The sequence below is a fragment of the Camelina sativa genome, chromosome 5, assembly GCF_030686135.1.
Source record: "Camelina sativa cultivar CO46 ecotype springtype chromosome 5, ASM3068613v1".
Classification (NCBI taxonomy): Eukaryota; Viridiplantae; Streptophyta; class Magnoliopsida; order Brassicales; family Brassicaceae; genus Camelina; species Camelina sativa.
The window spans coordinates 23,784,663-23,854,823 of record NC_141884.1 but is presented as its reverse complement, the minus strand read 5'-3'; the positions used below and the strand labels follow the sequence as shown (position 1 = coordinate 23,854,823).

Here is a 70,161-nt window from a genome sequence, read left to right as displayed (position 1 = left end):
TAGTAAAGAGATCGGCTGAGTTGTCGCAGGATTGAACTTGTACCACTTGAACTTCTCCTGCTTTTTGTAGTTCATGTGTGAAGAAGAACTTCAGTAAGATGTGTTTCGTCCGATCTCCCTTGATGTATCCTTCGTTGAGCTGTGCGATGCAGGCCGTATTGTCTTCGTATATAACCGTTGCTTCCTTATCGTCGACCATCCCACATCTGTCCTAATATGTTGAGTCATTGACCTCAACCATACACACGCTGGCTTCATGAATTGCTAGGATCTCCGCATGATTAGACGAAGTGGCCACAATACTTTGCTTCATAGAACGCCATGAGATCACTGTACCACCGTGTGTAAATACATAGCCGGTTTGAGACCTTGAATTGTGTGGATCCGATAAGTAACCTGCATCAGCAAAACCAACTAAACCTTCTTTGTTATAGTTAGTATAAAACAAACCCAAATCTGTCGATCCTTGTAGGTAACGCAGTACATGTTTAATACCGTTCCAGTGCCTTTAGGTCGGACAAGACCTAAATCTTTCTAGGAGGTTCACGGCAAAACATATGTCTGGTCTAGTGTGGCTAGCCAAGAACATTAACGCTCCTATAGCACTGAGGTATGGCACTTCAGGACCGAGAACTTCTTTATCGTCCTTCTTTGGACCATATGGATTATTATCCAAATCAAGGCTTCTCACAACCATTGGGCTAGTCAATGGGTGAGCTTGGTCCATATTAAACCTCTTGAGTACATTTTCTGTATATGCCATTTGATTCACAAGGATTCCATTATCAATGTACTCAAGCTGTAATCCCAAACAGAATTTAGTCTTGCCTAGGTTTTTCATTTTAAACTCTTTCTTGAGATAGTCTACTGTTTGGGCAATTTCACCAGAGGTCCCAAGGATGTTTAAATCATCCACATACACTGCTATGATAACAAACCCTTTGTTTGCAAACTTCTTTATAAAAATACATGGACTGATTGGGTCATTCTTATAGTCTTCCTTGGTTAGGTACTCACTTAACCTATTGTACCACATACGACCACTTTGTTTCAGTCCATAAAGGGATTTGTCTAGCCTTATGCAGTATTGTTCTCGAGAACCACTCTTATAATTGAGCTCAATACCCTCTGGTAATCTCATATAAATTTCATTTTCCAGTGGACCATATAAGTATGCGGTTGCAACATCCATTAACCGCAAATCCAGTTTTTCTCTTATAGCCAGACTTATTAAGTACCTAAAAGTCGTTGCATCCATCACAGGGAGTAAGTCACCCCATAATCTATTCCTGGTCTTTGAGAGAATCCTTGTGCCACAAGCCGTGCCTTATACCTCACAATTTCATTAATCTCATTTCTCTTCCTTACAAAGACCCACTTATGTCCAACTGGTTTTATATCGAATGGTGTCCAACACATTCCTCTTCTTTAAAGAGTTTAACTCCATGTCAATGGCTTCCTTCCACTTTAGCCAATCTTTACTTTGAGTGCACTCTAATATAGGCGTCGGTTCATGATCCTCATTTATCTCAAGTGCTACCTTATATGCAAATACTTCATCAATGTCGACATTCTTACGATTCCAATGTATTCCAGACATGATATAATTGATTGAGATCCCATTATTATCAATACCTTCAGGACCTTGAGGTTCAGCGTCCCAAACCTCATTTGGTGCCTTAGGATTTGCCGCGGCCATGTCTGTAATTTCCTTATCCTCGGTTTGATTTGCACCTTTCTTAGATTTCTGAGAGTTCTTATCTTTGGAACCTAATGGTCTACCACGTTTCAAACGTGCCTTAGACTCTGTAGAACTTGATTATTGTGTCCCTTCTAAATATATGTACCACCCGCGAACCGGAATCCCGGTTTAAGGTGTGCATTGATCGATGCAGTTGCAGCATCGGTCGATGCTGGTTCAATTCTCTGCGTTTTGACTTAAGTCAAACACTGCGTTTTGGTCAGAAGAGAAAGGGAAAACCCTTAGGGTCGTGTCTTTTGTCTCATTAGACGTGTGTGGCCGTTTTTGAGATAAAAGAGAAGGGAGAAAGAGTTCTTGAGGGTTCCTGGTGATTTCTTGAGATTTGAGGCGTTTCTTGGTGAGATCTGTAGCTGGGATCGTTGTAGGAGCTTCCTAGAGGCTTGTTCTTGTTTGTTTGAGGCTTAGTTCTTCTGTGGCAAAGGTAAGTGCATGACCATGGCTTATCTAAGCTAGAGGATTCTTTAATCTGCTTATTATGTGTTGTTAGGCTTGTTAGATCGTTGCCATGGACGTTAGGAAGCTTTCTTGTGGCTTGGGATCGAGTTTCGTGGTTGTAGGAACGAAGATCCGGCGAGAAGCTTCGGGGAAATCACGGTGCTTGATGTTGCGTCGATCGATGCATATCTTGCATCGGTCGATGCAAGTGCGATGGGAGTTAGGGGTGGTTGTGCGACTCAGTAACAAGATGAGGTGGTGTTCGGGGTACAAAGTTTCTGTGAGGCGGGGTTGGAGAAAAGTTTCCGGGATTAGGAGTTTCCAAAAGTGGAAAGTGCTAAATATGGAAAGTTTTATGGGAGTTAGAATTTGTCCATTTTAGCGGTGGGAAGCCTTGGAGGGGCTTTTGTGGCCTTTGTGGCAGACTTTCGAGTCAGAGTGCCTGTGTGTGGCGGTCTTGTTAGACATTGTGTGGCCTTTGTGGCAGGCTTTTAGCCAATTGTGTGGCCTTGTGGCGGGCTTTTAGCCATTTGTTGGCCTTTGTGGCGGGCTGTTTAGCCAGAGGATCTTTGTGACGGTCCTTCGGGACAGATGGTCTTTGTGACGGTCCTTCGGGACAGATGGTCTTTGTGACGGTCCTTCGGGACGAGTGGCCTTGGTGGCGGTCCTTTTTAGGACATTTGTTTGGCCTTGGTGGCGGTCCTCATGAGGACATTTTGTTGGCCTTTGTGGCGGCCCTTGTGGCGTGTATATGATCCTTGTGTGGTCATGGGGTATCCCGGTGAGGGGTTATGTGGTTGGTAGGACATTGAGATGTTTTACGCGAGCCACAGGAAGGAAACCTGGATAGGGATAGGACTCAGACGTGTTCAGAATTGTTTGCTCGCGACTCTTGGGGGACTTAGGTTCTCATAGTACTGCTATATTCAGAGACTTTGTGGCTCAGGAGTATGGTTGGTATATCGACTTCGGATGACGATCCGGGGGCGCGCTGTAGGGTGGCAACCCGAGAGACGAGTTTGGACTTCTCCTTATATATTATGGCATGCGGGTCCTGGCCCGATGAGGAGCCAATAAAAACTCAAGGTTTAGGCCTATGAGTAAAGGAAAGTCCAAAAGTCGAGAGCAAATGACGCCTGGAGCGTGAGTCTATCGCCTAGAGGTGACCTTCTGTAGATCAGCCGGAGGAGTGCGGGCCGTGGAGACGGTTGCACGGGAGTCCTTGGCTGATGGTTGTTCGGGATTCGAGGACGAATCCAGTTTGGTGGGGGAGAATTGTAACACCCGCGAACCGGAATCCCAGTTTAGGGTGTGCATCGATCGATGCAGTGGCAGCATCGGTCGATGCTGGTTCAATTCTCTGCGTTTTGACTTAAGTCAAACGCTGCGTTTTGGTCAGAAGAGAAAGGGAAAACCCTTAGGGTCGTGTCTTTTGTCTCATTAGACGTGTGTGGCCGTTTTTGAGATAAAAGAGAAGGGAGAAAGAGTTCTTGAGGGTTCCTGGTGATTTCTTGAGATTTGAGGCGTTTCTTGGTGAGATCTGTAGCTGGGATCGTTGTAGGAGCTTCCTAGAGGCTTGTTCTTGTTTGGTTGAGGCTTAGTTCTTCTGTGGCAAAGGTAAGTGCATGACCATGGCTTATCTAAGCTAGAGGATTCTTTAATCTGCTTGTTGTGTGTTGTTAGGCTTGTTAGATCGTTGCTATGGACGTTAGGAAGCTTTCTTGTGGCTTGGGATCAAGTTTTGTGGTTGTAGGAACAAAGATCCAGCGAGAAGCTTCGGGGAAATCACGGTGCTCGACGTTGTGTCGATCGATGCATATCTTGCATCGGTCGATGCAAGTGCGAGGACGGTGCGTAAAACTCTAGGGTTTTCGTGTTACGTCGAGCATGCGTCGGTCGATGCAGACTGGGTATCGGTCGATGCAAGTTACACTTGCATCGGTCGATGCAGCTTCTGTGTCGATCGATGCTTCCCCATTTGGCATCGGTCGATGCATGTGTGACGTCGGTCGATGCTAAGTCCTGGTTTTTTATTCGTTGTTGTTGATTGTTGTGTGATGGTTATTGATACTCTATTGCTTGTGTGTATAGCCCAGTAGATGGGAGGATTGCCTTACTGAGTGTTTATAAAATACTCATGCATTGCAATATGTGTTTGTGGTGCAGGTAAAGGCAAAGTGTGATCGTGGAATCCCGGCAATGAAGAGGAGGATGTTCTAGGGACTCGGTTTGATGTTGTCTGGCTTGCTAGGTTGCTAGAGTGGAGTCATTAGAACATTGCTAGGTTGCTGGTTCTATGATTTCTACTATTTGAGTATTGGATATTGTTGACGTTATGATTATTGGTTATTAATGGAATATTATTTTGGATATTGATTGGTATTGGTTTTCCGCTGTTGTTTGTGATGGTGGTTAGGTGGCTAGTGGGTATGGGACCACTAGTTGTAGTTTATTTATTATTATTATTATTATTTTATTATTTATTATTTAAAAAAGAAAAAAGGTCGGTCGTTTCAATATCAATACGTACTGGTGCATTACAAGCTGGTATGTACGATTTTGTTACTCTCTTTGGGTCAGCAAAGGAATCTGGCAATTGTATAGCTAGCTTTTGCAAATGAATAATCTTTTGGACCTCTGCATCACATGCTAGAGTCCGAGGATCTTGCCAATTTAAGAATGTTTGATTCCATGATAATTCTTTAACTAGCTTGCTTGTCTCTCCACCCAACATAGGAAAATCGGATTCTGTAAATTGACAGTCCGCGTAAATAAATCTCCTGTAGTTGGCTCAAGATACTTAATAATGGTGGGAGATTCATATCCAACATATATTCCCATCCTCCTTTGAGGTCCCATCTTAGTTCTCTGTGGTGGAGCAATAGGTACATAAACGGCACACCCGAATGTTTTGAGATGGGATATGTCTGGCTCATGACCTGTTAATAGTTGGGATGGTGAATATTTGTGTTCACTAGATGGCCTGATGCGTATGTAATACAGTGTGTCCCCAAGCCGACACAGGAAGCTTCGACATCATTAGTAATGGTCGAGCAATTAGTTGTATTCGTTTAATGAAGGATCCAGCTAATCCATTCTGTGTGTGGACATGTGCCACAGGATGTTTCACACTCACCCCCATGGACATACAGTATTCATTAAACGCTTGGGATGTAAATTCACCAGCATTGTCTAGCCGTATAGTCTTAAGTGGAAAATCTGGAAAGTCTGCTCTTAGTCTTATAATTTGAGCCAATAGCCTAGCAAATGCTAGGTTCCTTGTGGATAGCGAACAAACATACGACCATCTGGTAGATGCATCAATAAGGACCATAAAATATCTAAACGTCCCACAAGGTGGGTGTATTGGTCCACATATGTCCCTTTGTATCCTTTCCAGAAAATGCAAAGTTTCCTTAGTTACTTTTACTGGTGATGGCCTTACAATAAGTTTTCCTTGTGCACATGCTACACATGTGAGATTCTTAGGGATAACTTTTTTTTCTTTAAGAGTGTGCCCATTTGAATTCATAATTAGCTTACGCATCATGTTAGAACCCGGATGGCCAAGCTGGTCATGCCATAGAGTGAATTGTTCATTGAACATTTTATTCTTTGCCAAGTTAGCTTCTATCATATTTATCGTAGCTTGGTAAAGACTAGTGGCTAGTGCAGGTATAGTCTCTAGGACTCTCTTATGTCCTTGTACGATTTCAGTAATGTATAGGAACTCTTTGTTTCCTTCACCCTTTGTTTCAACATGGTAACCATTCAATCGAATGTCTTTAAAGCTCAATAAGCTTCTCTTAGAGCTGGGTGAATACAAGGCATCACTTAGTTCAAGATGTGTGCCATTTGGTAATAATATATGAGCCTGGCCGTAGCCCTCTATTAGGCTTGCTATACCCGCAATTGTACTAACATTGGCATTTTTCATTATGAGATTAATAAAATATCTCTTATCCTTCACGATTGTGTGGGTGGATCCACTATCCACCACAAGTACACTTTTGTCCTCAGCCATTTCTTCCACCATTTGGAGGTTGACTGGATTTGAACCGGAAGCTAAAGACCTCGGTTTTACCTTGAGTTGTTTCACGAACCTCGGCTTAGACACGAACAAGAAACCGATCACGAACAGGAACCGACCACGAAAGGATCTCTGAACCAGAAGCTGATCGCTCAACTTGGACGAACAAGAACTTTGTGGGCGGCGGTTTTTAGGGTTTTAGGGTAAGGGTTTTTCTCAGCTGGCTTAGGGCTTCGTTTCTCTCAAATCTTATTCACATTAATGAATCGAATGTTATATATATATAGGGATAGAAAAACCCTTAATACAAGACCGACTTAGAATAGGAAAAAGGTAATGGGCCATCGGCCATAGGCCTTACACACTTAGACAAAGTAACGGGCCGGTTATGGAAGTCCACTCCAATTGTTTTACAACATTCTCATCATTGTATTCAAATGTAATAATATCAATCTGAAGAAATGCCAAAAACAGTTGCGATTTTTCGTAGTACCTTTTCGTAATAACCTTTTCATATTTTTTTTGACAGAAAATTTCAACAGTTGCATCTCTTTAAAAAGTTGCGTCTATTAAATGTAGAGTTGTGTCTCTTATAAACAGTTGTGTCTATTCAATTGTTCACATCTTAATAAATTTATATATAAGTGACTTCTCATCATTGTATTCAAATTTTATTTTTTTATATATTTTTTGACAGAAATTTTTTACAGTTGTGTCTATTGAATATAGAGTTATTTCTTTTACAAACAATTGTATCTATTCAAATATTCGCATCTTTAGAAATCTATATATAAATAACTTCTCATCATTGTATTTAAATATAATAATGATAATCTTAAAAAATGCCAACAATAGTTGCAGTTTTTTGTAGTATATTTTCGTAATATATATATATTTTTTGACAGAAAATTTCAACGGTTGCATCTCTCTAAAAAGTTGTGTCTGTTAAATGTAGAGTTGTGTCTCTTACAAACAGTTGTGTCTATCCAAATGTTCACATCTTTATAAATTTATATATAAGTGATTTCTCATCATTGTATTCAATTTTTTTTTGTTTTATATTTTTGACAGAAATTTTTTACAGTTGCGTCTCTCTAAAAAGTTACGTCTGTTGAATATAGAATTGTGTCTTTTACAAACAATTGTGTCTATTCAAATGTTCACATCTTTAGAAATCTATATATAAATAACTTCTTATCATTGTATTCAAATTTTCTTTATATTTGTATTAGTTAAAAGAGAATTTGTCAGAAATGACGTCTCCTTATTGTGAAAAATTTATTGCAGTTTTATATATTTTGTTAATCTTTTTAATATTTAATTATATTCAGTCTCTAGGTATACAACCATCTATTCATTGAGGGTTATAATTCTATTGGTATGAATCCAAACCGAAATTTTTGTTTTTAGCTGTTAAAAAATGTGGTTCAAGTTGATTTTTTAGAAAATGAGAGCATATTGGCTCTTATATGTTTGTTTTTTTTTTCACAAGTATATATATATATATATATATATATATATACTTGTCTACTCCATGCTTTTTGATTAGAAAACTAATTGTATTATAGAAACAATATGGATTTCTATTTTTCTATTTCAAAAAAAAATATCTGATTATGAAATATCAAGATAAAAATAAAAATAAAATATCACAGTTTGTTCTATTATATTTTCTACAGTTGGGAATATTCAGTTTATTGGGAACTGGAAAACTGGTGATCAACAGAAAGATTGACAGTTGAGATGATTGTCCAATAAACTATCTTGACGACAAAGACTTATCTACAACTAGGCGTATCTATAACTTCATATAGGTTAAGGGAATTTGTATATTTAGTTCTAGTTTGTATAGCCTCTAAACTCTAATAGATAAGAATAAAAAAAATCATAATCTTTTTTCAAAAATCAAAGATCATATTAAACTAAACACATATATATAACCTAGTTCTGTAGTTTAGAGGCTATATATATCAGCTCTCCCATTCATTTGTAATCAAGTTAGAAAATTATTCCAAGTCATATTTCTTAAAATTCTTTCTCACATACTTTTAATCTTTCTCGGTCATTTTCTTCTACAAAGTTTATTCTTTTAATTACGATCAACCATATCAATGTATTCGTTTTCTTCCAACCATAGTGACAAATCCTCATTAACTGAGTATAGTAAAAAAAAAATCAAACTAAATAGAACAATTAACAAATATATTACACAAATTTCAGATCAATACAACATGTTTTGGATTCAGGAGAACAAGAACATATTTTCAAACAAAAACAAACATTTGACATGAGAGACTAAACTTCAATATTGTTCTCTCTTTGGTAAAGTTCCACCATGTTCTTCTTGTTTCTTTTGTGCAGAGTGTAGAAGTAAGATCCTAAAGCCACAACTGTTGCTATCAGAGTACCAATTCTATTCCAACTAAACTCATCATCCATAAAATCGAATGCCAACACAACAAACAAAGCCACAAGTGGCGCAGTACACATATGAACGACATCACCAAAGACACCCGAAACATAGAGCACCAAACCTACCAGTCCGACCGCCCAAACCTGCCACGACAAAGCCAACCCGATCAAACTCAAAAGGTAATACGTTTCTCCTTTCTTAAACCTCTCGCCGTCGCCTTTCAGTTCTTTAAACTCGCCACTCGCAAACAAACCCACGAGACAAACAACCGAGGCGACAAAAGAGACGCATATTTGCATCTCCAAGACCATTCTAAACACTTTCTTGTTACCATATCTCTTTGTCTTCACCAATAGCTTCTCAAACCCGAGTTGGATCAAACAGAGCGATAACGCGAAAGCAACAGATCCAGAAAAAGTTAACCAAGCTTGGATGTTGTAGAATTCTTCGTTTTCATCAGGCTCTCCTCCAAATTCAGGACTACCGAAAACATAAATCAAAATGGTGGTGATTATCGATAAGATAATCCATCTGGTAAACTTGAAACGGTTAATAAAGGCTGTAAAAATCGTGGTAAAGATCAACTGAGTCGCGGAAATCAGAGTGAAGATGCCATAGTTTGCGTATAACTTCCCGAGTGCAAACAATTTGCTGTGAGCAGCAACAAGAATACCAAGAACAACGTATAGGACGATGAGACGAAATGAGAGGAAACGAGTATTGTTGGTTTCTTGGTTAGATTTTGGTGAAGGGAAAATGAAAAAGAGAGGGATAAGGATTGGAAACGCAGCGTTTTGGACCAAAGCTTGCAACCATGTTCCTTTGTATTGTAGATCTTGGTCACTCTCTTCTCGGTTGTCTTGAACGTAGAAGAAGTTCAAGAGAAGCATGACGAGAGAATCTCCGAGCAAGACTAAGAAAAGACATAATAAAACAGAGATCCACCATTTCTTTTGATTTAGCTGCAACGATCTTCTTGGACTCAAGATTTGGTCTGGTTCTGGATTTGCTGATTCTTCTGTTGTTGTCTGTTTGGAAGGTTCGGTTATCTTCTCCATAAGTTTTTTCTTCTGGTCTCAATCTCTGAATGTAAGAAAATATATAAATTTCATTCTCTATGAACTGTTATATATATAGTAGTGTTTACAAATTTTGATAATGATTGAGAGGAAGAAGTGCGCGTTAAACAAACAACATGACTTGTTCCATCTTGGCGGCCATATAAAAACAATATCTCAAAACTTGCACGTAATCAAGTGATCCTTTGCCAGATCAGATTTGGTACTTTGAAAATGACTTCTCTCACTTTTGGACATAATAGACACATTTTGTACTTTCTACCATGCTATTACCGGAAACCTATAAATTGTTAATTCAAAGTTTCAAACACAATGCGCGAATTTTTTTTTATAAATTGATTTGCAATACGATTCGATTTGAATATAGTTAATCGAACTTAATATTAGAATACTTTTGATTACTTATAATTTATATTTACATAATCGCGAATCATGCACGAAGCTTAGTTATTTTATTGAAATGTGTAGAGTTACGTGTATACTATATACTAAATCGAAAGCACTTTGAATGTTGAACGTCGTCGTCCTAACAAAATTTTCCACAAAAGTTAATTAGTTTATTAAGTACTAGGATTTAACGACAATATTTTTAATTTTTATAATTTAAAATTTATATTATATTTATTTGTTATTTTATTATTGTTTTATTAATTTTAAAAATATAAAATTTTTCAGGTATTTGATATAAGTATTCAAAGTATAGGATTTTGTAGTGTTTTCAAGATTTTAATCCGTGTGGTATATGTATGGTCTAGTAATACATTTTATCTCCTGGTACACATCTAAAAGTGTTAAAAAAAAAAAATTCCACTTAACTTCCTATATGGGATTATTGTCAACCCGTCTCACCAAAATCAAAATAAAGGGGGTATTGGTTCATGATTTTAAGAAAATTTTAATGACTTTAAAATTGAGGATTCTAAGTGATTGTTTAGAAAGTTTTTTAAAATCTTGCTGATTTGTTTTTCCTAATCTTATAAAGTCTCTCCTAAAATTTCGTAAAATCTTTCTCAAAAAATATTGCACAATATTCTTTTGATTCAACGTTTCTGTGGAAAAAAAAAATATCTTGCTTATCTCATCTTTAATAAAATCATCTTTGGCAAAGTCATATATCTTTTATTCATCAACGCCTTTTGACGTAATTGATCTCCAAGTTACATGTACAACTAGACTTGCTCATCTTCTTTCTATGTATTAAAGTATTCTATCTTTGGTTGAATAATTGGTAACATATTGCAATTACGAGTGTTTGATTTTAAAAGGTTAGGATGTCTTTTTTGTTTAGATGATGACTAACGATAGTAACTACCTCGCTGTGTCACTCGTGTCCTAGGTTAGCTAAGCATATATGTAAATCCTTTTTTTCGCCAGGGTTTCAATTCGATTATGTGTTTGATCATCCCGTGTTCTTATATTGAATTATACTTTGGTTTTGTGTTCATGTATTATTATATATTCTTTATGTTATCTATATTATGTACGTTGGTTCATGTATTCTTACTCTTGAGTTGAGTATGAGCCACAATATTTTCTTCTGCATCTCGGTTTAGCTTGAAGCAATCCGTGAACACGAAAGTAGAATGTGTCTTGTCAGCTATCACAAGAAGCAACATTGGTTTTGCTACTGTTTCGAGTGAGATACAGCCATGAGCATCCAAATACTGCAGATTTGATGGAAGCACTGGAAAAGAAATGAACTTTTGACAATGCTTCTTCTCCCATTCTTTTTTTTTCCGGTGACCGGAGTCGTAACTCTGTCTTTTTTTTTTTGCTGGGTATATATATGAGTTTGGTAGAAATGGGTTGGGAATTTACGACGTGATTGTAAATCCTCTCTCTCTTCTTTCTTTATCTCTCTTTCTTCTCAAAAAGTCATGAACTATGATTCACAAATCTTTCTATTTGATGAGAGTGTTTACATGACTTTTTTTATGAAGAAAAGAATATAGAATCCTAAACCAATAACATAATAGTTGAAGTCATTAACAATCCAAGATTCTTTTGTTTTATTTGAATAACATAAAACTTTTAATGACTTGATAAAACTCCTAATCCAATAACACTAGATTTATGAAGATTTTAGATAACTTTTTACAAATCCACAACTAATAACACCAAATTTTAAAAGACTTTTAAAAAGTCTTGATTGAATAACAACATATTTTACATAACTTTTTAAGTCATTAAAATTCTCTTTAAATCCTAAACCAATAACCCCCCTAAGTTTTTGCGTAAGAAAAATAATCAACATAAGTTTTTTTATCAAGTTTAATTATGTTAATTGTTTTACCAAATTAGCATATTTTTATAGTTTATAATTTTTTCATGTAAATATATATAATTTATGATAATTAATAGAATTTTAATTTTTTTGGTAATTCCTCAAAATATAAAAAATAAACCAAATTATATGGAGGGTTTTCAACATATTTAATGTGATATTTTATAATTGGATTTTCGGTTTAGGAAATTTATTAATGTTAATATAATTATGGAGATTGTAAACTTTTGTTATGGAAAATCTGTTGTATATCATTTAAATTTGAGAGATTCTAGTGTTGTACCCACGATCTACCATCTCGGGCAATAGGCAAGAGGGCCTAAGTCAGGCTTGCCTAATGGGCCGAGGAGGTGTTATTGATCGGCCCATCAGGCCTGGAGAAAGGAAGGGAGCACGGAGACGTTCCGTGCTCGACAGCTCGCAGCTCGGGCCCGGTCAAAGATTCCCGCATTTAAGAGGGTTAATTAGGCTGCGCGGATCGCGCACTATTAATTCCGTATTAATTGAGTAGTAAATGGGTCGGTATAAATATGTAAGGGGGAGGTCATTTGTAAAGGGGCCCGAGATTTTTTTTCCAGAAAAAGGCAATACAAATTCAAATTCTAAAACTCTTATTATTTTAGTTCGGAACTGTTTACGGCGACAAGCTCCTCCACAATTAAAATCACTTCGGAAGGAGAAGCATATTCTCTGTTCTCACATTTGGCGCTAGAAGGAGGGGAGTTATCGCCTGACTCTCACCAGTTCCGACTTCATACGCAAGTTCATTCCACACAACCACCGCTATGGCAGCCAGCTCTCCCGATCAGGCATCCTTGGAGGTGATCCAGAAGCTCCTGCAGGACTTGTTCGAGAAGTCCGACCGTCAGCAAGCCGCCTCTGCCGCTCTTACTGAACGTTTCGACAATTTGGAGGGGCAGATTTCCACTCGTTTGGAGGAAGTCACGACGTCCGTAGCCGATCTCTCGGCCTCCCACCGCGCCTACGCCGACCGGGTCGACCTCCTGTCCTCCGACCAAAACCCGCGTCGACGCGCTTTGGATTTCTCCGGTGTGACACCACCTTCCACCTCGCAAGTAGCAGCAACAAATGTCACTCCGGGAGATTCGTTCCCACCTCAAACCAACACACAAACAGCGCTACCGATGGCCGGCGATGTTCGCACACCGGTTCAGCCTGGCGTCGTCCGATCTTCCGAGGTCCCAGTCCGTCTTCCTCTCCCCGTAGATGGAAACACTTCGGCTGCGGGATATACTGTCAATCCCGAGATCTTCCGCATGCAGAGCGAAATTCGGGACATGCGGTCTGTGATGCATAGTGCAACCACCTCAGCTCCGGATATATTCCGAGTGATCGAGGAGTCGAGGCGAACTCCTTTTTCCGACCAAATAGCCCGAGTCCGCATCAAGGACACTGGCAAAATTAAGTTCTCGAGCTACGAAGGAAAAGGAGATCCGACCAATCACCTCAAGACTTTCTTGCTGACAGCTAGCCGGGTGGACCTCGAGCCCCATGAAGCAGACGCTGGGTACTGCAAGCTGTTCGCAGAAACATTTAGTGGACCGGTACTGCTTTGGTTCGCATCCTTAGCAGCTGGCTCCATAACAAACTTTAACGAGCTGTCGACCTCGTTCGTCAAGCAGTATTCTAGCCTAATCGAAACTGCGGTGACGGATGCTCAGCTTTGGAACTTAAGCCAAAAGGCTGGAGAGTCCCTTCGGTCTTACATAACAAAGTTCAAGGAGATCCAGGTCAAAATTCCCGGACTTTCGGACTCCACAGCCCTGGCCGCGCTTAAGAACGGCCTGTGGCACGAATCTCGCTTCCGCGAAGAGTTGTCCGTGAATCGTTTCCCAACTATTCAGGACGCACTACACCGGGCTTCGAACTGGATAGTCGCAGAAGAAGACAAACTCGCCGCTGCGCAAAAACAAAATGCCCCGTCTGCAGGGAAACCGCGCTTCGAAGCACCTGCCAAAAAGACTCCGCCTACGACTCCGAAGTCCGGGCCGAGCACTTTCGCAGTCACCCAATCTCCCCAGAAGAATTCTCCAAAGAATTCACCGTCCAAACCACCATTTTCACCGCGCTCCAAGAGCGGCGTACTCCCGAGTAACAAGTGGGTCCGAGATGAGGACACGTACTGCGAGCTCCATAAAACCAACAGTCATTCTACTCGTGACTGTAAGAAGCTGATGCATCTCCTCGCAGAGAAGTATGTGGCGGGAGAAATGCCGAATGTCACAATTGAAGAATTGGAGCAAAAAGCGATTCCCGAAATGGACGAGGACGCTCCACCTTCAAAGAAACCAAAGCAGTCTGATGGAAGTGAAGCTCCCAAGAAAAGAATCGATGTGATAATGGGAGGATCGCGTCTGTTTCGGAACTCCATCACTGCGATCAAAGACCATCAGCGGAAGCTCACTAGCCCCCAGCCGAAGCGAGCTAAGTTGATAGCCAGTGATCTACCTGAAATTTCTTTCTCCGAGAAGGAAACTGAGGGGTTGGACACTCCGCACGATGACGCGCTCGTCATCTCGCTTGATGTAGCGAACCACGAAGTCTGCCGAATCCTAATTGATACTGGGAGTTCGGTAGACTTGATTTTCCTTGAGACGCTCACCAGAATGGGTATCGGGAAAGAGCACATCGCAGGACCGCCCTCACCCCTGGTCTCGTTCACTAGCGAGACGTCGATGTCTTTGGGCACGATCACATTACCAGTGTCCACTCAAGGAGTGGTTAAAATGGTGGAGTTCACGGTCTTCGACCGACCTGCGGCCTATAATGTTATTTTGGGAACTCCCTGGCTCTATCAGATGAAGGCGGTGGCCTCGACGTACCATCAGTGCGTCAAATTTCCGACCCCACAAGGAGTCCGGGAAGTTCTGGGAAGCCAAAGGACGGCCAGGAGCTGTTACCTCGCAAGTCACAAACTCCTGATCCAATAGCAACCACAGCTCGAGGTCCCGAAAAATCCAGTTCGGAAGCAGCTAAAAGGTGACCTCACTGAGTCCATTTTCATCAATGGCAAGTTCCCGGATCAAGAAATCAAGATCGGAGTGGGATTGGATAGCGAGCTCCGTGCCGCCCTGATAACCTTCCTGAAAGAAAGAATGGCCACCTTCGCGTGGTCTGTAGACGAGATGCCCGGCATCAGTCCAGAAGTTATTTCCCACGAGCTGAATGTGGACCCTACGTTCCGACCTGTAAAGCAGAAGCGAAGGAAGCTGGGTCCTGAGCGAGCTGAAATCGTTAACAAAGAGGTTGAACGTTTGCTGAAGGCGGGACAGATACGCGAAGTAAAATACCCTGAGTGGCTCGCAAATACAGTCGTTGTCAAAAAGAAGAACGGAAAGTCGCGAGTCTGCGTTGATTTCACCGACCTGAATAAGGCGTGCCCCAAAGACAACTTTCCACTTCCGCATATCGACCGGTTAGTTGAGTCCACTTCGGGTCACGAGCTGATGTCCTTCATGGACGCATTCTCTGGCTACAACCAAATCCTAATGAACCCGGACGACCAGGAGAAGACTGCATTCATTACGGACCGCGGGATCTATTGCTACAAGGTGATGCCTTTTGGGCTAAAAAATGCGGGAGCAACCTACCAAAGACTGGTGAACCGAATGTTCGAGCATCAACTCGGAAAAACCATGGAAGTTTACATCGATGACATGCTGGTGAAATCGATGGAAGCCAGTTCGCATCTCGCCGATCTGAAAGTCTGCTTCGACGTCCTGGATCAGTTCGGGATGAAGCTCAACCCCACGAAGTGCACCCTCGCAGTTCCATCAGGAGAATTTCTGGGGTATATCGTCACAGAAAGAGGAATTGAAGCGAACCCGAGGCAAATTAATGCTTTCCTGTCTATGAGTTCTCCTAGGACCTTGCGCGAAGTGCAGCGCCTTAACGGACGGATCGCAGCTCTCAACCGCTTCATCTCTTGATCTACGGACAAATGCCTCCCTTTCTACCAGCTGTTACGAAAAGGGGGAAAAACTTTCTTGTGGGATGCGAAGTGTGAGGAAGCATTCGCCCAACTCAAAGCTTATCTATCTGAACCGCCGGTCTTGGCGAAGCCTGAGTTCGGAGAGCCACTCTTTCTTTACGTAGCTGTATCGGATAGTGCGGTCAGTGGAGTTTTGGTTCGCGAAGAAAGGGGGGAGCAGCGACCAATTTTCTATATCAGCAAGTCATTCACCGGAGCGGAGTCGAGGTATCCAATGATGGAAAAATTCGCCCTAGCAGTAGTCACTTCGGCAAGGAAACTGCGGCCTTACTTCCAGTCCCATACGATCATAATCCTGACGACGCAGCCACTTCGGACGGTATTACATAGTCCGAGCCAATCCGGGCGGCTGGCTAAATGGTCTGTTGAGTTGAGCGAATATGACATCGAGTTCCGGACTCGAACTTGTGCGAAGTCACAAGTGCTGGCCGATTTCTTGATCGAACTCCCACTAGCCTCCTCGGCTAGCGACACTGTCGAAATTCCATGGACGCTGTATGTTGATGGAGCTTCTTCCAAATCGGGGGCAGGAATTGGGGTCCGCCTCACTTCTCCTACAGGCGAAGTGATCGAGCAATCATTTCGCTTGGCTTTCAGTGCATCCAACAACGAAGCTGAGTACGAATCTTTCCTCGCCGGCTTACGCCTCGCAGTGGGGATTGGTGTCCGAAAACTTCGAGCTTTTTGCGATTCGCAGCTGGTCACCAACCAGTTTTTGGGGGAGTACGAAACAAAGGATGGCCGCATGGAGGCTTATTTGTCCACAGCTCGGGAGTTAGTCGCCAAGTTCGAGGAGTTCGAAATCACTAAGCTCCCACGAAGTGAGAACTCTGCTGCGGATGCTTTAGCATCTTTGGCCTCCACTTCGGATCCTTCGACAACAAGGATCATCCCCGTCGAAGTCATCCAGTTTCCAAGCATCCGGCTGGAGGGCACACACGTCGTGACCCGCGCAATGAAAAAACAGCTGGCCGCTGAGGAAGCAGCTCGTAAGACGGCTGCGGACTCTCGAACCTCGGAAGATCTGGACCTTGTCTTGCTTACCCCAATGGAAGTTCACCCACCTCTCGCCGAGCTCGACGAAAATTCAGCTCCGGAATCATCGGGCTCACCAGCTGACAATCAAGCCGTTATCCCACATGCCACCTCGAGCAGCACGAATTCTAACAGTTGGGGGGCAGATGACTGGCGGAGCCCGATCTGGGCTTACCTTGAAAAAGGGGAACTCCCAGCCGACAAGTGGGCAGCTAGGAAACTCAAGGTCACAAGTGCGCGGTACTGCATTCACAACGGAATACTTCTACGCCGAAGTGTAGCAGGTCCTTATCTGACTTGCGTGGCCGGTAGAGAGCCCGCGATGCTAATGCGAGCTGTTCACGACGGACCCAATGGGAATCATTCCGGCGGTCGGACTCTGGCTTTCAAAATCAAACGGCAAGGTTACTTCTGGCCTACCATGGTCACGGACTGCGAAAAGTATTCTCGAGCTTGCGAGAAGTGTCAGAAGCACGCCCCATCAATCCATCAACCTACCGAACTCCTGTCCTCGGTGTCCGCACCTTACCCTTTCATGAGGTGGTCTATGGATATCATCGGTCCGCTACATCGAGGACCAGGAGGAGTCCAGTATGTGCTCGCTCTTACCGACTATTTCTCCAAGTGGGTAGAAGCGGCAGCCTATGCGAAAGTAACAAGCGACGAAGTGGAACAGTTCGTGCTTAAGAGCATAATCTACCGCTACGGCGTCCCGTGTGAAATCATCACGGACAATGGCCCACAATTCATCTCTTCGAAGTTCGAAGAGTTCTGCGCGAAGTGGAAAATCCGACTCAACAAGTCAACTCCTCGTTACCCGCAAGGTAACGGGCAAGCCGAGGCAATGAATAAGGTCATACTTGCCAACTTGAAGAAACGGCTCGATGCTCGAAAGGGGCGCTGGCCGGACGAACTTCAGGGTGTCCTCTGGGCGATCCGAACAACACCTCGGCGGGCCACTAATGAGACACCTTTCTCCCAGGTTTACGGAGTTGATGCCGTAGTCCCAGTTGACATAGAAGTCCCCGGAGTCCGTACCTCGCTGAACCCACTCCGAGCAGAGGAAAATGAGGAGTTCCTACAGGATACTCTTGATACAATCAACGAGCGTCGGGACCAGGCGTTAGTCCGGATCCAGAATTACCAGAACACGGTGGCTCGGTACTATAACTCCAAAATCCGAGGCAGACCCTTGGCAGTGGGCGACCTCGTCCTGCGGAAAGTCCATGAGAATACCGAGGAGCTCAATGCAGGAAAGCTGGGTATCAATTGGGAAGGACCATACAGAATTACTCGCGAAGTCCGAAATGGAGTTTATCAGCTCGAGGATTCAGAGGGAAAACCAGTCCCGAGGTCGTGGAATTCTCTACACCTTAAACTTTTCTACAGTTAATGTCTTTGTATCGAACTACGATTTGGCTTGATCCCGATAAGGGTACGTAGGCAGCCCACTTCGGGTCCAGCTATCCATATTAATAAAATCTAAAGTTTTCTTAAACTTTTTTTTTTATTAATAATGGCCAAAAAAAAAAAAAAAACAAAAAAAAAAAGAAAAAAAAAAAAAAAAGCCGAAGTCTGACTTCGCATCTACCATTTAAAGCCGAAGTCTGACTTCGCATCTACCATTTTAAAGCCGAAGTCAAACTTCGCAAGCCTAAACCGAAGTTCTCACTTCGTATTCAGCTTTACTTTAAAGCTAAGTTTTGCGAAAAATTTAAACCGAAGTCCTCACTTCGTCCTCCGCTTTACTTAAAGTCAAAGCTCAGTTTCGCAAAATTCCTATCTAAACCGAAGTAATCACTTCGTACCCAGCTTTACTTATAGGTTGGGAGGTCATTTTTCCGAACTATTTAGCCGAGGTTCTCACTTCGCGTTCATTTCTGCTCGTACCATCTTTTTAAGATTGTGGAAATGTAGTTCACATTAAAAAAAAAAAACAAATAAAACGACCTCGGAGCGGTCACCACGACCAAAACACTCCAATGCGAGTCTAAAAACAAGTACTACAAAACAGGGGGGCAACTCGTGCCAAGACAACCCCAGAATAGGAACTATTGATTCGGAGGGGCTGGATCAGACGCCGCCTCGGAAAGGGCCAAGCCCAACGCCGCTAGCTCCCCTTCCGACCTAGTGGTCGCCAGGTAGTCGTCCATCCCCTGAGTCGAGAGTTGCCCGAGGTTAGTGCCGGATTCGTCGATTGTGACGTTAAGCGGGTGCTCGTTGCATAAGAGATCGGGCGTATCCGCCAAAAGGTTTGAGAATGCAGCGAGGTCGAGTTCACGGGGAGTTACCTTTGAAACCTTCTCGTCAGCTTCCTCCTCGTCAGTTTTTAGGAGTCCGAGCTCGGCCTCCATGTCTTGGATCTCGCCTCTAGAGATCTCTTCGACCAGCATCCGGTTAGCCCTAATCTCGGCAGCTCGGATCTGAAGCGGGGCTAGCTTCTCCCTCTCTTCGAAGGTGACCTTCACCTCCTCGACCAGAGGACGGAGAGTCCGCCTCATTGCCTGTCTTTCCTCCCTTCGCACCCTCTCAATCTCGCAGCTGTTTCCAGCCTCGAGTAGCTGATTGCGAAGCTCGATCTCGTGCAATCTACTCCTTGCTGCCTTGGCATCCTCCGCGGCTTCGTAGTAAAGGTCCCCCGCCTTCTTCAGCTTGTCTCGGAGGTCCTCATTGGCAATTCCGAGGTCAAGCACCTGTACCTCGGCTCTCTTCATCCGAGCCCGGATTTGTTCGGCTTTCTCTACAGTAGCAGCATTCTCGGCCTCTAACCTGGCGTACTCCTTCACCTGGGCTTCCAGGTCAGCAATCTTTTCCCGGAGGAGGCTCACCTCGGAAGATGAAGGAGATGCAAACAGCTGATCTTCATAAGACGCCACCGAGGAGTTGAACTCGATCATTAGCTGGGAAGTCACAGTTCGTTAAAAACGGTGAAGGTGGTAAATAAAAAAAACTGAGAAAGCATGTGTCACTAACCTCGCCAATCTTGTCCGCGAAGCGGAAGAAGTTCGCACGGTTGAGTTCGGACATGTCCGCAAACGCCGGAACCCGAACTCCTGGCCGGGTGTAACTCCTCATCAGATCGGCTGGGGACGCAGGGGGAACTGAAATGGACGAATGACGTCAGTCTATTTGGTCCCCGAGACCCAGCAAGCAAAAAAAAAAAGGAAACCTCGAGTTATCATTACCTCGGGGGGAGGAACGACGTTCCTTCGAAGGCGGCCTGCCAGAGGAATCCCCGGACTCCTTAGATCTCCTCTCTGAGGAAGGACCCCTATCCTTCGAGCTAGGCTTACTTCGCTCGTCTCCAGACGAACTAGTCCGAGCTTGGCTCTTCTCGCGAAGAGGCGAGGAAGTCTCAGGTTCCTTCCTCTTTTTGGATGAGTCCGACCGCTGGGAACTGACCTCGATGGGGGGAGCTATAACCTCCCGCGGCTCGTCACTGGAGTCAGCTACAATAATTACTGCGGGCTCGGGCGAGCTGGGCTGAGGTTCGGAGGCCCCCGTAAGCGGCTCGGAAGAATCAGTGGGGGGTAACGAAGTCCCGTCTACCTCAGGAGAAGAGGGGCCTGACTTCTTAGGAAGACGAGCTTTGCCCTCGGCGAGCGCTGCCGCCATATTCAACTTCGCCTCCTTTTCGGCGAGTCGGCAAGCCCGTTCCTCTCTGTAATTCATCTCCGAAGTGCTTATAGGGTCGGAGCAAACGAGGGAACGACTCCTAAGCCGCACTGTGGATTCTCTAATCCTTTCGCACGAAAAGGAGTCCCAGGCAATCTGACCCTGGCTGCAAAACCTCGAGAAAAACTCTACGAATGTAGGGCAAAGCAGTCCGCGCTCGAAGTGATTTGGGACAAGAAAAACAAGGAGTAAGTAACAGAAAGGAAAATAGTATATTAAGGGCACCTGACTAAGAGCGCCGTTCTACCAATTTTCGAAGTCCACTTCGATACGTGCGAACTTGCGAGGTGGCCGAAGGTGAGCTCGTTGACCGGGAAGAAAAAATACGACTTCCGCCACTTCTCATCCTTCTCGGGAAGGTCGTCAAAGACCTTCAGTCCGGAAAGCGGGCTTACATAGAGTGTCCCCTTAGTCCGACCAGTCTTCACCGTGTATACTTGAAGAAAGTCGGCTAGGGACAGTTTGTAGTTGAACTCTTCCCCCAGAGTTTGAAGGCACATGACGATGCGGACGAAGTTTGGGCACATCTGGGGGAGAGCGAAACCCAGTTCGAACATCATCTTCACGATGAGTTCGGGGAGAGGAAACGACAGACCGCACGCAGAGAAGAATATCTCAAACGCGCAGCAATACCCTGGGGGAGGATTTTCCGGAGATTCGTGAGCCCCCGGGAATTTAATTTCAATCTCCGATGAAATCCCGGTGGACCCCCTAAATTCGGCTATATTCTCCGCCGAGAGAATTGACGGTGGGTGAGGGCCGTAAACGCCCGGAATCAGGGGTTTCACGGTTTTACCCGACGAGGATTTCGGAGGAGACATTTTTCTTTGAGCGATTCGTGTGAAAAGAAAACGGGAGTTGAAGAACTTTCCGGCGAAAGCAAAGGTTACAGAGAAAAGAGAGAAAAGTCTAAAAACATAAAAGCAAAAACACGATTGAAGAATTGGGGTGAGAGAGAAGTCGAGTTTACCTTTATACACGGCACAAGGAAGCAATGATTACCTGGGGAAGTGAAAGGTCTCACACCGTTCTCTTTCTCTCTTATAACCAACACGCCACCTAGTGGGCCCCGAGGCCTGTTCGGGAAGGCAAATCCCATCATTATCACGATCAAATCGTGGGGATATGGGGAATATTCAGTTTCCCAAAATTGATCGCTTGAAGGTCAAAAGTCTCCCGAACTATTCAGCTCGGGAGACTTGGGGGGCAACTGTTGTACCCACGATCTACCATCTCGGGCAATAGGCAAGAGGGCCTAAGTCAGGCTTGCCTAATGGGCCGAGGAGGTGTTATTGATCGGCCCATCAGGCCCGGAGAAAGGAAGGGAGCACGGAGACGTTCCGTGCTCGACAGCTCGCAGCTCGGGCCCGGTCAAAGATTCCCGCATTTAAGAGGGTTAATTAGGCTGCGCGGATCGCGCACTATTAATTCCATATTAATTGAGTAGTAAATGGGTCGGTATAAATATGTAAGGGGGAGGTCATTTGTAAAGGGGCCCGAGATTTTTTTCCAGAAAAAGGCAATACAAATTCAAATTCTAAAACTCTTATTATTTTAGTTCGGAACTGTTTACGGCGACAAGCTCCTCCACAATTAAAATCACTTCGGAAGGAGAAGCATATTCTCTGTTCTCACATCTAGCATCCATAAAAATAGTTTTGGAGATTTAATGAGTTAAAACTTTAATGGGTAGAGTTGTTTTTGGAAAAATAGGAATGTATAGATGTTGTTAAGATTTTATGGCAATAAATGTAACAAATTTTGGTCAATTTAAGAAAGTTTAGTATTTGAGTTTCCCTGCAATGTTATTTATAGAATTGTTTTAGGGGTTAATGTTGTAAAAAAAAATATTAAATAAGTAAAACTTAAAGGACATAAACCAAAATGTACTTCAAAAATATTAATATAGATAGTTGTAGCTTTTAAACTAGTTAAATGATAAATAGAATAGAGAATCAAACTTTTAACAATAATTAATGATGTACACTTAATATAAAATATTCTTTAAATATTGACTCTTTTAAGAAATGTCATTTCGTAATAGCAAAAGAAAAAGAAAAAAAACACAAAATTGATTATCTTATCTTCGTCAATAAAACATTTAGAATTTATTATACAGTAGTACAGTGCAAACATCATCATCTCAAATAATTTCTCTATTTTTTTCTTTTTTAATTAAAAAAAAAAAAAGAACATCTCAACTCCGTGATTTGGAGAGAAATATCATTTACACTAAATGTTTGAAAAACTTATTTAATTCAGTTCAATCATTTCCAATATCACATGATAAAAAAATTTAAACCATATTGTAAGAAACATTTTTAATATATGCAGAAATATTAAATCAAAATTCTCAAAAAAATACCAACTATTTAATATTTGCCAGAAAAAAACATTAATTTTTTTCGTTGCCAGAAAAATACGCAAACTATTTTTTAGTTGATAAAATATACACGAACTATTATTTTTTCTAATTTGTCCTCGTCTCTGTTACGATCGTTAACGGCATTGTGATGGCGTTACTATTTTTGAAAAAAAAATTCCAGAAAAAAACACTAACTATTTATCATTGCCAGAAAAATACATGAACTCTTTTTTCTTTGCCTGAAAAATACATAATTTTCCGTTTCTTATTTTTCCATTAACAATGTTAGAGATCATAACTCATAATTTCTCTGCTCCATTGATCTTCATACAAGTTTTCACTACTATTTAGGATAACTAAATTCGATAACAAAAATACACAATTAGATTAATCGATTTCCAAATTTCTCAATTAGTATTGTTTTTGTATAAATAAATGGTGAATCTGGTTAGGTTGCAAGAGTTGATGTCCCACGAAATGACTATCATCTACGATCTCGATCAAGTTTGCGTAAATCAGCCCATTTTATGATTTACACTGGCTATAAGCATCATAAAAGGTACTAAACTAAGGAGATGAATATTTTATGAAAGGTATAAAAAGGTCTAAAAAGGTGGAGATCTCATGAAATTTAGAGTTTAATTTTTGATGAAGTTTTAAAATTTGTAAAGTCGATATAAATCCAAAAACAACGCTTATTGAGAAATTTGGAAATCGATTAATTTAATTGTGTATTTTTGTTCTTGAATTTTGTTATCCTAAATAGTAGTGAAAACTTGTATACAGTTTAAAGAGTAGAGAAAATTTTGAGTTATAATTTCTAACATTGTTAATGGAAAAATAAGAAATGAAAAATTAGGTATTTTTCAGGCATAAAAAAAAGTTCGTGTATTTTTCCAACACTGATAAATAGTTATTGTTTTTTTAGAATTTTTTTCAAAAATAGTGATGTTGTCATGATGCCGTTAACAGTCGTAACGGAGACGAGAAGAAATTGGAAAAAAATAATAGTTCATGTATTTTTTATCAACTAAAAACTAATTTACATATTTTTTTGACAACGAAAAAAATTTATGTTTTTTCTGGCAAATATTAAATAGTTAACTTTTTTTAGAAATTTTTCCCTCTAAATTGCAAGCAAAAATATCAAAAATAATTTTCGAAGGAAAAAGAAAACAAACCAAAAAGGTTGACTGCTGATAAATTCGGACGCAGAGACTTTCAAACTAAGTTACCTTTAACGTATCTCGTTCCAACCTTAAAGGAAGAACAAGTTGTAATTGAAAGTCAACGGTCAAGTCTTGTGAACAACGTCGAATACGCTTAGATAGATGGATATATCATACAACCAATATGTCTTCCCCACCAAATAAGGAGAAACTAGCTGGATTTTCAAATAATTTTGCATAATTTTAAAATTAAATTTATTTATTCATGTTTCATTATAAAGACGTGGTTGGTCTCTCAAACTTGTTTCTTTGACTTCCTTCCTGTTCCTGATTACATTTGATTACTTGAATCCCTCATTATTAGAAAGAAGAAACCCATGAATGTGGCTCATCGAGTCAGTTATCTCTTATCTGATATTGTCAAAGATCCGACTATACCTCGCACATTAAAGGGGGCTCCAACGTTTTGTTTTTAACTTAGACGATTACTAAGCTAATTGTTCACTTATTTTCTCTTAAGATTGTACTTAACTTCCAATGTGGGATATTGTATTCCTAATACATCCCTTCGAGATAATGGCTATTCTAAGCATCAATCTCAGAATATTTGGTCATAAATCAGCGGCTCAACTATTAGGTCAGATCGATTGTGGATTGGGTTAAGTATGTGCGGACCGAACTTTGATATCATATTAGATTATGGGCTTCCAACTTAAAACCAATTGGCAATGAGTGGAGAGGCCCGTATCTTATATATACCACTTAAGATCCAATTCAATTTCCAATGTGGGATATTGTTTCTCTAATACGCCCCCTCAAGATGATGGTTCTTCTACGCATCAATCTCGAATGTTCAGGCATGAATCGGTGGGCCAACTAATGGCTGGACCGATTGTAGATTAGGTTGAGCATGTGCAGACCAGATTCTGATACCATATTAGATTATGAGCTTCCAACTTAAAACCAATTGTCAATGAGTGTAGAGATCCATTTAAAATCCTACTAACTTCCAATATGTGATATTGTATTTCTAATAGTTCATTCATCTCATATTCTATAGCAAACATCATGTGAAGTCATGGATTCCTCTAACTCGATCGACCTGATTCAAACTTTTCTTTATCTTCATGTTTACCGTTCTTTGGAAAATCACGTGGTTCCAAGTTGAGCGCCCAAGTGTTGACCAATCGCATTTTCTTTTCTTAAGAAGTCGATTCATCCAGGAGAAGTCTCAAGTTCTAGCTACCAAGGATTTCAAAAAATACGGCATAACAAGCGTTATGCATGTTCCATTAATTTGTTGTGCGTTATCTATAACTAAAACAATTTGTGTCAATATAGAATCTTTTTAAGGTCTTGAATTTTGTTAACCGCTACTCTCAACCAACGAATGGTCCGGTTATCTAAACCAATTGATAATTGTCAAGTTGCATCAACATTTCTGATAATTTGGTCTAAATTCAAGTGTTTTTGTTTTTTTACTTCTTAGAATACAAAATGATATATTATATTTTCACAAGATCTAAAACTTGTTAATCACTGAATTTATTCTTATTCAAGATTTTTACAATTTTTCAATAATTTTAGTCTTTTGAGAATGACAGAACCCATCATTTTATTGGTCATTTTGATGCCCCTTTAAATTCTTCAGCCGGTTGTTGACTTTGGGCCCTTGCGTGCGATCATTCCACTTCCTATGCCAGAATCTACCTCTTAGTGTACGATCATTTATAGTAGGATCCTTGAATGATTGTGAATGCCTAAAGAGTGAAGGTTTTGGCATAAGATTGTGTAGTCTGGATATGGAATTTCAATACCACCCATTGTGATCATTGGTGACATAATAATCTGCAAACCGTCATGTGGTCGAAGAGAGAGCATGGCCATTGAGAAGGGCATGCATGCACTTGGAGACTCCACATAAGATAATTTCTGGGAGTACCGAGTACGCTTTGTGACATAGGTGATATTCGGAAGAGTTTGGTTGTCGGGACTGATGTTAAAAGGGAGATCATGTGTTTGAATCAGGTGACATGATGTCGCCGGAAAAGAGAAAAGAAAAAATAAGGGTGGAGTGAGGCGGCTGATAGCCTGACAAGTGATACCATATATTGTAATAACTCAACATATATTGATGAAACAAGAGCTTTGACTGAAGAAATTGGCTTCGTATGAGTAAACTTTTATGTAGCTAAAATGAAACAAGTCAGAATAATTATGAAACAACGACTAAGCTAAGAGAGAGTATGATATATTAATAAGAGGTGGGTATAGAAGCGGAAGAATCTCTGAAGAAAGATATTTCTTATTAATCTTTATACTCTCTTAAGGTTACAATGAGTCTCAACATTTCTATTTATACAGAGACTGACACAAATGCTAAACCTAGTCTCCCTGACACTTGTCATCATCAGGTAGGGAGCTGAGAGCATCAAAGGCGTTCTTCGTTTCAACCTTCGAGTCCGTACGCCAGCTTGCTTCTTTGTCTTCAAGTGTGACGTGGATGCTCGAAGGTTCCTCCTTCTTATCTTTTGCATTTGACCGTTGCAGAGTTGCAGTCTCGGTGGGCTTCTTTGATTGATTGTTGTTGGGCCTTGGCTGATCCACAGTCTTTGGTTTGAAAGCCTCTGTTTCAAAGCTGGGCTTTTGATTCTCCTTCATACTTCCCCGCAAACTTGGTGTGGGTGGAACAACTATACCGAATTTGTGTCTTAGCGATGTAAACGGTCCTTGTGGAAGAGGTTTAGTGAAGATGTCAGCCAGTTGTTTGTTTGCAGGGACATGTTTCACAACCAGAGCGCCAAGAGCAACACGTTCTCTTACATAATGGTAATGTGTTTCAAAGTGCTTTGTCCTGCTGTGGAAAATAGGGTTAGCAGCAAGATAGATAGAGGAGAGATTATCACCATAGAGTTCTGGAGGCTCCATTTGAGGGATGCGTAAGTCTCGAAGCATGTTGTTGATCCAGACAAGTTCAAATGTTGTGTATGATAACGCTCTGTACTCTGCTTCGGTTGAGCTTTTGGAGACAGTTGGTTGCCGTTTCGAGGACCAAGATATAATGTTGTTACCAAGAAACGTGCAAAATCCTGCAATGGAGCGTCTTGTATTCTTACAGTTTGCGTGACTGCTATCACTGTAAGCTCTTAGTGTGAAATCAGTGTCTTTGTTGAAGGAGATTCCCATGGAGGTTGTTCCCTTCACATACCTTAGGATTCTTTTGAGAAGCTGAAAGTCTGACATTGATGGTTCATGCATCTTCTGGCAGACAAAGTTGACTGTGAATTGAATGTCTGGTCTCGTTAAAGTGAGGTACTGCAATTTTCCTGCCAAGCTCCTGAAATACGTTGGATTTGAGAAGGGTTGCTTTTGATGAGGCACTTGATTGAGTTGTTCTGGCAGTGGTGTAGGCATAGGAGCACAGTCGAACATTCCTGCAACCTTGAGTAAATCTTCTGCGTATTTTTGCTGGGAGAGAAACAGTCCTTTGTCGTGGAAAGTTGCTTGAATCCTCAAGAAGTAATGAAGCTTCCCAAGGTCTTTCATTCTGAACTCTTTGTTCATGTTATCAAGAAGTCCGTTAATGAGACTTGGATTACTCCCTGTGAGCACCATATCATCCACATAGAGTAAGAGTAGGATCATATCAGAGCCTCTTTCATAAATGAACAGCGAAGGGTCTGGTATGCTACACTTGAAGCCAAAATCAAGTAAGAATGACCTAAACTTGTCATACCAAGCCCTTGGTGACTGTTTAAGCCCATAGAGAGATTTATGCAGTTTCCAAACATGATCTGGTTTTGATTTGTCCACAAATCCTGGTGGTTGCAACATGTAGACTTCTTCAGTTAAATCACCATGTAAAAAGGCGTTTTTGACATCCAATTGTTTTAGCTCCCATTGTTTCACTGTAGCAGCGTGAAGAACCAGGTGAACAGTGGCGGTTCTGACTACAGGACTGTATGTTTCGAAGTAGTCAACACCTTCTTCCTGGTGAAATCCCTTTGCTACAAGTCTTGCTCGTAGTCTGTCCAAGGAGCCGTCTGCATGGAGTTTTGTTCTGAAAACCCATTTACATCCAATAACGTTCATATGTGGCTGTCGAGGTACTAAAGAGAAAGTGTTTGTTGCTTTGCAGTCACTTACTTCTTCACCCATCGCATTTGTCCAACCCTCATCTTTTAGAGCATCAGTAACAGTTTTCGGTTCAGGATACGAAGCTTTCTGGGTTAACAACGCATATCGAGGGTTTGGTTTACGTATTCCGACCTGAGACCGTGTGGTCATTGGATGTTTTAGTGGTTGTGGTTCCTTTGAAAGCCTCTGTTTCGGTATTCTGTGACGCCTGTGGAAGCTGTCTGTTAGGTGAATCAAGAACGTTGTCGCCAATAGAAGCAGGATCAAGGCCTGTCGTATGCTCAATGCATCCTTGATCCACCACAGACACTGCAACAGGAATTTCAGAGTTGTTTGGTTGAGACAGGATGCTTGCTGTTGACAGAGCTGATCAAGGAAGGACTGTTCCCAAGGGAGGAAAGTCCTCATCGGTGAATAAACTTTGGTTTTGGTTTGGTGGAGCTTTAGGAGGTAGAAAACCCTGTTGCCATGCTTGCAGAAGATTTGTTTTGGCAAAGCTCTGAAGGTGATGATAAACATCAGAGAATAGAAATGAGGTTTCATCAAAAAGGACATGCCTGCTTATATAGATTCGTCCAGTAGGTGGGTGTAAGCACATGTAACCTTTGTACTTGATATTGTATCCCATGAACACACACCGGAGAGATCTTGGATCAAATTTGTTCATAGCATAGTCCCGTAACATGGGTAACAAGTGCAGCCAAAAGTTCTCAGTGCAGTATACTCAGGGGCCGATTGATGAAGCTTCTCATGTGGGCTTTTGTTATCTGATAAAGCTGTAGTTGGGAGAATATTACTCAGAAAGTTAGCTGTGAAGAAAGCTTCAACCCAGTACTTGTGAGGAATTTTGCTGCAGAACATCATGGCTAGACCCAGTTCAGTAATATGCCTATGTTTCCTTTCAGCAAGACCATTTTGCTGAGGAGTATAGGGACAGGAGATGAGTTGTTGAATACCACACTGACCAAGATGAGTAAGAAAGGCATTACTGATGAATTCACCACCACCATCACACTGAAACTTTGATATTTTGGAGTTAAACTGATTCTCAACAAGTTTCTGAAAGCTGCAGAATGTGGAATAAAAGTCTGATTTATTTTTCAAAGGATAGAACCAACAGTATCTAGACCAGTTGTCTATGAAGATTACATAATATCTGAAACCCTGACAAGAAGTTACAGGAGCAGGACCCCAAAGATCACAGTGAATCCTCTCTAATGGCCTAGTTGCAACATACTGAGAATCTGAAAAAGGAAGATGACTACTTTTCCCAAGATGACACCCCTCACATATCTGCTTGGTACTTTTATTTATGACAATAGCTTTATTCTTCACTAACTGCTCTAGGATCTTGTTATTAGGATGTCCAAGACGTCTATGCCACACCTCATCCGACGCAGCTTGTTGTCTTGATGAGTAGAATGCTTGGAACGGTCGACCCTTGAGCGTGTACAACCCTCTGCTATATGGTCCGGTTGTGAGGCGCCTCTTTGTTCCCTTGTCCTTAATAACAACCTCATCAGAGTCAAATTTAATGGAGCAGGGATAGTCTGTGGTAAGTTTTGAAACGGATAGCAGGGATCTAGCAATACCAGGAACAACTAAAACATCATTTAAAGGTAGGGTACCTAATGTAGTTGGTAGAGTAGCAGAACCTGTATGCGTAATAGGGAGACAATTTCCATCACCGAGCATGATAGTGTCGTTCACGTCGTATGGTCTTGAGTTCTGCAGGTTGTTCTGAGACCCTGTCACATGAGCCGTTGCTCCACTATCTGTTACCCACTCCTGACCAGACTGATCCGTCACATCGGTGATGCGAAGAGCGGCTAGAGCTGCAGGAAGATCAGGCTGATAGGTGTTGTTGAACCGGTGCCAGCACTTAGACGCTATATGCCCTGCTTTTCCACATATCTGACAGATGGGTCTGTTTTCAACTGAATAACCAGAAGAACTAGAGGATATCTGCTGATGGAACCCTCTTCCTTTTGTAGAGTATCCACCCCTTCCTCTAGATCTGTTACCTCTGCCTCTATTCCCATAAGAAGAGTCATCATACTGCTGAACATTAAACGCCAGGTGCGGAGTAACGCTTGGTTCCACGGAGTAAGACAACAAGCGATCATGATAGGCTGTGAGACGCGGTATCACTTCATCAAGAGTTGGTGGAGGAATACCATCTAACATCCCCTCTATAGATGTCTTAATAGGTTCATATTCCCTAGTCAACCCATTTAGAGCAGCGAAAATTTTCATTCTTTCACTAACAGGACTACCCACAGAAGCTAGCTGATCACAAACACTCTTAAGTTCCTTTAGATAATCTACCATAGGCAAATCTTTCTTTTCTGTGTTTTGAAGCTTTCTTTGTAAACCAAACAGCCTAGCAGATGAGACCTTGTTAAAGTGGGCAGCGAGAAAGTTCCATACCTCTTGAGATGTTGTCGTTGTGAGAACCTCAGAGAGAATATCTTCGGACAGCGACCCCAGAAGCCAAGCTCTAACCACTTGATCTGATCGGACCCATGACTGATACGCCTGATTTGGAGTGCCGTCAGCGTTGGTTGCAGAAGCTGGTCGTGGAGTAGATCCATTGTTGAAACCCAGAAGGCCTTGACCGCAAAGGAAAGACTCAAACTGGGTCTTCCAAAGAAGATAGGTTCTCTCTGTGAGTTTGACTGTTACACAGTTTGAGATGTTTAAGATAGGTGAGGAACAGAGCTCAGTGGACAATGCCATGGCTCTGATACCATATAGAAGCGGAAGAATCTCTGAAGAAAGATATTTCTTATTAATCTTTATACTCTCTTAAGGTTACAATGAGTCTCAACATTTTTATTTATACAGAGACTGACACAAATGCTAAACCTAGTCTCCCTAACACTTGTCATCATCAGGTAGGGAGCTGAGAGCATTAAAGGCGTTCTTCGTTTCAACCTTTGAGTCTGTACGCCAGCTTGCTTCTTTGTCTTCAGGTGTGACGTGGATACTCGAAGGTTCCTCCTTCTTATCTTTTGCATTCGACCGTTGCAGAGTTGCAGTCTCGGTGGGCTTCTTTGATTGATTGTTGTTGGGCCTTGGCTGATCCACAGTCTTTGGTTTGAAAGCCTCTGTTTCAAAGCTGGGCTTTTGATTCTCCTTCATAGTGGGGAGGCCAGCGAATGCCTTCTCTCCGGCAAGGAAATGGCCTCGGAAGAGCTATGTACGACGGCAGCTTTTCTCCTGGCATCACCACGGACACATCTGACGTACTAACCGGAACCTGCCATTTTACACCTTTTGGTTATGCAATTACTTATACTTGATAATAACATGGCGTTTGACGTCAATGTTGTGGGTTTGTAAACAACTTACACATGTTACTTTTTTCTTTTCATTAAAGCATAAATCAATCAAAGTAAGATCACATATAGAGTACTAAAAATCTTTTTGGTGTCCTTCAATTCTTTTGAGGAAAATAAAATCTTTGATAGTAAAAATGAGATAAATTAATGTAAGAATAAGGCACATAAAAATAAATAAAAGCTTTTTACCATAGAAGATTTTTCAGCATGTTTCTGAAACTGAGCAGAGCCATCGTAAGAAGAAGAATGATCGGACCTGAAGAGATGTTCCAGGATTGCCAATATGATGAACATTAAAATCAATATTGCAGTTGCCACAAACCCAAACCAAATCGCATTCATCGATGGCCCTGACGCATCCTTGGTTTTGTATATGCTCCATGTTCTTATCGTGTTTTCCGACCTTGACTCGTTCATCAGCTTCAACACTCAGGTTTTCCTTTAATGTAAGAACATACAGAATCAGAGATCAAAATTGAAACATAGATGAGAAAAATCAAAGTAATTAAGATACTTCCACTTAATATTTATAGCTCCTCTGTTTTTTTTTTCAAGAACGTAGAACAGAACATATATAGAAGAATATAAAACACAAAGTACACTTTGTATATGCTTATATTTATTGTGGTGAGATGTTATCATTATATCATGGCAACGTAAATATGAGGATATCTTTTTCGTGTGTGATTTTATGTAAAATAGCATGTTTGTCAAAAAAAAAAAAAAAATTAGCATGATATTTCTTAAAACAATGTCTGAAATTCGTGGTAAATAAACCAAAATATTCATATGTCATTTTTTAACATACGGTAGAATTTTGATTATCTCGATAATCATTTTTATTTAATTTGTAAGAGAATATAATATAATAGAAGAAAACAAAGGATTATCAAACATACTAACATGACTTTAAATTTGTATGATAATAGTACTTAGGGATTAATTAGAAGGAGACATAATCTTTAGTCCCTGGATCCTATGATCTCCTTCATTGTCTTCTTAAAGTGATAACTTCACACTTGTCCATGAAATTCTTTCAGATAATTTGTGTTTACTCTAAGTATCCTTTTTTTTCTTTCTTTCTTTAATTCCCCTACGTAGGCTAATACCAAGTCTAAAGAAATTACACATTTATTGTTATTCTTCTTTTTGTTGATAAAGAATTATTCGAGTCTTGAACAAATTAGTGGTCGAATAGGAATGTGAAATATCAAAGGATCGCTTAGTAACCAAGAAAGTTTGATGCCGTGTGTTAAGTGAATCGCAAAAATATAGACGAGACTTTGTTTGTGTAAACTATTTTTCTCATTGTAATAAAAATATGTTTGAAAAGGAAATTCGACAAATGATAGGTGGTCTCGTACTCTTCCTAGTTGCATGTTGAGAAGACGAACCATTGCGTTACAACCAAAATTGTCCTAATTAATTTAGTTAGTCTTGGCGTATAAGGTCTCGTGAATACTCTGCACAAATTTGGGGAACATGACAAAATGTGAAGACAAAGCTATATTATACTCTCCCTTTACATCTTTTCATAACTCGCTTTTCATCAATTAAATAAAAAAATGCCATGCCATATAGTTGTTAAAAACATTAAAACTGTCCATTCATTGTGTTTCTTTTTTTGTTTTGTTTTATAATCTAATAACTGCTTTGAAGTTTGATGTTTCATGTACTTTACATTAGTGGGTATCTTTGTCGTTTTTAAGTTTACAAGAAGCAAGCAATTTAGAATTATGTGCAATAAAGGTTAAATTAAACATACACTATTAAGAATAATAATTGTGGTAAGAGGGGCCCTTCGTGTCATGAGAAAGAAACAACAAAAAGAACCATATTGGCAACAACAAAAAAGAACCATTGGACATGGGTTATTGGTATTTTTCTTTTTATTAACAGACAATAGCACCGCCTTTACTTTATTAAATTTAGTAAAGTTTTTATATTGGTGTATTTAATTTGACATTTTAAGTGATTTGTGTAAAATTTACAAATTTTACGTTATTCAATCATGGATTTTAAAAAGTCTTCTGAAATCAACTGTTATTGATCTGATGATTTAAAAATATACTTTAAAATCCACTGTTATTCAAAACAGTTTGTGGATTTGGATTTTAATAAGTTTTAGGGATTCTGGAGGATTTGTTTAGTTAAAAATACAGAATTCCAAATCTCATGGTTTTTGTGGGATTTGAAAGAATTTCACCATAAATCATATCAACTTCCCTAAAATCTATCAAAATTCCAAATTTTCTAAATCCCATAAAATTCTCCAAAATCATGCTTTCAATACACTAAGATTTCATTTTTAAATTAAGATTTCTTATTAAAATCTTATTGTCTACTAGGTTTTGAACCCACGCTACGTGTGGGTTTTTTAAAATATTTTTAGATAAAATTATATATAATCAATTATAGTTATGAAATATTATATTCTGATAATTTAAGTTATTATTAAGACAATAATTTTATTTTAAATACACAACTAAAAAATATAAAAATTAATTGTGATTAAAAATCAAATTTGATCAAAAGAATTATGAACAAGTTTTGGTTTCTCATATTCAATGGAACATCACCACTTATGTTTTCGTGTTTCTTTCATTTACTCTTTATATTCTTTCTCGTCATCTTTATTTTCAATTTTGTATGGTAGTTGTTATCGTTACTTTCACCATCTACTTCTTAGTTATACTCGTATTCTTCTTTTTTCTTGTCTGATTTTCCGCTTTCTTCTACTGGATAATCGTTGAGAACAATTTTGTTTTAAATTAACACATAACTTCTGTCCACTTCTTCGTTATACTTTTATTCTTCCTCGTCCTCGTCCGCTTCCTCATTTTCTATCACTGAATAATAATTCAAAACTTTTTTATTTTGAATTACTACAAAACTTACGTTTTGTTGGAAATTGTTGGAAATTTTATTATTGTCCAAATAAAGAACCAGAAATCAATTGTTGATGTAATCTAAATTGTTGGAAATTTTATTATTGTTTAAGTTCTCTAAAATAAAGAACCAAAATACACCGAATAAAACTTTTAAATTTAGATGCCTGATTAATCAAGCTTTCTGTTCATTTTTAAATTTTGTAAAAGTTATGAACTTTTAAAAGTTTCAATATTTATAATATTTTAAACTTTTTAAAAATTTAAAAATTATAATATTTAGAAACTTTTTAAATATTTTTATTTGCTCAAATAAAACATCAGATTAAACTGAATAAAACTTTTGAAATTGGACGCTTGATAAATCAAGCTTTCCTGTTCATTCGTTGTTGGAAGCATATTAGTCTTATTTATAATGGTTCCGAACCATTTTCTAAAACTTTTCTAGCCGATGTGGGATGTTATATATATGTCTTTTATTTTTATAGATTTAAATTTGTCCATTTTCTAAAAAATACTTAATAATATAGAAAATTATTATATTTTCAAAAATGTTAATAAGTGAGATGTGTAATCTCTATTGGTTGTTTTGAATATTATGTGGACACTTTAAGCAAAAATGTTAATTAGTGAGATGGCTAGCTCATATTGATTGTTTAAAATCCTACTAGGTAACAACCCGCACTATGTGCGGGATAAATTGATTTAAAGAAAATTATTATAAGTAAAATTATTATTTTATAACCAATATTTGTTTGTGTCAAACATAATATGTAACTAAAGTTTTTTATTTATTTATTCAAAACTGCGTTTTTCGTGTAAAAAATATATTTCACCCGTAAAATCTTTAAATGTGGAAGATAAAAAATTGATAAAATGTTACTATTTATTGCAACATGTCTTTTGTTTGGTTTAAAAATCAAATTCATATTTTTATGTTTTATTTTGTAATCATAACAATTTTGCATGTTTTTTTTTTAACCAAACATTAATAAATTAAAAGAGAACTCCCAGATTGGTCGCCCAAACCAGAGGAAAAGAGTATTTTGCATGTTTCTTATGTAACCATAACAACATATACTAAATTACTCGGTAGTTTAATTAATTAATTTTATTATATGTTAGTAACAATCAGATTCTAAACTAAATTTTCTGAGGATAACCTAATTTATTGATTTAATATTTGTGATTAGGCTATTTAAATATTTTGAGTTAGTCGGTTTGTTAATATTTTCTATACCAAAAAAAACCATTATAAAAAAATTAACGAAATTTCAAAATCAACGTATTCGTGTAAGAAAACATTTCACCCGTGAATTATGTGAACGTGGTAAAGAAATATTTATAAAATGTTACAATTTATGGAAATATATATTTTTGTATGCTTTAAAAATCAAATTTTTATATTTATGGTTAATCGAGTAACTATAACAAATTTTCATAATCTAACAATCACTGATTTTAAATATATTATGGATTTTTTGGGTACTAAGTTTATTTATAATGATAAGGGTTATTGTCTCATTCATTTTTAATAGGACTTAGATTAATGTACGATTGAAACGTATATTCCTATTTGGTTATCAATATTTCTATTTTTAATGAATAATCACACTAAATGTTGAGATTAATTAGTTTACATACTTAGATATTTATAAATAATCACACATCATGATATCCCCTAATTTTATTGTTATTTTTATATTTATTTATAAATATATATAAATCTATATTTATTGGGAATTAAGTTTCCTTTAATGAATTGGAGATAATTCAGGGGTAATATATTTCTTTTTATAATCTATTATAAAAACTATTGAAAGCTTGTTATTTAAATTATTATGGTAATAATACTAACATAAAAATAAAATTTTAAATTATTATGGTAATAATACTAACATAAAAAATAACATTTTTTATATGATTTTTAATAAATTATATGTTCTTTATTTTTATTAACTTTATATGTTTTTATAGCCTTTTTAGAATATTTTACTTATATTGATTTTAAAAAATTAATCTTTTATATTCAATTTAAGAAATAAATATTTTCTATTGATTTTAAGAAATTAATATTTTATATTGATTTCTTAAAAATAATACTCCCTCCGTTTCAAAATATAGGATGTTTTGGAGAAGTTTGTTGTTTCATAATATAGGATGCTTTCAAATTTCAATGCAACTTTTAGATTAGTTTAGTATTTTATATTATGCAGTATTGTTTCTGATTGGTTGAACTTGTTAAAAGTAAAGACTTCTTAATCTGTGTGCTTTGCTTAAAACATCTTATATTTTGAAACGGAGGGAGTATAACTTTGACTTGTATATTTGTAAGTAAATTTAGTGAAATTTTGACATAAAATAGTATGTAATTATTTAATTAGTTTTAATATATGATATTTAAATTTGTGTGAGAATTGATGACATATCTAATTATTATTCAGTTAATTGTTTTTTTAAAATATAGTGGCATGTTAATGTAATTAAGTAGAAAATTTAAAGGTTTTTTTGCTAAATGTGTCTCGAGCTCTCTGGCGGCGACACATCAGCTTTTTCAAGAGAGTGCTTCTCTATTAATATATAGAGGATGTGGACAGTTTAAGAAACTTATAACTCCTACTTTTATTAGTATATATTATTATTATTATTGAGAAGACAATAAGATTTAACTAACGAAATCTTAATTAAAATTGTTGAGAAGACAAAAGCACCGCCTAAATTGGTTATTGGACTTTAATTTAGTAACTTTTTTAATACTCCCTCTATTTCATTTTAAGTAATGTTTTAAGATTTTTATACAGTACTAATGAAGAAAACTTATAATTTAATTAGATAAATTCAACCAATAGCAAAATATACTGTAAAATATGATTGGTTAGAAAACATTATATATGGAATATTTTCATTGAAAATTGAAAACATTACTTATAATAAAACAATTTTTTTTTCTAAATCATTACTTAAAGTGAACAGAGGGAGCTAGTGTTAGTTACGTAACTTAGGTAGCAATAACGATGAATAACTTTTGCTATTATGATGACAATATTATTGAGCTCCGATTTGATAAATGTGTGCATGCTTCATTACATATGGTAAATAGGTAATTATGTTTCATAATTATTTCAGTTTGAATTTTCCTATTTATTGGGTTTTTAGTAATATTCAGTGGTTAATGTATATGTTACCGCTTAGATTTTTTAGTTATTTTATTACGCTTCTGTACGTTCAATGTGTATTCAAATCGAACTATATAACTAATCTTTAGACTGAACATCTTGCTATGGATTTATTCATAAACCTTCCTTATAATTAAACCTTCCATGTTATATAACATCAATCAAATTATTAGTCTGAGTCGCTTGTATAATTACTACTGTTTCAAAATAAGTGTTGTGCATTTCATAATTTTGTCTCCCGTTATTAGAAAACTTGGCTAAATATGGTTTCATGAGTTCGCCATGGACGTGAAATTGTGCTTAAGCTTTTACCAAGACGTTATAACCAAAATGGTCAACAAGAAAACAGAAACCATATATGGAAATCAATAATAATACTCAGAAACGAAAACATTGTTCTAATATATAGGAATGAATTTATAAAATAATCTAAGCTTTGATTATGCCATAGAACTTGGCCTTCTCCTGAGTAGCTTGGAAACGACGGTACGAAAATTTGGGAGACGTATCCATGAACTTGAGCTTGATATCCTTCAAAGCAACCCCTTGACGTCTGATTCACCAATGTCTGTCTTAGAGTCACCACCCGCTTCTTTGGCCCCATGCAACATCCCTTGATCATCAAATAGTCTTCATTCACTATACCATAATGCGGGTATCCTCCCACTGGTGTGATCTTTTTCTCGGTTCTGTCAAGCTCAGTCATTGCTAAATGAGTCTCTTGGTCAACCTTCCCAATTCGGCAAACTTTCTTGTTTATCTCAGTACGGTGGTGGTATCCGTTTGGCCCGGCTCTAGCTGGATGCCAAGCACCTATACAAGCCATCTTGCGAAGACCACAATGAGTCTTCCTTGGAAGTCGGTTCATACCCCACCTTGTAACAACACCTTCATAACCTTTTCCTTTGGTACCACCAATTATATCAATCATCTCATCTTTTGAGAAGACATCATCTACATGGACTTGCTTCTCCATGAAACTGTAGGCGTAGTCAACATTCTTAGCTACATCTCCACCATTGATTTGAATCTCACTCAGATGAGCCTTGTGCTGCTTCAGCCCTTTCTTCTTCCTTATCTAATGAACATCCAAACAAATAAATTAGGAACAAAGATAAAACAAGTTAGCCCCTACAATTAGAGAATGATGGAATACCTGATTGTGAGCAAGAACTCTTATGACAGTGAAATACTTCTTCATCCTCTCCAACTGACTTTGAATGTCTTTTTTACCTTCTTCGGTTTCAGGTTTCATTGAGTACTTAGTGAAAGCCTTCTTCTTAGACTTGGCCCAGTTCTTGTAGAACCTCCTCTTTACATCTTCACTCAAATGCTGAGCCCACACAGTGTCTAGAGTGCGAAAACCACGGAGTGTCTTCACGTACCCAACCACACCAACCACAACCATTGGAGGTGTCTCAATCACAGTGACAGCTTCACACGTTTCCTTCTTGTGGAACCCTGGTACTGGTAGTGTCAGTTTACAAAGATCAGCACAAAACACTTGTATTCATATTGAATCAAAAAGAGAAAGAGAGTGAGATAGCTAGCATACTTGCTCCTGGCATTTCAATTTCTCTCACAATCTGAGTCATCCCAGCTTTATATCCCAAAAAGGAAGTGAATCTGCAAGGCTTAGTAGGATCATCCTTAGGGAAGACCTTCACTGGAAGAACGAACTAGGCTTGTCAGATGAGATTACACAAGCCATATGGCAAACTCTTAAGATCTAACTACCTTTGCCACGTTGTCTGTTAGCCCTTTTCCTTGGAAGGAAACCCAATGAACCATGTCTTGGATGCTCAAACTTTCTGTGAGTCATACTTTATATGTATGTAACAAACACTGAAAAATCCTGTATGAATCAACAGACAAAAAAGGCAACCAATTTTGAAGATGAAACAAACAAAATACTTGCAGAGTAACTATGAGACTTGACACACAAGACACTTTCTTGAATTCTGATATACGATAAGTGTTCCCTCGATCAAAGGCCTATGGCATATCATTACAATGCCAAATCTCAAGCTCAATATATAAGAGTGTTTCAAAACCAGAAACCAAATAAAAGGTTTCCAGTAACAGAGCTGCTTTGAGATTCCAGCCTTGATTTTTATTATGTAGTATCCGAGGGCTATCACTTCCAATTACAACCAAAATCCCAGACAATACAGATGTGCCAGTCACATGAAATTAGTACAGATCAGAGACAAACCAAAGAAGCAGAAGAGAAAAAAAAAAAAAAACAGCTTTGTGTACCTTAACTTAGACGTTAGAGAAGAGAGAAATGTAGGTCGTGAATCGATTTGAGAGTCAAGGAGATATATTTATACTGTATTGACGGCTGAGATTACATTTTCTAACCTAACCTAACCGAGAAAAGAAAATAAAACTAAAGATTCTATTTAACATAATTCCAAATTCGAACCGGAGGAACATGTAACAAGTTGTCCATAGTAAATTTCGGTTTTTGTTTAGATACCACTATTCATAAACCAAAATTTCAAATTACCTGAAAGCAAATCGGAATCCGAATTGAATACCCTCATAAGAAAACTAAACCTAAATATTTAAACGTGACAGGCTTCTCAGAAATATAACGACCAAGTTTTCCCAAACAAGTTTCAAAGTGAGTGAAGTCACCAGTTAAAATTCAAAAGTGGCAGTGTTAAATTTAAAACGACATGCAACCTAGGTTTCCGTACCAATTAAAAAATATAGGTATAACAAACCGATGAGAGATGACAAAATTTACTTGATGGGAGTAATTGTGGGGCTAGCTTCCCGCCTTCCCCTACTCTCTAAATTTTTTGCGTGTCTGTGGAAAATTTAAACAATGAGAAAAAAATGCACACCATTTACGGATTCTATATACAATAGTCTCACACCTCACAGTATATATGTTCGACTGTTCGTACTCTACTGTACACTGTTTACTGCTTGTATGATCAAATATCGATCTTATAAGATTGATTCTGTTTGTTTACTTCCAAATTTTTATGGAGTCGTCGTAGCTACCAGACGCAACTATTCCCCTTGAAGGCGAGTCCCCGAGAGCTGTGATGAGGTCTTCGTGAGCCGCCGGTATATACATGATTTTGCCAGTAACCCAGTCCCATACCTTCAAAGACTGTCATTAGATTTGGTTAGATGCCTTGTGATAAAAACTACATTTTGAGCTTTGGGTCAGAAACAAAGAGTTCACATATGATTCGATCAGATATATATAATACTTGATGAATCATGTAAACATAGAGAAATAAAATTTACCTTGTAGCCACCGATGATCAAGAGTTCGGGAATGAGATAGGGTGAAAAACACAAGAGAAGAACTTGTTTCCATCATCGCAACTTAACTCGGAGATTTTATCTTTTGTGCCTTATGTCGACACGTGTACAGAGTCTACGGTGACAGATGCTAAATACTTCCCAGTTGTGTCCCAGGAAATAGATAGTACATTGGTGTCATGTCTCTATCAAAAATCCACGAGACAGTTAATAGATAGAAGAACGCTCGTGTCATCAAATTATAAAAACACATTAGGATTAGTAAGAGATTATACTGTGAATCTCTTTCTTATACTGAAAAAGACTTCAAGCAACAAATCTTATACCTCTAACTGCGAAAGCAATTTTTGTGTAGTAACATCCACAATTGACACGAATTCTTCTACAGCTGTAGCAAGATATTTTTCATCTTGTGGCTCGAACCGGACCTGCGTAATAGACCCTTTTTCCCCCTGCTTGGAAAGTATAAAAGATTGGAAAACAGAGTTCAATGGTGGAGAATGGTAAGAGAAAGTTGTGAAGCTTGCCTTAAAAGTATCAAGAGAAGAATATGTATCGGTGTTCCAGTAGCGAATTCAACCGCTGCTATCACAAGAGCAAAGCAACTCGGTTTTCTTAGGGTGAAAGTCAAGGGACATCACAGGAGCTCTATGAGCAGCCATTCGTAGGCAGTAATTATAACCATGCTGCACAGATTCATTGCAGTTAGTCTCGAAAGAAAACCGAATGCAATGAAAATACAAGACATAAATATTTTACCTTAAAAGCATCCCAGAATTTTATAGTTTGGTCGATTGATGCTGTTGCAAGTAGAGTTGAATTGGATCTGAAGCGAACATCAGTGATAATATCCGCATGTACGTCAGGAGTGGTCTCAGCGTGACCTGTTTCCATGTTCCAGATGAACACCTAGCAACAATAAGAAATAAGCATCCACTTTATCTGCTCTTTAACAAACAAGATCTTATAGTTACCCAGATGATCTTTAGTCGTTATGTCATTGCGAGTTTATCAACAGAAGAAAGAAAAATCTATGTTCCTTTTTCAAAGATTAACAACAGATGATGTACCTCCCTATCATGTCCAGCGCTCGCCAAGAATTTCCCATCCGATGAGAAATGACAGGAAGTGACCTTACCAAGTTTTGGTACGGAACAAACCTCTCTGAGATCGAAGTCTTAGACAACAAAAAGGACTGTGATTACTAGATGTACTCTACTTTATGTAGCCAATAATACTTTTTGAGGTTTAGGCAACATGCTCAGCAGTGTTCTATTCTATAGTGTCAAGTATTTTACCTTCACCATCTTGAACTGTAGTAAATTCCACATCTCCAAACTGTTCCATGTTAACCAAAAAAAACCAACAATTACCCACTAATCAAAACAAAACCATGATGTGTATTCAGACTGGCGTGGATCCTTGCTTGACAGCCGTTGAAGTAGGTGTGTCGGTGGTCATAAAGAGAACCTTGGGATACGGCGGATGCAAGTCCTTTAGAAGGACGAACCCTGATGGAGCTAGCTTCACCGGTTCGTATCTGCTGCTCTCCATAAACTTTATGTATTTCTCTTGTGCAGGGACCACCCGCGTCGGGTTGCACAGAATCTCAAACATTGCTTCTGACTCAGCCTTCTTCTCCACCGTTGCTGCGCTATCAGCCTGCCAGTACATGGATAATCTATCGTAAGAGTCTACTTATGATCAAGACTCAAGACAGATACTATTCATAACATAAGACTGAGCAGATGCAGATTGGTGATCTTGCATTGGCGTTTAGATGATGTTAATAGTTTGATTGCTTATACCTGCATAGTGTCTGTTACCTTCTCAATTGATGACTTGCCTTTTCCAGCTCCACTTTCATTGAAAGACTTTGCAGCTGCTTTTTCAGCGATAATCTTCTGCTCTGCTTCAGTCTTGTTTATATCCCTAGATTTAATAGCCTTCACCGCGGTTGAAAGCAGGGCAGTTGGTAATTTTGCGGCGGTGTTGGAGGTAACAACTGCAGTTCGTTTTGGATACTCAAACAAAGATGGTTTTGCGAGCGACATGAAGTCAAACTTTGGGAATTTGAGATCGTAGTTCAAACCGATGAACGCGGTTGGTGAGAACGCCAAGCATATGAAATAAATTAGCGGGTACCAATACCAAAACTGGCTGAAGATTGCAAGGCCAACAACCGCAGTGACTTTGTCATGTTTTGTCTTAGAGAGAAGTCGTATTGTCACATTCCCTCCACCAGCTTCAAGAATACCTGAAGCCAAAAATGCTCCCGTAATAGTGCTCATTTCATCTGGAATCTCTTCGGGTAAAATCTTGTCAAGTTGGTGCCTGCAAAAAAGAGGTCAAAGTTTAGTCTACCAGAGATATCCCTTTCAAAAAAATACAAAAGTTACAGAACATAGTCAAACTTTGTTGTACCAGAGATATAAGACTGAGAAATTTTCAGAAGTAGAATTTTATCTGCATGTTATTGAATAGATCAGAGCTCACTAACCTAAATTCTCCAACGCGAGAATCGCTTGCTTCACTAACTTGGACCATCACCATGGCCATGGCAACTATAGCACCTTGACGAACAAAGTCAACCACATCTGATGTAAGTGGTTCCAGCAAGGATATCGCTTCACTCAGGCCAGTTCCTGCACAAGATATGCCTACGGCAAGAGCTGCGCCATAGCGGACATGCGGATTGTACGACTGGGAAAGCAGGGATACAATACGGGGAGTCTACAGTTGAAATATTCAGCAAACCCATTATGAGTGAATCTGAGAACAAGAGCCCTGAAGGGACTAGAGAAACAGAATATAGAGTCAACATGTTATTGAGACAAAGGAAATATGGAGTGACCTGCTCTGGATCAGAGTATAAGATGAATCCAAGTGCGAGAACAGCAGTCCTTTTGACATCGTCACAGACATCAGAGACAGCAAAGTGCAGAAGTTGACGCATGGCTTTGTTGTTTGCAGTTCCTCTGTAAGCCATTGCCAGTGCGTACATTCCACCACAACGAATGATAGGATCACGATCTCTAGTCATCTGCTCAATCAAAGTATCTGCTCCCTCTTCTCTACCATATACTGTGAGAGCTGTTCCTAGAGCCAGTCCCCTACAAAAACATGATTAATGAAACATTTTGAAGAACTTACCAGAAATATCCCCAGACTTGAAATTACCTTATTATCTTCTCATGCTGGGTCTTGTGAGCATAAGCGAGCATCTCACTTGCCTTATTTGTTGTAGTTCCAACAAATAATAGACCCATGCTGATGCCGGCAGCTTCACCAGCAACTGCACTGTCAGTGTATAGCACTTTTTTTTATATCTTCATATATGTATTCATCGGCTGTCCCAAAGGATGCCAAACCAAGACCTAAACAAGCTCCATGTTGAATAACCTGCATCAATATATTTCCTGATAAAAAATTAATGCTCTACGAGAAATACTATATTCTCTGGTGATATAACAAAAAGACTATCTTGAAGAAAGATAAGGTTACCTCAACACTAGTACTTCGTAGGCTATCACGAAGATATTGCCTGATTCCCTCGCCATGGTTGGCATGAATAATGCCAAGGGCATATAAAGCACCACCTTCAGAGTAAGGACTCCCACCACCACTCCTTGAGGCAAATATGGAGCCATCACTGACCTACTTTGTTGTAGATGACCTCTATGAATAACACCTAATCCCGCTATAGCACTAAACTTAGCCCAATTGGTGGCCCTACTTAGCCAAACCTACCAATCCAAAAATGAATGGAAATAATAAGAAGGTTATATACTTTGCTGCGCCATGTATGTTGAAACAAGTAAAAAGTGATAGGGATAGTAATATTTTTACCAAATTCTCCTTGTAAAATGTGTCCTCTGCTCTTCCAGCATGCATTATCGCATTACCATATATTGCAGCACCATTCGATTGACACCACGATTCAACACTGTTCATTTGTCTCCATGACAAACAGGAATGATCTACAGAAAAAAAATGGCCATCGCTGAAGCATGTTACTATCTGGAAGAATGACTTAGGAAAAAGAATACCCTATATCTAAAGAATATCCATTTTAGATATAAAAATCTAAAATGGAAATTCACTGCCTCACTTGTCATGTTTATAAAGAAACTGGGAGGTCAGCTGTGTTGATGTCTCTCCAGATAAAATTCCCTTAATCTTTGTTAACCTCTCAGCGTACACAGCATCTGCGGGATCTGTTTCATCCGTCATCTGGAGATTCCCTGCAGTGTTCTCCCTCTGAGCGGTAGAGGTTTCAGAAGCTTGAACTGCTACTACAGGAAGGATCTTGGGCATTGGAAGGCTGTCTCTAACACTCATGAGAAATCCATGGTTCTCGTGCTTTACAAGATCAAAAGCGATTTGCAATGCCAGTAAAGCTTCATCCTTGTCCTCTGAACGAAGAAGCTTCTCCAATATGCTTGCAACATCATGTGGTTCATCCAAGAATATAAGGCATTGACAAATACTCAAATAATCAGAAGGAGCCAGCTTCCGGTAGACATTAACAAGTAATCGAAAAACCTGCAACAATCAAGGTTCTATAAGATCACCTAGAAAATATTTTTGAGAATATAATACGAAAACTAGAACAGGATTTTGAGTTACAGATAAAGACATAAAGGATGCAAGATACAATATGGGGACTACATGACCATAATATTTGCTAGGGAAGATAAAATAAGATGGATTCTAATCACTCAATAGTATCATAAACATATTCCATATTGAAATAAAATAAAAAGTAACCACCAGACTCACCTTATGTCTATAGTCTCTGCGGTTGATATAAGAGTGAGAAACATTGATGCAGTAAGATAAACTTCTCTGAAAATCTTTGCTCTTTGTTATAGCTTCTTCCAACTTATCCAATCTCCGGCATTCTATAGCAATACCCATGGCTTGTTGATACTTTTCATCACTAATACATCTGTCAAACAGATAAACCATGTAAGAACTGAAAAACTAAGAAGACAGAAGATTAAAAAATCAAGCATTCCATACTTTTCCAACATTTTTTCAACAATAGCCTCCAATCTGTGATCAATGTCCACCGTCTCATTTAACTCGACTGCCTTGGATCTGAGACTAGCATACTCATCTACTGCTTTGGCTGAAAAGAAACCATAAGCATCTGATCAGTAAACATTCAACATCAAACATTTATTAACAGTCAAGTCAACATGTCTCTGCATAATTATTTCTTGGAGCACAATCTTATATTGGTTAAAAGAATACAGGTCTTAGTTCTTTGCTTATTATTGCAGTGAATCAGTTTGGTATGGTCTTGACCTATATATATACTACAGTCATAGCTAAATTCTACTGTCACAGATTTAGGAGAAAAAAAGGACATGGCAACAGGCTTCACAAGCCTTACCTAGAAGCGTATGAAAATAATCGGATTCATCCGGAACATCAAACAAAGATCCAGCTCCAAGGGCATAGGCCAATGAATCGTTAAGCTGACCCAAGTAAAAGAAAACCTGAGACAAGATTTAACAATCATCATGAATTAAAAAAAAAAAATCTCATAACTCGATTAAAAGAACGTCAAGCCCTGAAATTTCTACTAAGCTCAACTAATCATGTAAGTTAAACTATACCTTAGAGATCGGGAGATTAGCGTATGCAGCAAGCCCTGAAATCTCATAACGTCAATGCAGCAAGCTGTCTTAGATGCTGATCGAACTTTTTATCTTCATATAAGCACTCTCTGCAACAACAACAAATAAGACTATGAGTCATCAATGTAATTAAGACCTCAAACTCATAGTATTAAAAAATTACAGTCATAAGCAATAAGCATAATTACCATATTCAGGGAAGAACTCTGTGTGACATAAAACAAACCTCACCTTAAACTCAGATTACAATGTTCACTCAAAAATCTACACAAGAAACTCTCTGACTATATAGTAATTCCTAACCTAATCGCTCTCCATTCTTATCAAAACCCTAAATCAAGAAACAAAGCACTCAAAAAATTCCAAAATCATCCAATAACATTTTTTTTCCGGGAATTCGCAGCAGGCGGAACAAGAAAGCCTCAAAGAAGGAGTAGAAAATACAAGATCGGGAGATTAGCGGAGATCTCAGGCCAAAACTGATGAACGAATCTATTGAGATGTGAGAGTGAGAGCGCTTGAAGTTTCAGTGAAGGATGGATTTCGTTGAGCATTGCGAGTAAACTACTCGCCGAACTAATCATCGCCGTCTCCATTTTCTGACGAAGAACCCTAATCGAAATCGGAAATTTCAAAACCCTAATCGGAACCTATCTCCGACGAATCTCGTCTCTATCTAACGAATTTGAATGAAAAAAAAAAAAAAAAATACTTGTTTCAGTTTCAGAAGTTGAAAGAAGAAGAAGACTCCAGAGAGAGAGAGGGAAACTACAAAATTGTTACAAGACGGACCCTAAATTAAGAGTAGTCTAGTCGGTGTCCTTGGACATTACAAAATTGAAGCTTTCTTTCCCATACGTATTTGGTTGTTTGAGCATCTCATGGTAGTCAATACTAGGAATTGATTTATCTTAGAATTCATAACAGTTTTATGTTCTGTTTACAATGACAGAGATGCTTATGGTGATTGGTGTTGAATGTTAAAACATATCTATAACAGGCAAATCGGAAAACGATAGCTAAACACTTATGTTACATTTTGAATCCTCACTACTTCATCAGTGCCTCCACTGCTTTGTGTAAAGCACTACTACGATTTGGACCTCCTCGACGTTTAAACAGTGAGTGAGGTCCGTTCCACACGGACGTATGGTTGTTGTCATTAGGGAACAGAGTCTCACAGAGACTTAGAAGCTGCGGGTTTCTGACTTCGAACTTCTCTTGCATCTTCATCCTCCATTCTTTTCGCTCCAACTCCTGCCGTTTCTGCAATTTACGAAATAACCAAGTTACCTCAATTTGTGCTTTTATTCAAAACATCATAAAGCTTCAAACTATCTTTCTCTGATACATATAACAAAAGAGAAGGGGAAAAAAATGCCTTTTGCTCTTGGAGTTGTTTTTCCTTCTCTTCCTCTTCATTCTGAGACGATTTTGGACCTACAACAGAAGCTAAAGCAACCAATTTCTCTGCAGTACTAGTCACTGGTTCATCACCAGTCTCTTCCATTGATCTATCAATCGATTGAGTCTTATCCTCTACATTAGCTTCGGTTTTATTTTCACTCTCCACTTCTACGTTCTCCTCCTCCTCCTCCTCCACCTCTTGTTTACTTTCAGTCACTCTTTGTTTCTCTGACACCGGACTATCTAGTTCCACGATTTCTGTTTTTTCTTGTTCAGTTTTGTTGTCGACATCAGTATCCATGTCCTGCTCATCACCCATGTTTATTGATGAATTACCCACAGATGGACTTCCCACAGGTGAAGATTCCTTCAAGAAAGAGATATTAAATTAATAATTGTCACAAAAGTTTACACATTTCACGCCTACAGATATATGTGTGCGTCATGTAAGCAAAACAGATTACTAACCTCTTGTATTCCAGAATGTCCTTGAGTATCTCGTTCACGTTCTCTTTTACGTCGCTTCAAAACACATACTGCACACATGCAATCACTCTTGTGGTGCCTTCTGCAAACGAAAATGATGACTATGTATGAAAAACTGATTTTCATCCCAAGTTTTGGAGGCCAAAGTATGCTACCAATTAAAAAACAAATGCAAGATGTATGGACTAGGCTACAGAATACATTGTGGCGAAAAGAAACCTAAATTAAGCTACAAAATATCTGCCTTTATAACCATGACTAAGGTTGTCTATGGGGCAGCAGATATTGTTCCAATAGCTTTGTAAAAGATAACCTCTTGCTTATAACCTAGAAGATTTATGAAACACATTAAATATGAATATGAGGCCCTACATATCAGAGGAAGAAAATTTTCAGCGACATACCCATGGCGTTTATGGCTTTTCTGCTTTGATTGACTGCCTTTGGTGGATGTCTTCCCACCATCGTCTGTATTTTCTCCTGATAAACAAATAAACCAAATAAGCTAAATTATAAGTACCTAAATGCATAGCTGATAGACACACTCAAGTAGTGTACTGTACTGTGAACACTTTCCACATACAGTATTGACATTTCTCTTGATACTTTTGTTTCACATGGAATTCTTTTCTTTTTAATGGCCACATGTACTTCCTACATATAGGTTATTACATCTTTAAAACTGGAAACCTATCAAAGAATTAAAACTGACAAAACAATGCAAACTAGACGTAAGGCGGTAATTGTAGCCAGATGTTTATGCCACTGCATTCAAGATTAACTCATTTTTCTAAAAGCTCGGGATGGATATATCAGATGTTTATGCCACTGCAAGATTTTATCCGCTTATTACTAGAATGTGGCTACAAGCATTTCAACAATGATATTTCATTCAATAGAATCAACAATGACCATTGTCAGACGCATATAGTGTTTCTGAATATGTTCACACTGTCTAATATATATGCCAAGGGAACCAGAAACGTAACTTTCTATGGAGAGAGCTGTAGCTACCAATTAAACAATGCTTCACCACAAGAGTTTATACATGGAGAAGATAAATTTTAGTAATACCTGCTGATTGCTCAGTATACAACCCTGCTGCAGTCCAGTATTTCATGAAATTTTTCTTCACTCGCTTCATCAGATCCACAATATAATCACCTTTCTTATTATACTTGGAACAGTTATTCCAAATGTATTGGACATCCTTGTAAACATCCTCAGAATTCATATATTTATTGCCTTTCTCAAAATTGTTGCATATTGTTCCAAAATCCATAGGTGTCTTGATGATATCAAAGTAGTCCTAATTACATAACCAGAAAAAAAAATTTACAAGTGTCAGACATCAATTCATAAACCCCCTTTAGAAGCAAACAGCATAGAAGAGAGAGGAAAAATGTAGGACAAAACATCCCATATTGAAGTTTCATGACAGGGGCAAGGAAGTCACACAACATGGTAAAATTTTTCATTATTCATCTTTGGATAGTAAGAATATAAATTATAACTCATAAGAGCTCTTAAAATTTTACAGTAACCAAAATGCCAAGTCTATTCCCACGGAAAGAGACAATTTGTATCTAAGCCTAATAGATACATCCAATCTGGTCCAGTTACACGCAAATAAAGAAGTAGACTCTCTTTGTCCACATACTAAAAGAAAAATATGAGAACCCTGTGGTAAGCTAAATAATAGAACTAGTTCATGTACTAGAGCATTTGTCAACTGAGACCAAAATGATTTCGTTTGTTCACGAGAAAAGTAATTAGACTGCGAAACTATATGGAACTATATACCTAGGAAGTTCAACAAAAACCATGTCAAGGAGTTCTACGGTCTACCTACTATAACAAATGTATAGCTCAAAAGTCACAAGGGACAATTACGATGTAACAGGACTCCCTAAAAAAGGTGTGAACTTATCCAACAAAGATGTAACTATTTCTGCACTTACAGGAATTCCAAGAGCTTCTGGGTTGACGGGAGCATTGAAAGGATCAGCAGCATCCATCTTCATAATCTTCTTGATCACCTAGAGTAATATGACACCGACAGTAACACAGAGAAGGCGCATTAGACATGATATTCAACTCGAACTGTTGCTATCTTAAAAAAAAAAAGAGCAAAAAATTAAGTAGATAAATCTGAGCATACTGTAAGAGAATCTTCCACTTCTTGTTTGTTGTATCGTGAATTTAGATCAGTCTTCTTCTCCTCTTTCTGCAAAGAAATCGGTGTTTTTTCTGGCTCATTCTTACTGGCTTGAGGCTTCTCATCAGGCGTTTTCGTCTCCTTTTCAAGCACTACTGCATCCTGAACCTTAACAGCATCCGCAGGCTTCTCAGTAACTGAGCTAGATCCATCAAGCGCCTTTGAAGTCTTAATCTTTATCCCTTTAGTTTTCCTGTAAACATTCAGAAACACAGGCCTTCTCTCAGGCAAACCCGGAACCAATTCCTCCTTTTTCTCATCAGGTTTTACAGACACCGCTTGAGAAATACTCTTATCATTACCAACATCACGCAATGTCTCATCAGGTTCTGGCGCTTTCGAAGTCTTGAGTTTAACCTTAACACGCGCAACTGGCTTCGCCGCTGGATCTACACTAGCAGCAACAGGTGAATTACCACTCCCGGTAGACGAAGGAGCATCAACCTCCATTCTAGTAGATTCATCATGTTCACTGTTCTCACACTCAGCAGGACCTTCAGAACTCTGCTCTGAAGTTTGAGTCTCCGCGTTTTCGTTAGACTCAATCAAGTCACCTTGCTCAGTAACAGACTTGGATTTCTTAGACTTCTTCCCTTTCTTATGTCCTCTTTTACGCTTCATCCTCTTCAACAACACAATACTATAAACCTCAACAAGCTATAACAGACTCCTACAAACACCAAAATGACTAAAACATCTTAAAATCTGAATCAATCAACTCACCCAAACCAAATCATATTACAAAAATTATAAAATTAAATTGAATTCAGAAACAAAAGCAGGGAGAAATTTTACCGGAAAAGGAAACCCTAAATCAACGTCGTCAAACCAGAGATATTGAAAAGATCAGATCCGTCGTCGAGTCGAGAGAAAGAAGATAAAAGAGGGAAGACTCAAAAAGTTTTAGAATGAAAAGTTTGGAGGGAAATTGAGATTTTACCAAAAACGAACTGTTTTAACCAGACCGGCGCTAGTTTCTACTGGCTCACCAAATTCTTCGAACGTCGCTTATTAGTTTTAGACCCGAGCGATCGAGACGGAGCCCTTCCTAGTTTTACTTTAAGATCTGCAAATTTCATTGTTACGTCGTCGTTTAACTAGTGGGCTTACAATGGGCCAAAAACACCTAAACCAAAACCGAACTAAGCATTTATTTAATAAACCGGTTTAATTAGTTTATTTTAAAATCCATAAAACCAAATTTAATACTCCCTCTGTATTAAAAAGGATGATTTTTAAAGATTTTCACATAGATTAAAAAAAATTAATATGTAGTTATAAATATATTTTTATTTATAATAACATAACTATTAACCAATAGTAGTTTATCAAAATTTGAAATTCCCGAATCTTTAAATCTATAATTTTATAGTATTAATTAATAAAAATTATAGAAAATCAATATTTGTGATATAAGATAAATATCATCTATTCTAATACAAAGAGAGTAAATCATTACGTGTTTTTTGAAATTGAAGATGTCAGTTGTCACCAATTAATCTTCTTTTTTATTTATTAAAGAAAATTGCAGGTTTTGAAAGAGGGCACCAATTAATTTTTTTTTTTGAAGTATTTCTTTGTTTACTTATTGTCGTTGCGGTTTGGGTGTTTTATTATAAAAGCAGTGTTAAGCCTTTGTTTTACGGATCATCATCTAAACAAAAATTTCTAGGTTTTAATCTCTCTTTCCCTATTCTCTAAGCTTTCTCGATTCAGATTTGGATGATCGTTTTATCAATGTTGGTCTAGTTGTTACTTATTAAAGAAAATTGAAGGTTTTCAGAGACCAAACCAATTGATTCCCTTTTTCAAAGTTTTTTTTTCTACAACAAAAGATTAGCTCATATGAGCCAATTGGGTGGGAAACAATTTACATGCAAAACATGTTATAGAGTTGTATGCGCCAAAACGTCTGCACGCACATTAATTTTTTTTTTACTTGTTAAAGAAAATTGAAGGTATTCAGAGAGCGCACCAGTTAATTTCTTTTTTCTAAGTAATTCCTCTTTTACTTATTAAAAAAAATTAAAGGTTTTCAGAGAGCGCACCAATTAATTTATCTTTTCCAAGTATTTCCTTTTTTTACTTATTAAAGAAAATTGAAGGTTTGGAGAGCGCACCAATTAAATTATTTTTTCTAAGTATTACCTTTTTTTTACTTATTAAAAAAAGTCACCGATAAATTTCTTTTTTCTTAGTATTTCCTTTTTTTACTTATTAAAGAAAATTAAAAGTTTTGAGAGAGTGCACCAATTAATTTCTTTTTTTACTTATTTTTTACTAAGAAAAAAAAAGTTTTGGTTTCTTGAAAGAGAGAAAATAATAACAATCTTTGAGAATAGGGTAAAGCACAACAAGGTTCAGGGCTATTATATAGAATCCGATTTCCATATATTTTCTTATTTATAGTTTCCTTTTTTAACGTCGGTTTGGGTGTTTTATAAAGACAATTTTTAAGCCTTCGTTATACGGGAAAAAGGTTCTAGATTTTATTTGTCTCTTTTTCTTAATTATCTAATCTCTCTAGATATGCTCAACGTTGGTTGTTACTTGATAAGCGATCGTTTATCGATCATGGCTCTGTTCGTTTGCGTGTAGCTGAAATAGCGACAACAACCAGCGACAGCGATCAACGACCAACAATTTTATTTATTGTTCATTTGCCTGTCTCGAGCGACTGCTTTAAAAAAAAAATCTTTAAAATTGTAAAATTTTATATTTATATAATTATGAAATGTATATTATCTTCACATCAATACAAAATAAAAAATAATTAACAAATTTTATAAATATTATTAAAGTTTTATAATATCTTATATATTGGTAAAATTTTATAAAGTTTTAAATGGTTTTAAAAAGTTTTAAAAAGTTTTTACAAGGTATTTTATAAGGTTTTACAAGGTAAAAAAATATAATACAATATATGTAAGATTTTTACACATATTAAGGTATTTTGTATATACTTTTTTTTTGCTATATATGTAAATAACTTTGTATATACTTAAATAATGTTAGACACTAATTTGAGTATATTTTTAAAAATTTAATATTTATGAAAAATTGGTATGAATACTTATTTGTATTATTATTTAATTTACACACATATTTAATATTTTAGATATATATTTATATTATTTCTATGATTTTATATAAATTAAACATTTATTTGTATTATTATTCATATATTCATTTTATTATATGATTTGTTTCTTAAAAAAAAAAAAAAAAAACTAACCTTGTAAGCAGTCGTTTTTAGGGTTATGCCAAAAAAAACACCTAAACCAAAACCAAATTATTAAATAAACCGGTTTAATTAGTTTATTTTAAAATCAGTAAAACCAAATACGGTGTATAATAATAAATCATTACGTGTTTTTCTAAAATTGAAGATGTCGGTTTGAGAGGGTCACCAATTAATTTCCTTTTTCTATTTCGTTTTTTACTTTATTTTATTTCCTTCTAGGTTTTAATCTCTCCTTCTCTAATCTAGAAGCGAGATTTGATCAGCGAGATTAAACAGTAAATCTTTAGGTTTAAAACTTGTATCTTCGTAAGCCGTTGTCGATTTCGATTATCGTTGTAATCTTCTGGGTTTTAATCTCTCTTTGTCTATTCTAAGCCGTATCGATCATCTCTCAGTATGGATTACGAGGCGCCTAGGAGATACTCACAGTCAAGGAATTTTGGAGGAGTCAAGAGACAGCCGCAAGCTTTCGCAGCAGATATAGTTTCGAGAAGACATTATTATGCCCCTTATGACAATACAATGAAGAAGCAAGGTCCAAATAAGTTGTCAAGGAATCTGGTTTGGACGTCAAAAGAGTACAAAGTGCCAGAGGAGGGAAACAGGCCAAGTAAGAATGATCAAGCCGATAATGGGTCAACAAAAACAAAACCACCAGTTTTAGGCAGAGGATGTTCTGTGTCGTCGAACCAGCCGAGAAAAAACGCTGTGTATGGACCAAGAAATTCAAATCTTACAACAAGACCACCAGTTTTAGGCAGAGGATGTTCTGTTTCTGTGTCGTCGAACCAGCCGAGAAAAATTGCTACTTCAGACACCAAAAAGAGTGTATGTTGTAAGTTTTGGATAGCTGGAAACTGCAGGAGGGGAGAGCAGTGCCAGTTCTTACACTCTTGGTCTTGTCGTTTCCCTGGATTGGCCATGGTAGCCTCGCTTGAAGGACACAAGAAAGATATAAAGGGGATCGCCCTCCCTCAGGGTTCAGATAAACTCTTTTCAGTCAGTAGCGATGATACATTGCGGATTTGGGACTGCCATACTGGTCAGTGTGTACATACCATCAACCTCCAGGCTGAGGCTGCGGCAGGTTCCCTAATCAGTGAAGGCTCATGGGTTTTCCTCGGCTTGCGTAACGCTGTAAAGGCTTTTAATGTTCAAACCAGTAAAGATTTGCATCTTGACGGGGTGGTTGCAGGTCAGGTTCATGCAATGACTGTTGCTAATGGCATGCTTTTTGCTGGAACAAGTTCTGGCACTATATCAGTCTGGAAAGCTAATACTGACTCTGATGTGTCTGATCCTTTCAAGTACCTCACATCTCTCGAGGGACATCATAGTGGTGAAGTCACTTGTTTTGTTGTTGGAGGTCAACTACTATACTCTGGTTCTGTCGATAAAACAATAAAGGTGTGGGGTCTCAACACCCTCCAATGTGTAACGACACTGAAGCAACATACCAACACTGTCACGTCACTCTTATGCTGGGACAAGTGTCTGATCTCGTCTTCCTTGGATGGGACCATAAAATTTTGGGCTTTTTCTGAGGATGGAACCTTGGAAGTTACTCATACACGCAGACAAGAACAGAGTTTTCATGCTCTTTGTGGGGTGCACGATGCAGAGGCCAAACCCATCATATTCTGCTCTTACCAAAATGGAACTGTTGGCATTTACGACCTACCATCTTTTGAAGAAAGAGGAAAGATGTTCTCTACGCATACCATCAGCACACTCACGATTGGTCCTGGAGGATTGCTATTTAGTGGTGACAAGACTGGGAACTTGCGCGTATGGAGCTTAGCTGCTGGCACCAAAGTTTAGTCATTTTCGACATATGAATTTATGATCTATTTTGTAATATATGACTCAAAGATTAAGTACTGTTTGTCAAATCATTTGTAAGAAAGAGTGCATGAATTGAAACTTGGGTATAGTGTTTTCCGATTATGAATTCATGATGCTGATATATATATATATATATATATATATATATATATATATATATTATTTACAAAGAGTCCATGGACGGAACTTTAGCTCACAAATAAAATTATGGCATTCTTGTTTCATCCATATAAAAAGATATTACACAGCTGCTTATATGTTACATATGTTAACCCAAAGATATGCTTTCTCAAACTATGCCAAAGAACCTTCATGTTCGCGATATATCTCCTCCGCATGAGCTGTTGTTACGTAAACTGCATTGGCGAGCGAGCTGTGTTTTCGGCCATAGAGAACATACACAATCACTCCAATCAGCAGCCACACCGATACACGAGCCCATGTCGCAGATCTGTCATGTTAGCAGCTCAATAGATTAGAGGAAACAATTGACAAAAAAAACACCATCACCAAAGGACACAGATTCACATAAACTTTTGCTCTCTTCTACTATCTACACCAACAAATTTGTTCATGCTAAAACTATTCAAAACTCAACAAAAATTGTATGGTTACGAGTCCCATGCTTGATAGTTTATGTAGCTGTAGACACAATCAAAAGTAAATGGTAAATGAAGGCACAAGTGAGTGAAGAGATACTAACCCAAGTTTAACCAAAAGGTACATGTTGATGAGAATGCATATGATCGGCAGGAGGGGAATAAATGGGCACATGTAACCTATCCAAAAAGGAATTTCAAAACAGTTTTTAACTAAACACAAGACATATTTATTGTGCAGTACAGATTGTTTACCAAATCAATTATATAGCATTACCTCCAGAATGTCCAAAAGTGTGCCTGGCATCATCCTGATCTATAGAACTCAGAGCAATCAAACCAGCAAGGAGGAGACTTCCACCAATACCACACAACGAATATCTAAGAAGCCTATTAACCAACCATATGGAATATCAGAAAAAGAAAGAGCTAAGATGATATGATAATAAAAGTTTTGAGGAGAAAGACAATGCTTAAAAGTTAAAATAGACAATGATGATCTAACTAACCCTGGGAAGGTCACGCTTGATGCCGCATAACTTAAAAGGAAGGCCCCAATACAGGTGAACATAATGCTCCATCCAGCGACCATCCTTCTGTTTTCTTCGCTGACCCCTGCAATATCATTGACTAATGTGACGTTTTTGCTAAAATATGTATGTTCTCCATTAAAAAATAGCTGAGCTTCTTGATGTAACTTACAACACCCTAGAGCTTCTTGATTCTTGATAACCGGGAAATCGACCGACGCATCACTTTTGACAATTAGAGGTTGTTGGCTGCTATTGGAAGTGCCTGCATGACCGGATGACTTTGTTTCACCACATACGAAGGAAACAGAATCAATCCTCTCTTGAAGAGATGACGGAATAGGTAGCTCATCTGGAGGAACATATCTGAGTATCAACACTGATACCGCCACCATTGTAAATGCCAGAAGCGTCCCAACACTCACCTGCACCATCAGAAGCCCTCAAATACTTAATAACAGGCCATATGGCAAAAATGTTCCGTAAACCAGGTATTAAAAAGGAAAACAAACTGTCTTACCATCCCTGCAAGCTGCGACACATCCATAAAGAACGATAAGGTTGCAGCACACAACCCAGTTGCCACGGTTGCTTTAACCGGAACCTGTGTGTGTCTATTAACGTCTGAAAAAATAGAAGGCAGCAGACCATCCCTAGCCATTGCCATCAGAATTCGTGGCTGGAAAATGAAAATAGTCATATTACGTAACAAGCACACACCAATGAAAAACACCTAGATTTTTCTGACATCTAACATTGACTGTCGTTGATGCGTTGAGAAAATTTACCTGAGGTAGAAGGGCACCCATTAAACCTGAGCAGAGAGCCATGACAGCTCCTAAAGTTATTAAGTATCTACATCAAATTCCCAGATAGAAACGATCAATCTCATAAGCATGTCTAAGAGCATGTCTAAGAGGATGAAACAGACTGGATCTTAAATGATCATATGCTTACACAGCCCATTGCATGTCATGACTAGCGAATGCAGAGGATATCGGAGTGTCAGGATCCATGGCATAGTAAGGAATTAAACCAACAATTACAATGGAGACCATCATGTAGAGAGAACAGCAGAGCAAGAGAGCAAGACCAATACCAATTGGTAAATCCCGTTGGGGATTTTTCACCTGCATATAGCATTTTCAGTACCTTGTAAGTGCTTGAAAGGGTGCTTAAAAGCAAAGTTATAACAAGCCTCTAAAGAACATAAACTTGCAAGAAGAGCATGGCTCCACAATTTACCTCCTCTGCAGTACTTGCAACCGAATCAAACCCAATAAATGCAAAAAAGACTGTAGCAGAACCAGCAAACATTCCATCCACTCCGAATGGAAAGAACCTAAAAAGACAAATGATTTATAATTTTTAACGTATCTTAAACTCTGATGGCTCAAGTCATTATGAATGCTCATCTTACCCTGTCGGAAGTTCATAACCAGCCCAACCTGTCTTGAAGCCCAGATAACTGCCAGCTACTATGACAAATAACAAGACACACACATTGATTGCAGTTACAATTCCTTGAGCAAATGTGCTCTGCATAGAACATATATACAAATATGAGAATACAATTCGGACCGAGTTGAAATGTATATTATGATGTCGGTATCAAAATCATATAAAGCTTGCACCTCTTTTATTCCCATACACAAAAGGCCAGTAACAATGAACACAAGTACAGCAGCGCATGGATCAACAACAACATCAAGGCCTGGTATCTGGTGACGCGCTAAAATTGCAGGCAAACCATCTTCACCACCAAAAATCAGTGCCTGCAAAAATATGTTTAATACCTTTAGCGACATACATTATTGATGCTAAGAGAACATAAATGTGAAAAAGAGATAGAAATCTTCCTTATGTTTTTGTTTTTATATCATAACTCCAGCTATATAGGAAGAATCCATGAGAGAGGAAACATTGATAGTCCCCACACGATATTCAAGTTATGTAATGTGACTAATGTCCCTTAACTAATACAACACATCAAACCAGACAGATATCCACACACACACAAAAAAAGGATTTTAATAAAATAGCTCATCAAGAAAGGGCTTCATGACAAGAAACAGACAATTTAAAGAATACACCACAAACCAAACTACCAGTGCAAACTATACTTATGCTATCACTATCAGCAATGACACACAAAACAAAGGAATTCAAGTAGATTACATGTTGTAAAATGGGATTGAAAGAGTACAAGACAATAAGTGACTGACCAGATTTGGAGATATGCCGCGGGCAATAGCTGCCCCACCAATCGTGTATTCCAGAATTAACGCCCAACCGATTATCCACGCAGCACTTGATAAACGACAACATAAGAATAACATATATAAGACAACAAAAAAAAAGCCTCAAAATGTTTGCTAGAATTAAGTAGAGTAGTAATCATTAATTACCCTTCACCAACACAAATGTAGGAATAGTGATAGGCACTCCCAGCTGAAGGACAACGACTAGAGAGTTCAGCATAACAAAAGGCAGAAAGACCAGCAGCAATCCCAGCAATAAGAAAAGACAAAGCTAGAGATGGTCCTGAATACTCTCTCGCTACTGTTCCTACAAGTATATAAACTCCAGCTCCTATTGTTGCTCCAACACCTATATAAATTATACGGATTTCACAATTAAAAGAAGAAAAAAAACGAAACTTTATCAATTGAGCAGACAACAAACAAAAAAATCAAAACTTTTGAGTGTTGATAAGAAAACCCAGAAACACAAACCCTAGAAATGAGAAAATGAGGGGTTACCAATAGCAACAAGGTGAGGAACAGTGAGGGCTTTAGCGAGTTGATGAGGACCCTGAGATTGTTGACCATTGGCAGAGTCGACTTGTTTCCTTCTCACCAAACTCCTAACGTAACCCCATGAATGCCCACCTCCTTCCTTTTGCGTATCCACCAAAAAACCCATCAATCAAAATTCAAAACCCTCCCCCCCAAAATGATAATCTAATCTTATACAGACGAAGAAGAAAATGAAATTCAAAAATCTGCCCGCTCGTTGTTCCCTGAGATTATTTTTTTAAAAAAGATTCTTTTTTTTTTTGTTGTTGGTGGCGATGACAACACCAACGAGAAACGAAGAAGCGGGCAGAGATTTTTTTTTTGTTTTTTTGTTTTTTTGGTTTTTTCTTCTTCTTCTTCTTCTTCGTCTTCTGTTTTTTTTTTTTTTTTTTTTTCTTTTTGTTGAGAGAGGAAAAGTGATTTTGATTGATTGATAAAGGAAGAAAGGAGAAGTTGTTGGTTTGCGTATAGAAGTAGAAAGATAAAAATGATTTTAAAATTAGGAAATTATTGTAGCGTGTGAAAACGAGCCACTGACAATAACGTTATCCGAATGGCCTCTTCCAGATTCCTTTGGGTCAATTTTTTACGACGTGTTTATTGCCATTTCGACAACCTTCCAACTTTTTTTGGGCCAATCTATCTTTTTCCTTCGACCGTAATATGTTTACCGGTTTGATAGTTTAACCACTTACCGGTTAGATCTACTTGCAAAATGATTCCCCAATTTGACAATTTTTAAAGAGAAAGCACATTAAAAAAAAAAAAAAAAAAAACAAGGATCATCTGATTTATGTGTTTTAAATATCACAAAAGCAAAGGACACATTTGATCCGTTACGTTTCATTTATTCCTATCGTCAAAAAGCTATATTTCGTGGGTAACTTTGACAACATTGCCTACGATTGAATGTATGAGCAACGAGAGACACTATTTTTTTAATATTATACCATACCACTTAATGCTGCGACACAGTAGATTAGATTTTATGGTGGTGTTTTAGAGAAGAAACTATTGGTGTGAATGGTTATCGCGATCGGAGCTGAAAAATTCGTATACAGATTAAACCGTTCAATTTTAGTATAGATAATAAACTGCAGTGGACCAATTATATTTGTATGTAAACATAGTTCATAGTTGGTCTGCTGCGGTTTTGTCTCTATTTTCTTCGAACTGCATCACTATGAACTATATTTGCTGAATGGTAAATAAAGACCGTCTAATCGGTATACAAATTTGTCCGCCCCAACCATTGTAACCATTCACACCATATATTGACAAATATATCCTAGGTCATGTTTGACACTGAGTTAAAAGCGCATAAAACATGGGTTTTAGGCATAAAATTTATTAATAGTTTATGGGACATTAATTTCGTAAAATTTATGTTGGTCTAGTGGTAAAAATCTCACTCCTATGTAGTTAAAAATCCGAATTCGAATCTATTGATCTCAATATTTTATATTTCTTTTAGTGCTTTATTAGTGAGCTAAAATACTTTTTTTGCTTTAGGCATGATATATACTTGGGCCAGTCATGCCCGCCACATTGTGTTCAGCGAGGGCTTGGAAGAAACCACAATGGTTTATGAACCAAGTAGAAGCACTCTGGTTTGGAAGCAGACAAGGACAAGAATCCTCTCTGCATACCAAACCGGAAAAAAAGAAACACAATAAGGACTTGAGTATCCATCTTCAAAAATCGGTCTATTCAAACTTAACATAGATTCAAACGCGACGTTATAAACATTACAGACAAATCAAAGCCGTTGAATCAATAGACAACAAGGCAATAGTTGTCTATTAATTACTAAAATTTCCTAGAACTTTTGTATAAATAGCACTGCTACATAAATGTAATAGAGATTTAAAAAAAATATTATGAATACTATAATCAATTTCAGATCTTGTTATTCAATTCAATAAATAAAGAGATTTTTGTGCATTGTACCACATTTGATATAAAACTTTTCATTTCTGCCACAAACATAAACTCTTTTTCCTTTATACCACAAGTGGTACTATAAAAGATGAAATTACCCTTCTGTTTAGTAGTTGGAAATTGTGTTGTTTGTTTTATTTGAGTGATTATATACACAAAATAACAATAAAAAAGAAGAGAATATGCAGTCATAGTACAATATGTCTGACTTCACATTTAGTACAAGTATGACACGACAAAAGTGTGTAACTATATATTTATATATTTATCTTTTTTTAATTGGTTTACCAAATAATTAACTATATATTTAATAGATAAAATATAAGTGGTGGACAATATTTATTCTTAAGTTTGTCCACCACCCTTAAATTAGTGTGCCATAGACTAATAAATGATAGACATTACTTATAAGTTGTCTATTAAAACATATGTATATATATTTGTAATACTTTAAAATGCACAGTAAAAATAATATTTAAAGTAGATAAAATATAGATTTTTCGTAGACAAGATTTTAGATAGTAGACAAAAATATTACAGTGGACAACAAATGTCGTAGACCAAAAATAAAATAATGTGAATCAATTAACACAATGGACAAAAAACAAAGTTTAAATTTGTCCACAAACGAAACTAATAGAATAAGAAATATGAGACAAATGTGACTGAGAAAGCATTTTCTCTTTGTAGTGGACTCCAAACTACATTTATCTTCTTTACACAAAATTTAAAAGTACAAGCAAAACCCAGAAAAGTAGAAGAACTTGTCCACCGTTGTTATTACCAAACTCACCGGATCCTGGTGGGATCGGATCTGAGTTTCCTGGGTCAGCGATTGTGTTGGTTTCCATCTGCGATGGTTGGAGAACAGAAGGAAATGTAGGTTTAGAGAGAAAGGAAGAGACAGAGATATGTATTTCTCTTTTTCGTAAATGAGAAATAGAGAGAGGAGAAAACATTTACTTAAATTTGCTTAAATTTCAAATTGCTATGGAAAAGGGAAACTGAAAAGACGACAACACACCGACAATATAATAAAGAAAGATAAAACAAGGGAATGTAAAAATAAAGGAGTGGTAAGTTTTAAGAATCAGGATATAAAAAAGAAAAGGGTATTTAGGTAATTCTATTATGAAGTTGTGGCATTGCAAGAAAAGAGTTATTAAATGTGGTATATAGCATGAGATGAGTTTTCGAATGTGACAGATCTCTTAGAAAACTCATAAATAAAATTCCATCTTAGGGCCTTGTGGTCAAGTGGTAAAGAGCCAACACGTTTCAAGTTCGATGCACCTATTACACAAAACTATGAAACACATTGTTTCTCGACACCTACACAAATATGAACTCTTACTTACAACTCATTTGAATATTTGGAGAGATGGTCTATCTATAGGTATCACCTTCCAAATAGATTAGTTTGGACCCATCCATAGATTTAGGATTTACCTTGAGTCATTAATAATAATAAAAAAAATTCAGAATTTGTTTTATTCTGATTTCTGTTCAGAATAAACTAAATCTCTTATTTTATTATAATTTTTTAAATGTTCAGAACAAAATCCACAAATATTTAGCTTTGCTTAGTAAGAAAGAGTGTGAAACGACCTGACCCGACCCATTTTTTAATATAATAATTGACCAGTGGTCCCATACTCACTAACAACCTACAACATTCAAATCAAACAGCAGAAAATACCAACATTAAACCAACAATTGTCCAACAAATACCTCAATGAAATAAATAACCAATATCAAAGATGTCTACAAATCTTAAACTAATAATTCTGAAGCAAACAACATGAATCAAATAACCAGCAACCTAAACAACCGTTCTAGACCACATCGTTCCATTCTAGCAGCCTAATAGCAGCATAGAACAACCAATCGAGCCTCTAGAACATCCTCCTCTTCATCACCTTGATCCCACGATTACACTTTGCCTTTACCTGCACCACAAACAACAATTGAGATGCATGAGTATTATCATAAACACTTAGTGAGGCGATCCTCCCACCTACTAGGTAATACACACAAGAGAAAATACAAACACAAGCAATACACAAACAAGCAAACCAGACAACTCTGAACACATGCGTCGTCAATGCGGCTTTGCGTATACCGATACACTCCTTTCATTGACCGATGCAATGCCCATGCATCGACCGATGCAACACCTCCTGCATGGACCGATGCACTCCTTGCATCGACCGATGCACTTCTTGCATCGGTCGATGCAACGCCTCTCGTCACCATTAAATCCCTAGCTGCATCGACCAATGCTATGTCTATATTTTGTCTCTCTTTAGCATGTATTCGCCATGCATTTAGCTAGGATAACTCATTGTTTTCCATCATTTTATAGTCTTTTCTATACACTTTGCATGTATAGGTAGTTCTTGCATCATCTTTGCATACATTGTGCATTTTGGAGTATTTCAGGTGTTTAGGAGATGTCCAGACTGTTGGAACCGAATGGAGGCTGAGACATGCGACTCGACCAAGCATGCTCAGAATGGACGTCATGCAACTCGACCAAGCATGCCTGGAATGGACGTCATGTGACTCGACCAAGCATGTCCGGAAGGGACGTCATGCGACTCGACCTACACTACCCAGCGACCCAACCTTCCACGTCTTTGATCGAGTCGAGTGAAGATTTTACTTTGGGATTCAGCTTTCGACGTCTTCATCAAATCTGTAAGGAATTGAGTCATATTTCCAATGCCGTTTAATTCAAGCCAATCGGAGGCGTGGTTCAAGAGTTATCACCGTTTTAGTGGATGCATATACATCCAGATTTTTGACTCGACCAAGCTCGAGTCGACGCCACTCCACTCGACACGAACTGTGACACCCCGGTTTCAGACACTTGCAGAGAGGTTTAAAAGAATTGATTTGACCACCTATATCACCAAAGTGCACTTATCTTTTCGGTCAAAGATCTTGACAGAACTCCAGAGTTAAGCGTGCTTGAGCTGGAGTAGTCTCAGGATGGGTGACTTTCCGGGAAGTGACTGTTGGAACTGTGCGAGTGAGGACAAAACACAGGAAAAGATCATGTGGTGATTTGTAGGGACGGTAACAAGTCTTTAAAGCCTCCTGGACGTAGCAAACCGGCCGTCAGATATGGATGGGCTCACGGGCCTAGTGAGAGGACGTAAGGCCCATTAAGGACTGTGGGCCCATAGACTGCAATTGGACATAGGGCCCACTAAGAGGTGGTGTTCGGATATGGATGGGCTCACCGACTCGACCGTACACGTCAGGAAGAAAGACGCTTTGACTTAGCCGACCCGATTCCCTAACCGACTCTCTATCTTGTCGTTTAATGTTTTAGGGCTTTCCATGTTTTACTATAAATACATTTTGTTAAATCTTTACCCAAGACATCTCGTTTTTCTTTAAGGTTTACCTAGCCACCTAAAACGTATTCAGATTTTGTAATCTAGATATCTTTCAACTTATTTAGTTTTTGCATTTGATTTTTTCTACAAAGTTGTTCATCTCATTTTTATCTATCTGATTATGGTTGATTCAATGTTTTCTGGGTTTGTATCCTTGATGATGATTTCTAGATCCGAGTAGTGTTAGATTTCTTGAGGATGGGATAGATTAGGTGGAGGATCTTAGTATGTAGGGTGTTTAAGTTAGATTTGTATGATTCTTTTCTTGACTAGAGTTAGAAAAACTAGTTTCTCTCTGATTAATTGGAACTAGGTCTTAGACATTTCCACACCTAAAAGGTGTTTGATGAAATGTCTGACCAACTAGTGCCAGAGACTTACATTCCTAGCCTAAGAGATTAGTTGTCTAGGGTGTTTGTTGACGTGAATGAAATGGTTCCTCATGCCTACTTAACCATGTTTCTCTAGCGAGAGCTAGGTTTGGAAGTGTTTGAGTTTGAGTAGCTTCTGCCAAGAGATTGGATTAGCTAAGTCATGATGTTCATTGTCTAGGGATAGTTTGCTTGTGGCATGTTAAACACTCTGTAGACTAGGAGATTCCACCAACAACAATTACTCCCATCCTTAGGACTTCTATCTTCCTGATCGATATTGCATTTCTGAGACCGTTTCTGATCTTGCTATCTAGTTCATGCTTAGAATCGTTTTTACTTTTACTTATTCATGTTCGCTTCTTGTCATGCATGTTCATTTCTAGTTCTGTAGTTCATTTCCGTTTTGCATTCTGATCATTCTAGGATTGTTAGATATAAAACTACTCTTTGAATTGGCTTGACTTGTGATTGCTTGATTGCATCCTGAGTGATAGCATCATCCCATTTGGATTGACACCTTAAGTACTACAACTACATAAGGTTAATTGAGACAAGCTAGGATACATACAAAAATCCTAGTATCAACCAATGCACACCCTGCATCGACCAATGCACACTCTGCATCGACCAATGCACACCCTACATCGATCCGTGCAGTCACGCGAAGCATCGCCGAAAATGATCACCTCCAAATCCTCTCGGTTTTGTGATGCCAAAACCGCTCTCCAGAAGCCACGAACACCACAATGAACAGTCACAAACAAGCATACAAGAAATCAACACCCAAAATCACACAAAACATATATAATCGCTGACATTAGCCATGGTCACACACTCCCCTTTGAGAAAGAAGAAACTGATTCTAAAACCCACGAAAATAGCCTCCTAGCAAGATTCTCTCACGTCCTTAGCCTCAGATCTCCACTCTCACAAACAAATCTCACAAGAAACAGCTTAGAACTCCTTAAGAACGCTCAAGGGAACTTTTTAGAGAGAACTCTTCTTCTCACTTTTTAGAAACGGCAAAAGGCTAAAACTCACTAACATCGATTTTCCCTTCTAAATATGAGCCCTAGGGTTTCCAAACCCAAAAACGCAACCAAAACGAATGTTTCACTTAAGTTGTCCCGCCGAAGCGTACTTGCATCGATCGACACACAAAAAACTGGGATTTCGGTTCACGAGCGTTACAGAGTGCGTAATACTAAAATCCTGTTTATTAATTGATTGAAATCCGATTTGAAACAAAAAATATTGTTATAAATCTAAAGAAAGAGTGTTGCTTACTACTCAAAATTCAAATTTCATCAATAAAAATTTCAATTTATTTTTTAACCTGCGTATTTTGCAGACCCTTAGTTTTTAACCTTTTTCAATACACTTATCACTTACCACATAACCAAACTGATCAAACCGACTTCCAAAACAAACCATTCTTTTTTTCCTTTCATTCGGTAAACATTTCCTAAAATCGTAAAACATATTCGAAACTAACTGAAACCATGTACAGCCCTAGATGAAGTCAATGAGTTTAGTTTTATAAAGAAGGGCATGATTGATTGTGATTGTAACTTTAGGATTTTAGTTGTAGATTTTTTGGTTGTAGTTGTAGAATTTTGGCTGTAAAATTAGATTAAAACATCATTGGTAAATATTATAAAATGAAAAATGTGGTAAATATTAGGTGTATATTGTAGATTAGTATTTTTCTATATTAATAAATAATTTGGGCCTTAGACCATCCACAATGGAGATGTTGAATTTTTACAATGAGCATGTTGAAAAATAAAAGAGCTGATGTGGATTCATATCAGTTGAAAGTTTTCAACATGTTGAAAAAACCAAATGGGCCCGTAGAAAACAATGTCATGTGTTAACCTTTTTTTTTTTTAATGGTATATAAAACAGTTTTTAAACAATGTCATGTTTTTTTAAAACAACAATTGTTATGTTACCATTCAAGATCTAAATCATTTGTCCCGCACAACCAAATAAGTTGTTACCATTCAGACCTGTAACGCCCCGACCGCCACCTTTTAGTGGACCCCATGTCCAATCTCAGTCCATGGGTCCACTTTCCTTAATGGGCCTCACGTCCTCTCACTAGGCCCGTGAGCCTATCTATATCCGACAGTCGGTCTGCTACATCCGGGAGATTTTAAAGACTTGTTACCGTCCCTACAAATCACTACATGATCTTTCCATGTGTTTTTTCCTCACTCGCACAATTCCGACAGTCACTTCCCGGAAGGTCACCCATTTTGAAACTACTCCAGCTCAAGCACGCTTAACTCTGGAGTTCACTACATGATCTTTCCCTGTGTTTTGTCCTCACTCGCACAGTTCCGACAGTCATTTCCCGGAAGGTCACCCACCCTGAGACTACTCCAGCTCAAGCACGCTTAACTCTTGAGTTCTATCAGGCCCCTTGACCGAAAAGATAAGTGCACTTTGGTGACATAGGTGGCCAAATCAATTCTTTTAAACCTCTCCGCATGTCTCTAAAACCGGGGTGTCACAATTCTCGTCCTCTGAAACCACTAACAGATCACAACGTCCTCGTTGCGCACCAAGACCGTCACCCCCAACGGTGTGAGCCCACTTGACTCCACACTCGTGTGGGTTCGGCTCTGATACCACTTGTAACGCCCCGACCGCCACCTCTTAGTGGGCCCCATATGTCCAATCCCAGTCCATAGGCCTACTTTCCTTAACGGGCCTCACGTCCTCTCACTAGGCCCGTGAGCCCATCCATATCCGACGGCCGGTTTGCTACGTCCGGAAGATTTTAAAGACTTGTTACCGTCCCTACAAATCACCATATAATCTTTCCCTGTGTTTTGTTCTCACTCGCACAGTTCCGACAGTCACTTTCCGGAAGGTCACCCATCCTGAGACTACTCCAGCTCGAGCACGCTTAACTTTGGAGTTCTCTCAGGCCCCTTGACCGAAAAGATAAGTGCATTTTGGTGACATAGGTGGCCAAATCTATTTTTTTAAACCTCTCCGCATGTCTCTGAAACCGGGGTGTCACAGGACCCTTAGAAAGAGAAAAATAAAAATAATAATTTGCGATTTTATCCAGCAGTTTATAACATGGACCGCTTTTGTTATCACCCATAGACTTTTACCCAGCGGTTTTCAACTGGAAAGAAGTAAAAAGTACTACAGTGTTTTTTATAAATAATTATTTTATCTTCTCTAATAAACTATTATTTATATTTCTATAATTCATAAGCAAAAACAAAAAAAATCATTATTTTTTCTTCTCTCTCTGATAAATTATAAATCACAAAATAAATAATAATTAATTCACATTTATTATAATGAGCTAAAAAAGTAAAAAATTACAAATAATATTTTTAGTTGTTGAAAAAATATATATTAGAAATAAACTTATAGTTTAAATAAATTTGGATATTAAATATTTGAAATTTATTTTTATTAACACAAAGCAGATCATCATATACAATTATATTAATTATATTCTTTACTTATACAATTATTGTTGTAATAATAGATTATATACATACATATACATATATATATTATATATATATATGATTTTATTGTGAACCGCACTTATTTTTTCACCAATCAAATATTATTCTGTACCGTTTATTCTGTATTAACCGCACTTATTCCGCAAATATGTTTGTCCCCAATAAACCGCACTTGAACCATACCGCACTACTAAATCATTTGTACTGCACAACCAAATACGTTGGTACCATTCGGAACCTAATTTATATGAATAGTGAATAACGAATAATAAAGTAACTTTTATCATTAAAAAGACACATTTAAAAAATAAATTATCAATGAGAATTATTAACAACTTCAAAACTTTTTTGTTGGTTATTAAATATTTTTCTTATCCATAAATTAAACAGAAAATAATAAATCAATATTTCTCTTATTTTGTTTTTTGTCAACCAAACATTAATTTAGAACGTAACTCCAAGATTGGTTGCCCAAACTGGAGGAAAAGAGTTTACAAATGTAGTTGCAGAAATTAACAATCTCGAAGAGCGAGCGAGACAGTCAGCCCGGACATTGGACGTACGTGGGATTCTCGAAAGCATGAAAGACATAAAAGATGAACGAAGTAAACTGAGCTCATACAGGAGATTGGAGAAAGCGGGCCAATCATCAGGGGACTGCACCATCGCCACTAGCTCAGCACAATCCGTCTCGAAACTCTGACAGACAACACCAGTCGCTAAAATGGATTTCATCGCCCAAATCAACGCCTGAAGCTCCGAATGAAGAGGTGAAGGACCGCGTCGCTGACTTCTACTCCCAATAACAGCGTTACATCCTCACTATTGCACAACCACAAGCCTAACCCTTCCAAGGGATCTGTTGCCTTCCAACATTGATCTGGCAGCGGGGAGCAGGGATCCGGTCATTTGTACTGCACAACCAAATCCCCGGTTCAGATAACCAGTTTGCTTCTCTGGTTTAGACCGGTATGCTGGGGGTGCCAATTCCCGCACCAACAATTTTGATAGGTTGGTCATAATATTTCACTGTTTCGCAGGTGAATGACTGTTTTCGCAGCAAGGATGA

General features: G+C 38.2%; 6 protein-coding genes and 4 pseudogenes across 13 annotated transcripts; 2 read left to right on the top strand and 8 right to left on the bottom strand.

Annotated features, from left to right (window-relative positions):
• Positions 1–8,412: 8,412 nt before the first annotated feature.
• On the bottom strand, positions 8,413–9,832 carry LOC104787474 (putative purine permease 18 pseudogene; annotated as a pseudogene). Its single transcript, XR_015557450.1, has one exon. The product of XR_015557450.1 is annotated as a putative purine permease 18 pseudogene (transcript).
• Positions 9,833–12,788: 2,956 nt separating this feature from the next.
• LOC147944248 (uncharacterized) lies at positions 12,789–14,954 on the top strand. The gene has a single exon (XM_087512517.1). It carries the CDS (start codon positions 12,789–12,791, stop codon positions 14,952–14,954), a length of 2,166 nt encoding a protein of 721 aa, XP_087368643.1.
• A 4,147-nt stretch (positions 14,955–19,101) lies between these two features.
• LOC109132903 (uncharacterized) lies at positions 19,102–21,546 on the bottom strand. Its single transcript, XM_087512515.1, has 4 exons — positions 20,951–21,546; positions 20,236–20,831; positions 20,024–20,151; positions 19,102–19,950 (listed from the first exon to the last, which is right to left on the bottom strand). Exons 1-4 carry the CDS (start codon positions 21,544–21,546, stop codon positions 19,102–19,104), a joined length of 2,169 nt encoding a protein of 722 aa, XP_087368641.1.
• A 9,622-nt stretch (positions 21,547–31,168) lies between these two features.
• Positions 31,169–32,656, bottom strand: LOC104700886 (uncharacterized). Its single transcript, XM_010416490.3, has 2 exons — positions 31,930–32,656; positions 31,169–31,658 (listed from the first exon to the last, which is right to left on the bottom strand). The coding sequence occupies exons 1-2, from the start codon at positions 32,155–32,157 to the stop codon at positions 31,512–31,514; spliced, it is 375 nt and encodes a 124-aa protein (XP_010414792.2). The 5' UTR covers positions 32,158–32,656; the 3' UTR covers positions 31,169–31,511.
• Positions 32,657–38,163: 5,507 nt separating this feature from the next.
• LOC104787476 (large ribosomal subunit protein uL3y-like) lies at positions 38,164–39,268 on the bottom strand (annotated as a pseudogene).
• A 1,271-nt stretch (positions 39,269–40,539) lies between these two features.
• On the bottom strand, positions 40,540–42,439 carry LOC104787478 (transcriptional corepressor LEUNIG_HOMOLOG-like). Its single transcript, XM_010513075.3, has 7 exons — positions 42,391–42,439; positions 42,163–42,269; positions 41,852–42,001; positions 41,620–41,778; positions 41,419–41,544; positions 41,075–41,277; positions 40,540–40,934 (listed from the first exon to the last, which is right to left on the bottom strand). Exons 1-4 carry the CDS (start codon positions 42,437–42,439, stop codon positions 41,668–41,670), a joined length of 417 nt encoding a protein of 138 aa, XP_010511377.1. The 3' UTR covers positions 40,540–40,934; positions 41,075–41,277; positions 41,419–41,544; positions 41,620–41,667.
• Positions 42,298–47,336, bottom strand: LOC104789512 (26S proteasome non-ATPase regulatory subunit 1 homolog A-like; annotated as a pseudogene). The gene is made up of 13 exons (XR_015598086.1): positions 47,185–47,336; positions 46,720–46,771; positions 46,494–46,599; positions 46,118–46,226; positions 45,875–46,043; positions 45,204–45,637; positions 44,942–45,072; positions 44,597–44,838; positions 44,273–44,494; positions 43,947–44,205; positions 43,593–43,825; positions 42,901–43,426; positions 42,298–42,754 (listed from the first exon to the last, which is right to left on the bottom strand). The product of XR_015598086.1 is annotated as a 26S proteasome non-ATPase regulatory subunit 1 homolog A-like (transcript).
• Positions 47,337–47,622: 286 nt separating this feature from the next.
• Positions 47,623–51,921, bottom strand: LOC104787477 (uncharacterized). Of its 5 annotated transcripts, XM_010513073.3 has the most exons (9): positions 51,792–51,915; positions 51,647–51,660; positions 50,795–51,521; positions 50,595–50,672; positions 49,708–49,942; positions 49,038–49,113; positions 48,616–48,715; positions 48,122–48,514; positions 47,623–48,006 (listed from the first exon to the last, which is right to left on the bottom strand). In XM_010513073.3, the coding sequence occupies exons 3-9, from the start codon at positions 51,470–51,472 to the stop codon at positions 47,791–47,793; spliced, it is 1,776 nt and encodes a 591-aa protein (XP_010511375.1). In that variant the 5' UTR covers positions 51,473–51,521; positions 51,647–51,660; positions 51,792–51,915; the 3' UTR covers positions 47,623–47,790. The 5 variants fall into 5 exon arrangements, with proteins under 5 accessions (XP_010511375.1, XP_010511374.1, XP_010511376.1 ...); XM_010513072.2 differs by having other exon boundaries at positions 51,647–51,921; XM_010513074.2 differs by having other exon boundaries at positions 47,623–47,997; positions 51,647–51,921.
• Positions 51,922–54,325: 2,404 nt separating this feature from the next.
• On the top strand, positions 54,326–56,046 carry LOC104787479 (zinc finger CCCH domain-containing protein 59 pseudogene; annotated as a pseudogene). The gene has a single exon (XR_015557448.1). The product of XR_015557448.1 is annotated as a zinc finger CCCH domain-containing protein 59 pseudogene (transcript).
• A 71-nt stretch (positions 56,047–56,117) lies between these two features.
• On the bottom strand, positions 56,118–60,336 carry LOC104787480 (cationic amino acid transporter 2, vacuolar). Its single transcript, XM_010513077.2, has 14 exons — positions 59,832–60,336; positions 59,478–59,679; positions 59,295–59,379; positions 58,704–58,844; positions 58,490–58,608; positions 58,315–58,411; positions 58,027–58,199; positions 57,858–57,924; positions 57,590–57,748; positions 57,242–57,494; positions 57,049–57,154; positions 56,817–56,929; positions 56,644–56,719; positions 56,118–56,391 (listed from the first exon to the last, which is right to left on the bottom strand). The coding sequence occupies exons 1-14, from the start codon at positions 59,992–59,994 to the stop codon at positions 56,235–56,237; spliced, it is 1,911 nt and encodes a 636-aa protein (XP_010511379.1). The 5' UTR covers positions 59,995–60,336; the 3' UTR covers positions 56,118–56,234.
• Between the last annotated feature and the right edge of the window lie 9,825 nt (positions 60,337–70,161).

Bases quoted from the DNA above. Each gene is read 5' to 3' on its own strand.
- LOC104787478 (XM_010513075.3), bottom strand. From the start codon at position 42,439: ATGGAACAGTTTGGAGATGTGGAATTTACTACAGTTCAAGATGGTGAA. The intron at 42,270-42,390 runs GTAAAATACTTG...TTGTTGTCTAAG, and splicing joins TACAGTTCAAGATGGTGAAG to ACTTCGATCTCAGAGAGGTT. The intron at 42,002-42,162 runs GTACATCATCTG...TATTGTTGCTAG, and splicing joins GCGCTGGACATGATAGGGAG to GTGTTCATCTGGAACATGGA.
- LOC104787477 (XM_010513072.2), bottom strand. From the start codon at position 51,472: ATGAAGCGTAAAAGAGGACATAAGAAAGGGAAGAAGTCTAAGAAATCC. The intron at 50,673-50,794 runs GTATGCTCAGAT...ATATTACTCTAG, and splicing joins AAGTGGAAGATTCTCTTACA to GTGATCAAGAAGATTATGAA. The intron at 48,515-48,615 runs GTTAGTAATCTG...TCTTTCTTGAAG, and splicing joins GACATTCTGGAATACAAGAG to GAATCTTCACCTGTGGGAAG.
- LOC104787480 (XM_010513077.2), bottom strand. From the start codon at position 59,994: ATGGGTTTTTTGGTGGATACGCAAAAGGAAGGAGGTGGGCATTCATGG. The intron at 58,200-58,314 runs GTAAATTGTGGA...TGCTATATGCAG, and splicing joins TTGCAAGTACTGCAGAGGAG to GTGAAAAATCCCCAACGGGA. The intron at 57,749-57,857 runs GTAAATTTTCTC...TTCATTTTCCAG, and splicing joins TGGGTGCCCTTCTACCTCAG to CCACGAATTCTGATGGCAAT.
- LOC109132903 (XM_087512515.1), bottom strand. From the start codon at position 21,546: ATGTCTCCTCCGAAATCCTCGTCGGGTAAAACCGTGAAACCCCTGATT. The intron at 20,152-20,235 runs GTAATGATAACT...CGTCCATTTCAG, and splicing joins ACGTCGTTCCTCCCCCCGAG to TTCCCCCTGCGTCCCCAGCC. The intron at 19,951-20,023 runs GTTAGTGACACA...GTGACTTCCCAG, and splicing joins TCGCGGACAAGATTGGCGAG to CTAATGATCGAGTTCAACTC.
- LOC104700886 (XM_010416490.3), bottom strand. From the start codon at position 32,157: ATGAACGAGTCAAGGTCGGAAAACACGATAAGAACATGGAGCATATAC. The intron at 31,659-31,929 runs GTAAAAAGCTTT...GTAAAATGGCAG, and splicing joins ATGCTGAAAAATCTTCTATG to GTTCCGGTTAGTACGTCAGA.
- LOC147944248 (XM_087512517.1), top strand. From the start codon at position 12,789: ATGGCAGCCAGCTCTCCCGATCAGGCATCCTTGGAGGTGATCCAGAAG.